General features: G+C 37.4%; 2 protein-coding genes across 2 annotated transcripts; one reads left to right on the forward strand and one right to left on the reverse strand.

Moving 5' to 3' along the window:
* The first annotated feature begins 15,874 nt into the window (after positions 1–15,874).
* LOC107780531 (calcium-dependent protein kinase 24-like) lies at positions 15,875–19,962 on the forward strand. The gene is made up of 9 exons (XM_075219374.1): positions 15,875–16,284; positions 16,835–17,177; positions 17,828–17,951; positions 18,245–18,388; positions 18,551–18,703; positions 18,864–18,979; positions 19,104–19,271; positions 19,360–19,593; positions 19,693–19,962. Exons 1-9 carry the CDS (start codon positions 16,103–16,105, stop codon positions 19,837–19,839), a joined length of 1,611 nt encoding a protein of 536 aa, XP_075075475.1. The 5' UTR covers positions 15,875–16,102; the 3' UTR covers positions 19,840–19,962.
* A 367-nt stretch (positions 19,963–20,329) lies between these two features.
* LOC107780529 (putative E3 ubiquitin-protein ligase ARI7) lies at positions 20,330–45,133 on the reverse strand. The gene is made up of 15 exons (XM_016601084.2): positions 44,642–45,133; positions 43,729–43,853; positions 43,370–43,475; positions 43,145–43,235; positions 41,911–42,083; positions 40,543–40,647; positions 40,373–40,461; positions 26,402–26,509; positions 26,079–26,169; positions 25,843–25,932; positions 24,513–24,560; positions 24,034–24,105; positions 23,022–23,121; positions 22,794–22,920; positions 20,330–20,888 (listed from the first exon to the last, which is right to left on the reverse strand). Exons 1-15 carry the CDS (start codon positions 44,819–44,821, stop codon positions 20,726–20,728), a joined length of 1,668 nt encoding a protein of 555 aa, XP_016456570.1. The 5' UTR covers positions 44,822–45,133; the 3' UTR covers positions 20,330–20,725.
* Positions 45,134–72,089: the final 26,956 nt, after the last annotated feature.

The raw sequence follows: 72,089 nt of genomic DNA on the forward strand, positions 1-72,089 counted from the left end.
AAAAATATCTCAACCGCACAAGGTAGACAACACTCACTATTGTTGAATATTCTATCACTATTAATAAATAGTACTTCACTATTGTGAATAATATTAGTATTAATGAGCAATAGTGTCCCACTATTATTATGAATAGTACAATGTACCAATACCGTACTTTTCTACCAGAATTACATTGTCTGTGCTCATCAGTTGTTGGATTCCTCTATGTTGCCTAACATTATTTTATAAATATAATAAATTATTATTTTGTTTCGAAGACTAATATTTTTTAAATTGTTCCTCCATGAATATAAGAGAATTTAAATGCAGAGAAATTCAAATATAAATGTTTACAATATCGAGAGTTAATGAAAATTTATTTTGAAAGATGTTGTTACCACTCGCGAATATGCATGTGCGCCATCATCCGGAGTTTTATCTGATATCATACTTGGAAGTAATTGGTTTCAACCTGAGAAACAATTTGATTTGAAACTCCAACAAGTAATGAGGAGGTTATTATGGAGGATGACTTAAGAAGTAATACAGGATAAGGATTGGGTTATATTAACATAGAAGAACCAGAAGTAACTGGGAAAAAAGATACAAATGAGAGTGGCTATAAAACTAAAAAAAGGAAGGCATCATCAATTACATCTGAAAAGGAAAAAAGTAAAGTCAATACTAGTTTAAGGATCACGTCATCAATTGAGAGAATTGTAGAAGCTATGAAATTGCGTTCTGCCATTATTGTGGGCTCTGTTATTCGTAATTTGCCCGATATTATTATTGGTAGTAATTTATGGAGGAAAACAAGTATGTTACTAGTCAAGCAATCAATAAGAGATGTTTATCGCATAAGAAAACTCAGAGTTGCAATTGCTATGATTGGAAAAGATGTCTGAACTACACAAGGACTAAAAATATTTGATGTTTTAGTTTTTACAATTATTTTTGTGCTTTATTCTGGTTACTGAAACTTATGTTTATGGGAATATTATATTTTATATGTAAAATCCTTATTAGTTAAGTTATGTATATGGATATATAAGTTATTATTAATTAAGTAATGTTGTTTGTAAATGAAGTTCTTATTAGTTAAGTAATGCTTGTTTTGATCTTTTCTTACAGATGTCATTGATTAAATATAATAATGAGGATGTTGATGAAGACGTTCTTATAATTTGTGATGATATTGATGATGTGTTTGATTTGGGAATTAGTTGTGTAACCTTTGTAGCAGAGTATTACTTAAGATTTTGTTTAAAGACTTCATGCAAAACTTCTCTTCATACATGTTTTTATTTCATTAAAGAGATGTTTGAAGGGCATGATAAGCGTTGTATGATATGTTTAGAATGAAAAAAATATATTTTTCTTCTATTCTACAAAATGTTAAATGAATAGTTATGGTTTAGAACCAACAAGATACATGGTCGTAGAGGAGAAGGTCGCTATGTTCTTAATGATGGCAGGACATGGGGTAGGGAACAAATATTTCAAGAACGATTTCAACATTCTGGGGAGACAGTTAGTAGATATTTTCATCAAGTTTTACTAGCATGTTTCAAGTTGGCTATGGACATCATTAATCCAAAAGATCCAGCTCTTTTTGATGTTCACACTAAATTAAGAGAAGATAATAGTCACTGACCATATTTTAAAAATTGTATTTGAGCTATATAAGGTACGCATGTACCTTGTATTGTTCCTTCTAAGGATGAAATAAAATACATCGGTAGGAAATGTTTTACTTCATAACACATAGTGGTTGTATGTGATTGGGACATGTGCTTATTCTTTGTATAGACTGGGTGGGAAAGTATTGCACATGATGCTAGAATATTTGATGAAGCACTTAGAAGACAAAATTTTAATTTCCCCATCCTCCAACAGGTAAGTGACCCTAAAATTATGTCTTGTAACTTCCTATGCTGCAAATATTATTTTCATATCAATTTATTACTAATATTTTTCTTACTTGAATTAGCTAAATATTATTTAGTTGATTCATGATCTCCAATAATATTGAGCTACTTAGGACCTTATAAGAGCGAACGTTATCATCTCCCTAATTTTGAACGTAACTCAAGTTTTAGAAATCCGAATGAGGTTTTCAATTTTTTCCATTGTATCTTGAGATTTACAATTGACCGAACATTTGGGGTTTGGAAAAATAAATTTTTATTTTACGCTCAATGTCATCTTTCAAGTTTGACACTCAGGTTCATCTTGTTACATTTACTATGCCCTTCAAGATTTCCAAGATTCTATCCAAGATTGGTTTGAGACTTATTTTCATATATTTTAGGACTATATTTATTGATTTCATAGTTAGTTAAGGTTATGTTTCCTTTTCCTAAGATTTTTGAAATCACTTTCCAAGAATGACTTGGTTTTTGCTTCCTAGTATTTTTCTTTTCCTAAGGTAGTTGGACTTGTTGTCCAAAGTGGTTTAGGACTTTATTTTCTTGTTTTTTTAGCCTTAATTTCGTGACCCCTCCTACCTATATAAGGGGCATCTTCTTTATTTTTAGACTCAGATTTCAGATTATTATCAACAAAAGTTGTGAGATTTTTCTTGCACTCTTGTGTGTGGCTACTCTTGGATTTATTCTTCAATCTTTAAGACTCAATTTAAGGTGGTAAGATTAAACTCTTTCGAAATCTTAGATCACTTTTAGGTATTCAAGAAAGGTGATAAGTTTAGGCTTATTGTTGTTCTTGTTATTCTAAAGGGTCGGGTTTCACAATCTATCTCTTGTATTTTAATTCTCTATCAAAGGCGATTAGTTCATTGTTAGCTAATTGTTGTTGTTAGGATTCAATTTCAAGAATAGACTCTTGAATTCAAGAAACCCTTTCTTGAATTTAATTAGACTCTTGAATTCAAGAAACCCTTTCTTGAATTTAATCTATCTTTAATTTTCCGTCTTTTTTTCATTTCTTTATTTTCTTTTAGCTTCTGCACGTTTCTTGATTTTCTTGTTTTTCTTTAGTAATTCTTGAATCCCCTATCGTGTTGTTATCAAGTGGTATCAGAGCATAGACTAATCAAGATTTCAATCTTGATAATCTTGGGAGGTTCTTGAGCAACAACAAAAACCCCAAAAAAAAACAAAAAAAATGAAAATTTGCCCAAAAAGGTGTTATTGCTCATTATTATTTTTAGAATGCAAGCATTATTTGGTTTCCAAGTCAAGAAAGGAAACAAGACGAGGGGATCCTTGTTCTTGAAGATTAAGAAAACTTCTTTCTTTATTCTTGTGGGTTTGGGGTTTCCTAAAATTCTTTCCTTTTTTTTCTACTAACCAATTCCTATTCTTCCTAGGTTTGGTCATTCACTTTTATTTCTTTTTCTAACTCCATATTCTTATCACTAAGGGTTGTGACTAGGTAGGTTTATTAATAAGTCTAAAGATTAACGACCAAGAGTTGTATTGAGTGGAAAAAGACAAGAGAGGTGAGAATATTAGAAGGAAAAAGCAATATTTGAGAGAGACATAATTCTTCTAATCTTTGTTCAAGATGTTTCAAACAGGCAGTTATTGTGAAAGGAGGCAAGTTATGACTCAACAACTTGAAAAATCGAACTTACAGTATACCGAATGGAAGGAAAACAATGGTAAAGTTATTTTTCAAATAAGAGCTAAAGTGATGTCTGCAATTTGTGCCCTTAGAATTGACAAAGAGTTTGGCTATAACTCAATTAGCACTTATATGGTTGAGAAATTGAACTTGCCTTATGTTGATCATATTGAACCCTACATGTTTGGAGGAGTAAAGATAGATAAAAAAGTGTTATTACTATTCTCTATTGGAAGGTATGAGGATGCAATCTGGTGTGTTGTGATTCCCATGAATAATTATCATGTTTTGTTGGGAAAGCCATAGTATGTTTACAGAAGAGCTTCATGTAACATGGGAAAAAATAGATACTCTTTTGAGATTAACGGGAAGAAACTCATTCTTGGACCTTTGACTCCCTCACAAATTTGTGAAGATGAAAAGGCCGTTAAAGAGAATAAGGAAAAATATGAGAGATAAAAGAATGAGAGGAGTAAGGGAGTGCATGTCGACATCCCAAGAGAGGAAAAAGGAGAGGATGTGTTGAGTGAAGAGAATGGGATGTCAAGTGAGAAAAAGAGTGAGCTTGAGGGAAAAGAAAAGAGGAAAGGCAATGAGATAACAAAAGTATGTGAGGTAGAGAGAGAAAAATATGAGGGTTTGAGTGAAGAAAAAGAAAAAAACTTTAGTGAGAGAAAAGAGGCTTAGGGTGAGGAAAAAGTTAGTCTTGAGATAAAAGCCAAACAGAGTGTAAGTAAAAAAATATGCTCTTTACTTCCTAACCCATTAACTCTTTCTTGTTTTAGTTCTTGTATTTTTGTGCAGCCACATGCTGAAAGACCTTCTAAAAGGATAGGTGAGGCGCAAGAGATCGTGGTAAAGGAGTCCATTGGATTCCAACATGAATTAGGAGAAATCAATTCTTGTTGGATGGTGGAAGATAAAAGATTGATTAATTTATTTGTTGTTGAACTTTTTGACTATTTTGATCCTTATTTACAGGTTTATGAGATGGAGTTGCCTAAATGCATTGCTAAGTTGGAGTCATTGCATAAAAGAATACAAGGTGAAGATGTTTCATTGGTAAATAAGTCCAAGTATGGTATGTATAATTGGTTTATTCGAATTCTTGGCCTTTCTAGAAAACCTAAGGTATTTTTGGAGGTAATGAACTATACTCTAATTTCTTATATTAGTGACTTTGTAATTTTTGTGGATGATGATATTTTGATGCATATCAAGTCATTAACTGTAATATATAAGTTCAAGTGCAAGAGTAATTTTCTTCCTTTTGAAATTGAGTATGACATAGATGATTATGCATTCCAACTTGGTGGAAAGAGGCATGAAATTTATGAGAAGAAACTTTCTAATGAGTTAAATATTCTTTATTCTCTTATTCAAGTGCCTAATGAGTTTTCATGTGATAAATTGCTATAATGTAAGTTTTGTTATTTGATGGGAAATCATTCCTCTAGTCATGTTTATTGTGAGCCTGTAAAAGTGCTTGCTTCTAGTAAAAAGGATATGCATGATTATTGTGACATTAGTCATCAAATACTCTTTCATGAACCTATCTATGACTCTTTCTGTGACGGTTTGAGCAATTATGTAGAATCCATTGATATTGCAAATATTATTGGGGAAAGTTATAATCATGAGCTTGAATATATTGAAATTTTTATTTTGGAATTTATGGGTTCTTCTAACCTTCTTGTGAATTTATGTGCTTCTTTGAATAGCTTATATGTAGAAGAATCCATAAAATTTGTAATTAATACTTGGCTATATCATAAAAGTGTCTTTTTTGATACATGTGGTAGAGATACTTGTTTTAAATGGACGCGTGATCAATCTTTTGTAATTTCATTGTCATGCACATTTTTTTACTATCGTAAGAGAGGTTTTTATGGGACAAATCTAAGTAGGCATAAGTTTTATTGGGATGATGATATCCATATGATTTATAAAGGAATATTTACACCTATTAGGCTTAATTGGGTTAAGTGTACACATGGTCACTATCTTATTTTATTTTTACTATTTTTTCAGATTAGTGGATGCCATTTACTAGTGCATGTCTTCGTTTTCTTGCAAGGTCGAAATTCGAGGACGAATTTTCTTCAAGAAGAGGGGAATGATAGCATACTAGGAAGCTCAAATCTATTCAAGAACAAGGATAAAGCTTTGGAATCTCAAAGAGGGTCTTTAACAAGATCTCAAGCTAAAAAGCTGCAAAACAAGGTCATTGGACTTCAAGCGCGATCAAAGAAGTTGTTAGTTGAGAGTAAGAGCTTAAGGATAAAGTATATGAGTTATCTAGGTGTTATAATTATTTTATGGCCCAAGTTCATGTCCAAGAAGAGGTGGATTAGATCCCAAGAAACATCCTCTGAAGAAAGTCCAAATCAGGCCACTGTTGGACAATTTTGGCATCTAAAATGTGTCCAAACTTGAAACCCATGAAGTCCTACATAAAATCACATTTTTAATAGCATAAAAGGACTTACTTGATGTTCAAGAAGGGTAAAATAGGCGTGCTACATGTTGAGTGCAAGTTGGTGCCAAGTTGCTTACAAATTTCCTTCAAGATTTTCAAGATTTCCAAGATTCTATCCAAGATTGGTTTGAGACTTATTTTCATATATTTTAGGACTATATTTATTTCTTTCCTAGTTAGTTAAGGTTATGTTTCCTTTTCCTAAGATTTTTGGAATCACTTTCCAAGAATGACTTGGTTTTTGCTTCCTAGTATTTTTTTTTTCCTAAGGTAGTTGGATTTGTTGTCCAAAGTAGTTTAGGACTTTATTTCCTTGTTTTTTTGCCTTAATTTCGTGGCCCCCTCCTACCTATATAAGGGGTATCTTCTTTATTTTTAGACTCAGATTATTCAGATTATTATCAACAAAAATTGTGAGATTTTTCTTGCACTCTTGTGTGTGGCTACTGTTGGATTTATTCTTCAACCTTTAAGACTCAACTTAAGGTGGTAAGATTAAACTCTTTTGAAATCTTAGATCACTTCTAGGTATTCAAGAAAGGTGATAAGTTTAGGCTTATTGTTGTTCTTGTTATTCTAAAGGGTCGGGTTTCACAATCTATCTCTTATTTTTTAATTCTCTACCAAAGGCGATTATCTCTTTGTTAGATAATTGTTGTTGTTAGGATTCAATTTCAAGAATAGACTTCTTGAATTCAAGAAAACCTTTCTTGAATTCAATCTATCTTTAATTTTCCGTCTTTTTTTCGTTTCTTTATTTTCTTTTAGCTTCCGCACGTTTTTTGATTTTCTTGTTTTTCTTTAGTAATTCTTGAATCCCCTATCGTGTTGTTATCATGGTCGATCCACTATGACGTTGTATGTGGTGGCCTAGTCCACGATGTGGAATGTTGTCTCTAGAGTTACGTCGCCGCCCAAGACGGGGAGTGTGATTTACCTGGATGTTCGCTCAACTACATTATTAAAACCGGTAAGTATGATGTGGCACGACACTATCTTATCCTCGAGCCTCATTTGGGCAAGGACTCGGGGATGAATAATGCATGCGCTGCTTCCATCATCCACCATTATGAGTTTGACATCGGTATCTAAAATGCGTAAAGAACAAGGGCATCATTATGAGAGAAAGTCAAACTGTCGGCATCTGACTCATCGAAGATGATACTTTCTTCGAGTCCGTTATATCGTTCGTGGGTGATCGACCGCTTGAGTTTGTGAGTGGTGGTGAACGCCATGTCGTTGATAGAGGCATCGTCACCGCCACCGATTATCATGTTGATGGTACGAGCTGGTGATAGCAGTTTTGGCGGGCCATGATGTTCACTTTCTCTGGCAAAGTTGGTCCTCCCCTTGTCGGTTAATAGTTCTTTGAGGTGCCCTTTTCGTAACATGTTTACGACTTCCTATCTAAGGGCGATGCAATCTTCTGCTTTGTGTCCGCATTCCTAGTGGAACTCACGGAGGGCGTCGGACTTTCTGGTGTTCCGGTCTGATCTCATCTTTGGCGGCCACTTCAGTTTTGCTCCGAGTTTCTCAAGGTCGTAGACTATTTCTATAGGTGATACACAAAAATTGTGGGCAGATAATAAATGAGGCATACCTCTTTTGTCCCGATAAGTCTCTGTCCTTGATTTGGACAGCCTTCTTCATAACGAGGGGAGGGTGCAGCGGCCGTCCTAACATATGGTTGGTGCCGTTCCTTGTTAGGTAATGGAATCAGGTGATCTCTTCGGGTACTGTCTCTTTGTTCTTTTCTGGATTCAGCTTATACCAAAGTTAGCGGGTGAGTTGGTCTGTTGAGATCGTCCTCGTTTGCCCAGACCTCGGCACAATAAGCATTGTGGATTTTGTCCCAAGTGGTTAGAGGATACTTCATCAATCGACTCAACACTTTTCTAGTTGCTCTTGAACCCTCTCGATTCAACCCGTTCTGAAAACCTACGACCGTCATCCCTTCAGATACGTTTGGTAGAGTCATCCTTACTCTGTTGAACCGGGAGAGGAAGTCCCTTAGTCCCTCTCCTAAGGACTGCTTAATAGCAAATATGTCGTTTACTCTCGCCTCGGCCTTCTTGGCTCTGGCATGGGTGGTTATGAACTTATCAGCCATTTCCTCGAAAGTTTCTATGGAGCGTGCTGGTAGCTGCGAATATCATGTTAGTGCCCCTCCTGTGAGGGTCTCGCCAAACTTCTTCAGCAAAATAGAGGACATTTGTTCCTTGGCAAGATCGTTGCCTTTTACGGTAGTAATGTAGTTCACATGATCTTCAAGATCGGTTGCGCCGTCGTATATCCTGAGGTAGGGTAGCATTTTGAAGGTCTTTGGTATGGCATATGATGTTGCATCATCGCTGTAGGGATGCTCTACGAACCGGTTGGCGTCCCTTTTCGGCATCAACTTAGGAGCGCTCGGCATCTTGTCAATCCGTTCTTGGTGTTCTTTCATCTGGTCTCAGAGCCCCTTTTTTTCATTCTTCATTTATTCCATCCTTTTTAAAATGGCAGCGAGGGAATTGTCACATGCACTATCAATGACATTGTGAGTTATATCTATTGTTGGAAGGAGGGGTTGGTTGCACTACTCGTCTGTTTGTTGTATCATGCAAGCCCTTGCGATTTCTGTAATTGCACCTGAGGCAGGTTTGTTGAGGACGCTTGCTAGCGTGTCGATTAGCCATGCCTCGAGGATTTTTTTCACAGCTGGGGGAATCCCTTCCTCTGTAGACATGGAGGCCTCTTTACCGCTGGGTTTTATAATGTTTCAGTGTGGGAGCGGTGACCTCTCTCGCCTAGGGGATGCGCTGGGCATCGTGTCTTCACCTACCGTTTCACAACTTTCATTGATGACATTTAAGAGGTTGTTTGGGAAACCATCTGTTATTCTCGTCCTTTCCTCTTGGTTACCTGCCATGTAGGGTTTTGTACACACAAAGAAAGGAGATCTCAGAATTGTTTTATGTTAGTGACCTGCGTTAATTGTTGATCTATAGGAAATTAAAAATTTAACTAAGAATCCCCCACAGACGGCGCCAAATTATTTGACCAAAAAATATATGTCTTGGTTCAAATAATTAAATTTGTGTAAATAAGGATTAATCTTAGCTAACAATAATATCCTTATATGGGGTTTTCAAAGAAGCAATAAATACTATGCAAGTACGGTCGAATAGTGGCAGTAGTATGTAGTGGATATTCCACAAATCAAAAATAACAATATAGCATTTAATAACAATAAACAGCAATAAATGACATTTAAGTAAATAAAATGAATGTGTCACCCAAGAAAGGATGGAATGAGGGGATGTTTTTTCTGATAATAATGAATGATAAACAATCCCTTGAATATTTGAGTTATTTTTGGATCTAGGGGGAAAGTGCAGAGAAGAATCTCAGTGAAAAGGTGATGTTTGTATCTTAGCAAATGAGATCCGATTCTCTTTCTCAAGTCAAAGTGTGTGTTTTACAAATGAATAGCACCTCTCCTCTATTATTGTCTATTTTTCTATTTATATGGGACATGTTCTTAAGAAATTCTAATAGTACAAGTGCAGACAATATCAACTAGAATATTCTCTTTAATATCCTATCTTGAGAACTAGCTGTTATAGCTCTGTCAACGGTACTCGGCCTCGACCTCGACCTCGACCCTTATTGACACCTCGACTACGGCTCTCGTTGACTCTTCGATCACATACTTCACTGCTTCTTGGGCCATTTCGACAAATGACAACTTGGGAACTCTTTCCTTAGTATTATCTTGGCTTAAATATTCTAAAGACAAATTTTGAACCATACAATACTAATTCAATAAGTACATAATATGTATGATCTTGTAATCAGTGAATTTGAATAAGATATTTTCTAAAATCCGATCATAGTAGTTTAACATTTACTACCTTCTTTGTAATTTTTGGCTTCTTACTTTGAATTTTTACTTCGTAACAATTTTGAAGTGTTATTAGTGATGGTGCAACTTTGTGAAATTTGATGAATTTGGCATCTTTTCATTTTCTTGCTTTTGGATTATAGAAAATGACTCCACAGGCAAATCAAAATGCAAAAAAAGTTAGCTCTGAAATTACTTGAGTATATAATTCTGTAAAACGCGATCACATATAGCGACCAACGTTGGTCGCTTATCTCAATATACCGACCAAAACGCGTCCAAACAGGCTTGGTAGCTATATTGGTGGTCCCTTTACCTTAGCGACCAAAGTTGGTCGCTAAGGTAAAAGGACCAAATGTTCAGTGTAAACAAAATACCGACCAACTTTGGTCGGTACAATATTTTAATAATATAAATTTAGTGACCAAAGTTGGTCTGTATATTTAACTTACTATAATTTTTTTAATTATTATAATTCAAAAATTAGCGACCATCATTGGTCTGTAAATGAAAATATATATTATCTTAAAAAATATATATTTAACAATCTGATTTCATAGCGACCAACTTTGGTCGCTTCTTTTTAATTTTTTAATTTTTTTTATATATAAGCGACCAAACCTTGGTCGCTAATTTCCAGGATTTTTTTTAATAGGGTAGCGACCAACTTTGGCCGCTTATATTAAAATCTGGGTTCATTAGCGACCAAGCTTGGTCACCAATTTTTAATTTTTTATTTTTTTTTAGATATAAGCGACCAACCTTGGTCACTAATTACCAGAATTTTTTTTAATATGTGTAATAATTTTGGCATAAAATGCCTGTTTTGGCAACTACACCACCTGCCAGCATACCAAAATCCCTAAATAACAATATAATTCAATTCATAAACTACAATTTCAATACTAAAATATTCACAACAACCCAACAACAATAACAACAACACAATTCAAAAAACACATTAAAACAAACAAATTAAAGTTCAATAGAACTAACAAATTAAACTAACAAAACTAAGTTAACGCTTATTACAACTAGTTCAAAACCGGTTCTATTTGTCTAGTTCAAAGTATATAAAAGTCAAGGAGTATTTTGTACAATATTATTATTTTCACCGTCTAATGAATTTTCATCAACAAGACGGTATAGAGAAGGGTCTACTTGTCGAGGACGAGAAGAATGATCACGGGGAGGACGGGAGGAACGCTCACGTTCAAGTCGAGCCTCTGGCGATGACTCATGAGACCGGGGAATCGGAAAAGCTCCAGAAGCTAGGAGAGTTTTGAGCTGAGCTTGCATGCCATGGTACTGAGCTTGCATGCCAATGTACTGAGCATCTCTAAGCTTTTCTCTTTCCTTGGCCGCTTCTAGCTCGGATGTGAGCTTTGTCACAGTCTCCCGCATAGCGGAGAGACTCTCCCCATCAAGTTGCTCGCCTTCCGAGGAAGTCCCTATTCCTTGCATTCCACACTTATAGCGATGGAATTTCTTAGTAGGAAGCCCGTATACCTTCCCCCCATTTTGGACCGCCAGCAGCCTCCATCCATATTCTTTCAGCATCCTCGTCCGAAGGTTGAATTGGCTCGCCCGACTCATTAGGTAGCTGACTGTGTGTGAATTCCTCCACGTCAGCTGTGAAGCGACCCTGTAAGAAAAATTACATTGAATTATTAATTCAAAATTTATATAAATGTAAATCAAAATACTTAATGAAAAGTGAAAACTTACATGTACAGTCGAGGCTCGGCCCTCGACCCACGTTTCTTGATCCGTCTCTTTCTTCTTCTTTACAATATGAGTCTCCTTGAATAGCTCATCTTGGTTCAATGGACGCTCCAACTTCTTTTCCTGAAAACTCATAAATTTTAGTTAATAAACAGAATAGATATACTTTCAAAATTAAAATAAATTAAGCAATTACGTACCAATCTTCTTTTAATTGTCCCTAGGCTGATCGCACCTCCAGTGTGCAAGGAGCCTCCCTTCTCAGATGTGCAAGCTTTCTTTCCTTTTTCGCTCTTCTCTAAGAACTTTGCGGTAAGTCATTGCCTTTGCAAATCCTCCCATAAATTTTGAAGCAACCAGTCAGGCTTCTGGTTCAACTTTTTAGCTTTGGAGAAACTATGTGACAACCGCTTGCGAGCTTTGTGATGAAAATTTGCAGCCACTTCCGCGCTATAGCGGTGTTCCCATACACACTTGCTCTGTATTTCAAAAGTTAAATATTAAATGGAAATATCATAAATATAAATAATTATACTGCTTAAAAGAATATTTATACCTTAAATTGATTGAAAATTTGCTCCTTCAGCGAGAACTCCAAGTCGCATAAGGGTCATCATAAAGCTTTCTGGTGGCTTTGGTGATTATCCTCGTACAGTTCATAAACTAAAATTCCAATACACAAACTAAAAGTTCAATTCATATCCTAAAAGTTCAATTCATATCCCAAAATTTTAATTTATAAACTAAAAGTTCAATTCATATCCAAAAAGTTCAATTCATAAATTAAAAGTTCAAATCATATCCTAAAATTACAATTTATAAACTACAAGTCCAATTCATAAACTAAAATTTCAACACATAAACTAAAAGTCCAATTCATATCCTAAAAGTTCAATTCATATCTTAAAATTTTAATTTATAAACTAAAAGTTCAATTCATACACTAAAATTTCAATTCATATCCAAAAGGTTCAATTCATATCCTAAAATTTCAATTTATAACTAAAAGTTCAATTCATAAACTAAAAGTCCAATTCATATCCTAAAGGTTCAATTCATATCCTAAAATTTTAATTTATAAACTAAAAGTTCAATTCATAAACTAAAAGCCCAATTCATATCCTAAAATACTCAATTTATAAATTAAAAGTTTAATTTATAAACTAAAGTTCAATTCATATACTAAAAGTTCAATTCATATCCAAAAAGTTTAATTCATACACTAAAATTTCAACTCATATCCAAAAAGTTCAATTCATATCCTAAAGTTTCAATTTATAACTAAAAGTTCAATTCATAAACTAAAAGTCCAATTCATATCCTAAAGGTTCAATTCATATCCTAAACCCTAGATTCTAACTAAACTATCAAGACAATACAAAGTATAATTCAAATCTAACTAAACTAAATTCAACACTAATTAGTTAATAAAATTAATTAACAAAACTAATTAAAACAAGGCCTAAACCCTAATCCTCAATAAAATACAATGTTCAAAGAATTGAAACAATAAACTACAATATTGAAATAATTGAAACAACAACTAGAAATAACAAAGATTCAAGGTTATAATTCAAAACCTAGGTTTTTTTTAGGTGGAGAAGGAGAGGGGGGGCAGTACACTGGTGGGCGGCGGCAGTCCGGCGGTTGTCGGCGACGGTAATGGTGGTGCGGGGTGGGGGAATGGGATTTGTGTGAGGGAAATAAAGAAGGGGAGGGGAAGGTGTTGAGAGAGAGTTGCGGAAATTTTAGGGAAGAAAATAAGAGAAATGGGGGGGACCCGTTTTTGACTCTGTTATTAGAAAACGCGACCAACGTTGGTTGCTATTTTTGGTCGGTAATTAAGTTTTGACCGTTTGACCAAAATAGTGACCAACGTTGGTCGCTATTTCTAAAAAAAATTAAATAAATTTTTTCTTTCTTGGTTTTTAAATATTATAAGCTAAAAAAATATTCTTATTAGCTATAAATATTTATTTTATTTAACTACAATTATTATAAATAATTATAAACTATAAGCATAATCTTTAAAAAAATTATATTAACTAGGTAATTACTTTTAATAGATTATAATAGCATCTATGTAAATGAATTTTTTAAGTTATATTTAAGTATATGAGTAATTTCATACACACGCATAAACTATATTGTAATTGATGATCAATCTTATACATTACTATGTACGAATAATTAATGAATTGATAAACCAATATAATATTATTCTATTAATTGATATAATAGTATTTATTATTTGTATTATAACAGAGTTAATGAATTACATTTATTCATCACTAGGTTATAAGTCGATGAATCAATTATAACAGATTAATTGATATAAGTCGAGACGTTTTGTTTTTAATATTCAACGATGCATCTGAGTAGGTTATAAGTCGATGAATCAATTTACAAGTGTATCAATCCCTAAAAGAACCCGACCCAGTGTTCCTAGCACTTCATGTTCTTATATATATAACTTGTTATAGTATATGTTAGTGTGTGTATATATATAACACACACACTTCGTGCTACTTTAACTACATATATAGCATGTTATAGTACATGATATTGTATTCATTATTTGTATTGTAACAGAGTTAATGAATTACATTCATTCATCACTAGGTTATAAGTCGATGAATCAATTATAACAGATTAATTGATATAAGTCGAGACGTTTTGTTTTTAATATTCAACGATGCATCTGAGTAGGTTATAAGTCGATGAATCAATTTACAAGTGTATCAATCCCTAAAAGAACCCGACCCTGTGTTCCTAGCGCTATATATATATATATATATATATATATATATATATATATATATATATAGACACACAGATACTTCACTGTAATACTATAACGTATATATAACTTGTTATAGTATACGTTAGTGTGTGTATATATATAACACACACACTTCGTGCTACTTTAACTACATATATAGCATGTTATAGTATATGCTATTGTATTCATTATTTGTATTATAGCAGAGTTAATGAATTACATTCATTCATCACTAGGTTATAAGTTGATGAATCAATTATAACAGATTAATTGATATAACTCGAGACGTTTTGTTTTTAATATTCAACGATGCATCTGAGTATGTTATAAGTCGATGAATCAATTTACACACAGATATATTTGATGAAAAATTATATATACTAATTAGAATCTTGACAAGTCTATCAATCCCTAAAAGAACCCGAGGTCGGTAATAACTGGGTCCCACATTAGCGACCAAAGTTGGTCGCTAATTTCAATATTTCTTTGACCAAGTAAGTCTGATCAGCCCGGTCAATATGTTTACCACTTTACCGACCAAAAAGCGACCAAAACCTTGATCGGTAAATTATTTAAAATAAGTATTTAATAATTTTCTCCACATTAGAGACCAATTTTGGTCGCTTTTTTGACCGGCCAACTTTGATCGCAAATTTTTGGTCGGTAATTTTCAGATTTCTAGTATTGGAGATTTTCAAGTTGAACTTTGTCTAGAAACTGAGGTTTGCATTTGGAAGGTTTCAAGACTTGTGGTATTTCAATATCAATTAGGGAATTCTATATACATCAGCATTAGGAAAATGAAGGTAACAAATTTAGATTCGCAGGAAGTCTCTTCAGAATAAAGAGATCATGCACATAAAAGGTTCACAAATTGCAATCATTTTTGTAGATGATAATAGAGTTTGTAAAGGGATCGGTTAGATTTAGAGCCAAAGGAGAAAAGAACAAAACCTTTATCTATTATAAATACGGTACCCAGGTCAATTTGCACATACCTCTACGAATTTTACGAGGTATAGTTGCTACTTCCACCAATATAAATAACAGGTAACTCCTATAAATAAAACTTTCTCCTTATAGATAGAGTAGCTAAGAATATAATAAGTCAAAGGTTTTGGTACTATATATTCCTACATAAAGGCAACATATTGCATCAAAGGGAGGGGGGGATGTACAATTGAACGATCTAATAACGTATATAAGCTTAGTTTTAAAAAAATTAAGAAAATTGCAACATTGTTACCGATAACGCGCAAGTAATTAAATGCATATTGCTAATCTTCTAGATGGGAAACTATATATTAATTCTCTAATTAAAACAACAAATAAAAAATAAATAACATACTTCCTCTAAATTTGTAATTTTTTCTGCATTTATATGCCACAAGAGAAAAGTGGTCAAAGGGATTGAGACAAAACCGGGGAAAGCAAGAAAACAACACAATACCCCTGGCTTAAGACTTGATCAACTCCCTTCCCCTAAAATTGGGGTTTCCTTTCTCTCCCTCTTCCTTCCTCTCTCTCTCATTGTTTTCCTTCACTGCATTTAATTCTTTTGATCTTTTGTTCCCTTTGGGATGTTACGTTTAAGCTAATCTAGCTATAGCTACATTATAACAAAAGAAAAACAAAAATATATAATCTAACATCCCAAAAAATGGGGACCTGCATGTCTGTACAAAATGCAAGTTTCTTGAAAAGAACAAAAATGAGACCTACTCCTATTGATCAAGAAACTTGTTCCAAGAACTCTAGCCGCACATCCGTTCCTAAATCCCAGAAATTCTCTCGTCCTATAAATGTCGTTAAGGATCCATCTGGAGATGACATTTACAAGAGGTATCGTTAGATATATAGTTTGTAAATTGTAATATATATAAACTTGGATTAAGAGACTTGATATATAAACTTGGATTAAGAGACTTGATATTTTTCGTTTTTATGTAAAACCTGAATTTAAACAGAAAAATATAAATTTAAGTTTTATATTGAAATGAACATGTCTGCTTATGAAATAAGATGATTATTCTGAATCAAAGGCGGACCGGAAATTTTAAGGCGATGGGGTACATGATTCTGCTCAACCAATGCCCCCTAAAGGTTTTAGTAATCAGGATGTCAACTGTCAAGTGACTTATGTTTAATCATTTTCAAAGAATACACATTATAAGATTTGTGCCAAAGTTTAGGGTCCAGTGACCCTCAATAGTACACGTAGATCCGCCATTGTTTTGAATAGTCTTCTTTTAATTATATTAATTGATGCGAGAAGTCATGTCTAAGTTGGTTTGGAGTATACAAAGACTTTCTTGCATGTTGAAGGACTTGTATGTATTTTTACAAACAATACGTTGCGTCTTGGTTTATGTGATTCTATTTCTTCTAACAGGTACGAGTTTGGGAAGGAATTAGGAAGAGGAGAGTTTGGGATAACATACCAATGTGTAGACAAGGAAAGTGGAGAGAATGTGGCATGTAAGACAATAGCAAAGAGCAAGTTGAGGACAGAGATAGATGTGGAGGATGTGAGGAGGGAGGTGGTAATAATGAGGCATTTGCCTAAACACCCTAATATTGTTAGCTATAAGGAAGTTTACGAAGATAAAGAGGCTGTTTATCTTGTTATGGAACTTTGTGAAGGTGGTGAACTCTTTGATAGAATTGTTGCTAGAGGACATTATACCGAAAGAGCTGCTGCTCGTGTTACCAAGACTATTCTTGAGGTTGTCCAGGTAATTATTAAGTATTCTCTTCTCCATTTGCCTGTTTTTGAAGAATTAACCTAAATAGACACTCATATGACCTTGGCATAATTGGTAAAGTTGTTGTCATGTGACCATGAAGTCATGGGTTCAAGTCGTGGAAACAGCCTCTTGCAGAAATGCAGGATAAGGCTGCATACAATAGACTCTTGTGGTCCGGTTCTTCCCCGAACCCCGTGTATAGCGGGAGCTTAGTGCACCGGGCTGCCCCTAGCCACCCACTCAATAGCATATAAAAACACATTAACTTAAAATAGCCGGCCACCTAACCGGTTAAACTAAAAATAGCCGACGAATGTGTAATAGACATATAATCTATGCATACTGGCTAGAAAAAGTAAGCAATGAATATGACCGGCTATTTGTGTAAGATTCCTAAACTAGCTAAAAGTAGCTGGTAGATGGATAATATATGTATATTTTATGTATATTATGTGTATAACCATATATAATTAATATATAGACAATTTTAATACTAGCTAGGAAAAATAAACAATGAATCTGACCGGCTATTTGTTTAAAGAATCCGAAAGTTGTTTACTCTTCTTACAATTTTATGCACTTAATTATATGCTCAGTTATTTGCAATTGCTAAACAAATCTTTTATGCTTCGTGATAGGTATGCCACAAGCATGGCGTAATTCATAGAGACCTTAAACCTGAGAATTTTTTGTATGCCAATACAAGTGAAAATGCTCAGTTGAAGGCCATTGACTTTGGCCTTTCTATTTTCTTTGAGCCTGGTAAGTCTTTTAAGAGTTCATATCCAAAATTATAGTATGTGAATTTGTCTTATTAATTCGTAGAAATGACACCAGGTAGCCACTCTAAAATACTGTTATTTAGGAATTAGTCAGTGTGTCCTAAATTCCAGTTTTTCAGGACAAAAACATCCCGAATTGTCCTGATGTTACGATTTTTATAGTTTAAAATTTCAGGACAAAATAAATACCGACTAATCTCTAAATAACATTGCTGAGAATGTATATCTGTGAACTTAGCCCAAATTAGTGAACATTAAAATTTTATCTTTCAGGTCAGAGATTTGGTGAAATAGTTGGAAGCCCATATTACATGGCTCCAGAAGTTCTTAGAAGAAATTATGGACCAGAAGTAGATGTGTGGAGTGCCGGTGTTATTCTTTACATTTTGTTATGTGGCGTTCCCCCTTTTTGGGCAGGTAATTCACCATTTAAACTTAATTACTTCACCATTCTGATCTTCTTTATTGTATGTTTTTTTCCTAATGGCGTTGAATAGTTCTGCTAGTTTTACAGATTTTGTGAATTGTCTAATTGTCTTTTCCTTATATATGGGGTTTCTTGGTTTGTGATTAGAACAGAAACCGAAGAAGGAATTGCACACGCAATAGTAAAAGGTACAATAGATTTTAACAGAGATCCTTGGCCAAGAGTATCAGATGAAGCTAAGGACCTTGTCAAAGGAATGCTTGATCCAAATCCTTATAATAGGCTGACAGTTGAAGAAGTCCTTGGTAAGTGTTACTATCACAATATCATTTTATTAGACATGTGTACTTTAATATGATAATAGCAAATAACCTGTCAGGTTAGTAATTCCACATTTGTATAGATGATTAGTTATCTTTTAGGTGATCTGATAATGCAAATATTCACATTTTTATAAATATTCAGAACATCACTGGATACAGAATGCTGAGAAGGTCTCTAATGTATGTTTGGGAGAAGGTGTGAGAGCGAGGATTAAGCAATTCACTTTGATGAATAAATTCAAGAAAAAAGTTCTTAGAGTAAGTTCCTAATTAAACATTTCTCTAATGTTTCTCTTTTTATTTTTCTTTCTCTTCTCTTTCTTGGACGTACAACAAGTGTAACATGAAATTTGATATATTTCACGCATAATTGTATTTACAGGTTGTAGCAGATAACTTACCACAAGATCAAGTTCATGGAATTAAACAAATGTTCTATATGATGGACAGTGACAAAAATGGAAACCTAAGCTTCCAAGAACTCAAAGATGGTCTACATATGATGGGGCAATCTGTTGCTGATCCTGAAGTCCAATTGCTAATGGATGCTGTAAGCTATATATAAACTCTGTATATGTTGATATACCACATATATACCTTCTAATTAAGAAATTTTTGTTTTGTTATAATGTGAAAAGGCTGATGTAGATGGAAATGGGATGCTAAACTGTGAAGAATTTGTGACAATGGCTGTACACTTACAGAGGTTAAGCAACGACGATCATCTCCGCCAAGCTTTCCTTCAATTTGACAAGAATCGAAGTGGATATATTGAGTTTGAAGATTTGAAAGTTTCTTTGTTTGATGATCATCTTGGCCCCAAGAATGATCAAGCGATCCACGACATCATATCTGATGCTGATTTGGATAAGGTAATTAACCTTAATACATCTCATGTTGTCAGTGTATAGAAGTTAAATTCTATTCTATTTTGTTTATTGGGTTGCTTCATTTTGCTAATATATATACAGGATGGAAGGATAAGTTACCAAGATTTCAAAGTCATGATGTCAACAGGAATGGATTGGAAGATGGGTTCACGCCAATACTCAAAAGCAATGCTAAATGCACTCAGCATGAGACTTTTCAAAGACAAATCCATCCAACTGAAAAATTAACTCTTCCATTCTTGGGTTTTTCTTATATCATTTCCCTAGCTAATTAAACTCATGAACCTGAGAAGAAAATGAAGAAATGTAAAGAAAAAGAAAATGAAAAGAAATATACAGGGTTTTGTTCCACTTCTTTGATTAATCAAGTATACATATGGCTTGTTTTAAACTTTCTGTTTTTTAAAGGCTAGTAATTCTATGACAAATGACTGATCTTTCTGTTATTAAGGAGAAGACAGATCTAAGAAGCTTTTATACTATTCTTTTAGCTTCTATTTTAAACAAAAATTCACTCTTAGTCGACCTTATTGCTATAGTAGATAAAGCTTCGTCACTTTACTATTATAGTGAATAAAGTTTAGGGTGATATTTTCAGAGGCAAAACAAGTCATTCTCCGAAAACATTTTCGGGTTATACCGAGCAGACTGAGATCAGTTAAAAATGCTGACATGCTACTCAAATACGTGAAAGGATTATCTGCATAAAAGAAACTTAGAGCAATTCCCATAACAATGTATATAAGCAGCATATATCATTATATATACACACAAGGAACCCTTATACACAAGTGACCAGTAAGAACAACAGCACAGTTATGTTTGCAGCCACTGCCCACTTTCCCTGAAAGAGATGAGCTGATAGTCCTGCACCTAACTATCACAGACTATTTACAACAAAACCATTAGTTTCCCCTTGAAGATGCACAAGAGCAAACTTCATTTTCAGGGGATCTTTTTTACCTCTATGCTGTTCTCTGACAATTGGCTTCAATTAGAGAATCATCAACCCCTCGTTTGCCTCTTGTGAGTATCCGTCTTTAACATACCCATCTGAACATCATATTATCCCACAAAATCCCAGTATATAGTCATCCAAGTATTCGCTTGAGTCTCATGTCCGAGTGGAGCTCTTACCCCTACCACCTCCTTTGGCCTTGCTGCTCCCAGCTACGTTCTTTGAGCTGGCTGCCTTACTACAAGCACCTTGGGAATCCACATCTGCAAGACCATTCTCCAGTGCTCTAACCAGATTCTCAAAGTAATTTCGGGTAACACTGTTGCAATTACATAAAAACAGGTGGTCATTAACAACAACATGTTCGAGAGAGGCGGACTTCCACAGGAGAGTCAAATAAGTTTGTTACACAGTAGTGTTATCAATCAATCAATCAAGAGGCTAATCTCTTTTGTTTGGGCCGGTAGCTAAACGAAAGTCCTCGCTTTCTCTTGAACAAGGGAAGGGCAGCATATAGCATTAGCTTCAATTGAACAAGCTCAACCTTGAAAAAGAAGGTGGGAGGCCAACGTTGAATGCTTCAACTTAGCCACTCAGTAAGATGTTGGAGAAGCGAAATATACGAGATCACAAACGTAGATTGCTCGCGGCCAAATATGAATTGAGACGAAAGCTTTATAAAACCCTTTGTAAAGATACCGATCTCCCTAGTGATATGCGGGAAGGGGTTTTCAGATCTATTTAGGGTTTAAAAGAAAATCTCAAATTAAAGCGTTGTTTTAATGAAAAAAATCGCAAACGAAAAAAGAATAATAATTTATGCATAACTCAAGATCAATAATTCTTAACATGAAGAATTATACAAAGAAAAGAGTTAAAAATTATAATTAAATGAAATAGTTATCGTTTAGTGATGCCCAATTCAAAAAGGTGCTCATGGGTGAAGAGAAACACACTTTAGTGATTAGATGCTCGAACTTGAACCAAAGCGCTACGCTAAGTGAGGCAAAGTACTCAGCCTACTTTTGCATCTAGCTTGAGGACTTAGGTGTGCCACATGCACCTTTGACAATACTGTTACACATGCGTTAAAATGGTAACATCTGAAGGAGATTATCTGAGCATATGGCATCACTGCTTAACAATAACTTCAGAGTAATAATATGTCCGATCATTTATGTAAAGGCAGAATTTAGCCTAAGAAAGCATAAATGGTTAGATCTTGGATGCACAAGCCATTCCACCACTCTAACCCCTAATTTGTTCTCTCCTCTCACATCCTCATCTATCTCCTCACTTAGTTCTCCGCCTCCAGCCTAGAGATTCATCTTGCCCCAATTCCCTGCCTTACCACCCCCACTACACCCGGAGTCGGGAGGGGCGGAGCTAGTGCTTTGGTAATGGGTTCGGTCGACCACAGTAACTTCGGTTCAAGCTCTGTATTTGTCTTAAAATATTCGTTGAACATGTAAAATTTATTAATTTAGAAACCATTAACTTAGAAAAGACCAAAATCCCGAACCCATAAGCTTCAAATCTTGAATCCATCTCTTTGGTTTGTTTGGGGGGGGGGGCGCTCTCCTGGTTCACCCTTCACAATTTTGCCGATTAACCTATTCATTTTTGTCTAAGCTACAGATTTATTTCCCCATGAGGATGTGCTGGAAATCAATTGATGAAACAAACAGTTCAGCTTTGTAAACAAGAAATTGTTGCATCAAATTGTTTTATTTTTGTACATAAGCGTAAAGTGTGAACATGTCCCAGTGCTTAAGGACTAAACGGTATTCAACCCATTCTGGCAAGATTGTAGTTCTCCCTTATGCAATGTAGCTATCAAATGCTTCCTAAGCCTGAATGAATCTAGGCTGATCAAGAAATTACCCGCAAATAATAATTCTCCCTAAAGCAAATCGAAGCACCAGCACTCATGACCCATCACAAACCAACGAGACTATCAACCATCATTGGACCAGCCTAAACCCCCTACCTATTTGCTCCGCAGCCTAGGGACTGCAAGTGCACAAGTAAATTTAATAACCACAAGGGAAAACACTTCCACTTCTCACAAGCTGAATCATATACCTGGACTATGCTATCTTCAATAACAATCACATTTAAGTAAAACTATTAAACGAGAACTCCTAAATTAATTCAGCAGAGTACCTCTTAACTGAAGAAATGTCCATATTTAATGCTTCTAGGCAACTGTCAGATAAATTACCTTGTTAGACCAGCGAGCTTCGTACGGAAATCATTGAAATCCTTGGACGGTCCTGTAGCATTAAGGTAAGTTTGGAGTTCCTTTTCAGCACATTGATGAAGCCTCTCTAAACCAGCCTCTGCCTCACCTGTACAGATGGTCGCATACAAGAAAGAAACAGAAGCATGAGACAGGTTCACTGTAGATGCTTCAAGAACAAGCAAAACAAAAGATCAAATCTTTAAATACCTTGTAAGTACTCAAAAAACTGCCTTTTTGCATGCTCATGTTCGGGTAGGTAGTATCCATATGCATAAGTCCATTTTAACACTCTCCTACATTCAACTATCTGCAATTTGTAACGGGAAACATCAATTGCTCCATATTACAAGCCCAATAAAAGAACAATTCCAAAGTTCAGAATAACTAAAGCATCAACTACTGATTACCGAATGATAATGTCCGACTTAAAAAGTCCTATAAATAAAACTATGAGCTTGCCAATATCAAAAGGTTTAGGCATCCCAGTGAGTAGGTTTAGGCATTCACATATCAAAAGGACAGAGGATCATCCCACTGAGCAGGTTTAGGCATTCACATATTACTCATTTTCAACCAAAGCTTTTATGGGGAAATAGCTGTAGAGAATTGCATACGAATGGGAAGCCCTATGGATGAAAATTATTCTTGCAAAAGCCGTCTATAAATAGAAACTATTTTTATGTCTTTCATCTGAATTTGCAACCTCATGCGAGGCGCATATGGAAAGGAATGTGATGGAAAGAAAGGATTACTCAAAAGGGACCAGATCCAAATTTCATTTGATGTGTGATGCTGGAACTTAACCTTGAAAAACGAATCCCCAACCCCGGATGTATGGTGCCAAGACTTATCTTTGAAAGACAATTCCCCTCGCCCTCATCCATTATCAAGGATAAGGAGGCCAGAGTAGTACAAGCTTTGGATACCAACTGTCCTCGGACATAGGTTAGGAAACCAATTCAAAACAGGGAATGGGATGAGGCTGATGATTTCCTACAAAAGATACAAGCACATGTACCACATCGAGGGTGAAAAGCCAATGTGGATAAGGCCAACCATGAAATGATTCCCAGGGAAGTCATATTATAAATTCTTATTGTTCAGAGGAATGCCAATTTGAATTAACTTATGTTTTGTATGATGTAAATGTGAAGAAGAAGAAGAAGAAGAAGAAGAAGAAGAAGAAGAAGAAGAAGAAGAAGAAGATTGCATTGTTCACCTGTTGCCAGGATTCTAAAATGAACTTCAACTGTGACTCGGGCTGGCACTGTATTTCACTAAGCTTTTCAAGCTGCAGAGATAAACCAAAAGCTTACATTAAACACATATTTGAGGAGATATCACAACGAAAAACAAATGCTATGCCTTGAGAGATAAACTGGAGCAAAGAAAAAGACTCTTTTCCAGCAAACAAATTCTTCAGCATTGAGACTCTTACGATGTCATTTCATTAGCCTGTGTATAGTAAGTGGAGCAAAATCACAACCGGGTATCAAATATAAATCAAAACCAAGTAGTACAACAGTAATACACACTGGTCCTACAGCAAACCAAGATCAAATCAAACAACAGCCACACTTGATAGATTCCAGATCAAATTTACGACTGCAGCCGAGTTTCAAGTATCTTCACATAAGCGAAAAAAGTACACCATCGTACCAAGAATAACTGTTGGATGTAGCAGATATCATTACTTACATGAACAGTTTGCATTTGATGCAGATCTGCCATTGCTTTTTGCCTCGACTGCCATTAGGAAAACAAGGAATATTAGGTTTACAAAAAGTGAACGAAAACTCCAATTTCACAAATTAATGTACGTTTCACCATTATCGAGAAGTATACGTCAAGAGGAACTCTCAATTTCACAAATCAATGGATGTGTCACCATTTTCAAGAAGTGTATAATCTGTTTTCAGAAAACAGTAAAAGAAGAGAGAGCTCACAAGAGATAAAAATCAGTGGCATCAGCTGATAATCTCATTTCTATTCTAGGCATCAATCATCAATAATTCCAAAAGGTAACTGTAGATTCCAATTCCAGTATCTACAAAGAGGAGAACCGGAAAGCAGCAGCAAACAGGGTAAATACCACATAACCCTAAATCCTCCTCTCACACTCCATAACAGATCTTCTCCATGCACAAAGGCTACAGAATATTGGTGCAACTTCAACCAACACTGACAGATTTAAATGTTCATAGAGAGAGATGTTTCGGCCAACTGCAAATCTCCGGCAAACAAGGCATGATAATTTGATTAAGCTGAGTTTTGGTACAATCAAAGGAAAGGTGATTGGATTAAATTTGGTCTAGGCAAAGAAAAATGTATCTCATAGCTGGCAGCAAACCCTTTGACATTGTCCAGACAGCCCCCGACACGGACATCTGTATGGGTGGGTAGAGAGGTTGAGAAGCTTCAACAGGCGAATGATGATTAGCAGACCGACTGTTACTATTGATGTGTGACCTAAAAATCAACAAGAAGCACACTCCCTTGACATGCATAAACAGGATGTGCCTATGCATGACTAATACAAGTATTTGTAATTCATTTTGGTGTTATTAACACCATAGACCATGGTGGACTGTCAAGCTCCGATTTTTACAAATTGTTTCCTCTTCATTGTGTCAACATGGTTTCTGCTTCAATTCTATAGAGATGCAAAAACCTATCCAGTTGGCAAACACCCCTCGCAGGTTCTAATGACTAAAAGATGTGGCACAAAAATATAGGAGCAGACTCACATACTACATTTTTGTATCCTGCAACCCAACCTAGAACATTGGGGAGCCAACTAGACCTTTAGGCCAACATTAAGGACATTTAGGAAAAAGATATCCCCCTTCTTTACCAGTTTCCTTTAGCAGTCAGTCTCAAAGACTAATAATTAAAAATGCCCATGGATATTGGGTGAAATCGATGATTAGAGAAAAGGGAAGTACTAACAAATAAAACCAACTAGAGAAATACCCACTTACACACAAACAAGAACTGAAAATCTTTAGCCAAACAGAGTTATTCATACCGATTGGTTGGTTGCCCAACGTTCGTAGTAATGTGTGTATCTCTCCAGAGAGTTTTTGGCCATCTCTCTCCTCCTCTCAGCTTCATCATACTATATGCAACAACGTATACATCAGTATATAGGACATCATCTATCACGTTCAGGATCAACAATTACAACAAACCCAAATTCAAAGAATAGGTTGTAAAATAATAAACTGCAATTCATTTATGCACAAACCAGAAAAAACAACTCACCACGCCCTCTTGTTTTGCTGATTCATAGCGATTACATGCATAAAATCCACCAGTCCTTTCCCCATGGTCTGACCACGCACCAAGACATAACCTACAAGATATAATACACCACGAGTAAGGACTTTTGGGTAATCACATATTCCAAAATGAGTATATCCGGTGATCATCTACTTTAACATGTATAACAAAGAACTTCAAGACATGTTCATTCATAGATATGTTTCTTTTCTTTTGCGCTCCCACAAAAAGAGTACAAGGTAGGTAGTGAAGTTCAAGAAAGAGCAATCTAATGTACAGAATAGGTCTAGGTGTCAAAGTCTTACCAGCAAAACTCAAATTTACATGGTGGCGTACAAGTCATGTGCATACACCCTTGGTTCTTCTCAATTGGCCGCTTGCACTTCGGACAGGGCTTGGAATTAGCCAAGATCCTGTAATCACCACAAAGGAAAAGTTAAATGTCAGACAAACAAGCCTGTTTTTATCTGCGATCTAATAAGTGTAAGATCTCAGCATATTAACCAAAACGATTTCAACCCAAACTGCAGTGGATAACAAGAAACACTGAACAAAATCTATAGAATTATAGATCAATATAACACGTTATCCACTCCGTTGACAATATATATCACAATTATTAAGTGTTGTAGACATATAATAAAAATACAAGTGTTCTATCTCTATCAACTTAAGCTTTCAGATGAGACGGTACATGTACATCAACATGATACTAGAGCAAAGAAGATGTGAATTTGAGTCCCTTTGCAATCGATCAGCAAAATATTTCCACGTGTTTGACCCAAAAAAATCAAACCATGCGTCTGGGATCGTGGTGACATAAACTAAAACAAACAAAAATGCTAAGCTGCTCAGAATCTTCAAAAGTACCGCCAAGTGTGTGTAGGATCCTCCGAACCTAATGCTTTTTGGAGGATCCAACAAGGGTGCGGCAGCATATTTGAGCAACATAGAAAAAATATCCACACTCTAATAACTAATTCTTTTAGATAGACAGTTCATACACTTCAACCTTGACATCGAGACAACGGTTGAACATAATCATATTTTTTCTACTATATTAGCATCATTGTCTCAACAGCAAGGGAAGAGCTAGTTAATAATCAAAGCCTAAATCTTTATTCATAGTTTTCTGTAGTAATTGGCACATAAATTCCTCTTAAAGTGTAGAGAAAGACCAAAAAAGTCCCACCAGCTTGTGGGAGAGAATGTTCGAGTTCTCCGGAAGCTCCCCTATATCTTTCCTTCCAAATGATCCTCATAAACCCCGAGTTGCTTCTCATGTTATACCCACTCCTCTGCCTCTTCTAAATTTTCAACCTTGAATCATGTCTTCTACACATCAGCATTATCAAATGAAGTCCGAACATGTTTCACACAGTTGATAAGCCTCCAGGAGCTGGGTAACTAAAGAAATAGATGATTGATGTCTTTTCGTGCATTTTAAAGATGAAGTACCACTGACATAGACTTCCTTCTTTTTTCCCTGTACCATCAACTGTTAAATGGCTGCTATGCTGCTGCTCATGCAAAGAGAGATGCATTCCTACTTATTCCAAAAATCATTTTTTTAAAAGGACTCAACAGTGAGAACAACCGATGAAGCTTTTTGTGCAACTTACCTTCATAAGTGCTCTTCGGATTCATAGTGAGAGAGGAATGTCACCACCCTCTCTCCCTGTTCTAAAAATACCTCAGTATGAATAACCCATGCTCTCTGGTCCACCGCAAGGAAAAAAACACTATCCAAAACTACTATTTCTCTTCTATTTTATGATGAACTCTACTCAACATTTTTTTTTTTGTGCGAGAGAGGGGGGGCAGGTAATGGTTTCAATGATAAGGCATCCAGAAATGCAAACTTATAAAAATTGGTTCTCATGTATAAGATATAGAATCGACAAACCTAAGAAGTTGCACTACATTATTTTTTTTTTGGAAAAATGGATAAATCATATATTTCATTAGTAAGAGTACAAAGAAGGTACTGCAGAAAAATCACATCAAGAGATAAAATTGCACGGCGTTACTTACATCCAAAATGTTTTTCCCAGCTACATGAATTCAAAAGGAAACTAGCTTTTAGGGAAGGGATTGATCTGTTCTCCTTGGAAAGATATCTTTTTAATAAGTCTACTTTTCTTTTTTCTTGAGCTATCATAATGGTTCATTAGACAAGGCTTTTTCGTTTTTTTATAAGGACATGGGCTTCTCCAAAGCTACAATATTTCATGTTCTAAATCAATAAATAAGATAGAAGTCCATAGTTGATTAGTACAAGTATACAATTGACTAGTGACCTTTAGCCCGGGCTAAGCACAGACCCAAGTGCATGCAATAAATTAGAATTATTTTTAGACTAAAACTATAGATTTAATACATACATAGATTTTATGAGATATACACTAAGTTATAATATTGCAACACTGTATCATGGTAGTTGCTCTTTCGTTCGGTTCAGTTTTTTGCTATTTAAAATTGTAATATTTGATTCTTTGATAGTCAGCTTAAAATTTTACCTTTGGTTGTGATTTTCAGATAAATGAGCTATTACAATTATTTCATATTTAGTCGATAAAATGTATAACATGGAGGAGCAAAGTTGTTTTCTTACTATGTGTGCATAATCAGTTATATTTCGTTAGATGAACTTAGCCTTAATTTGCCCTGTATTGACATTTGTACCTGGAAAAACCTATTTGGACTCCAAGGAATGTGTTCAAGAAAAAAAAAAGACGCAAAGGAATTCAAAAATTAGTTCAAATTTGACTATAAATATCAGATGTTTTATATAAAAACATGCAATATACAACAATTAAAATTAGTTCATATCTTTCCCTAATTTTTCTATTTTTCCTGAAACAAACAAAAACTAAGTTTTAAAAAGCTTTGCACAAGTCCTGATGCAAGTTTGTTCATCCATTAGAACTTCTAACTATCTGCCCAGAACTTGCAGAAGTTCTAAGTTCTGACCTGCAAGCTATTTTTGTAAAACTAATCTAAACGGTGTCACAACTTAAACAGTGGCACGAAATCAGCCTATTAGTGAAAATCACCCATATCTTTTGTGTGTAGAATATCAGTGTCATATGTAACTCTATGATTGAATTTACTTTAATAACTGAAAGTCTTTGTTACCCCCTTTATTCCGCCTTATGTGGCACTATTACTTTTTTTTTGATGAAGTAAGAGAGTTATCATTGATAGGCATCAAGTAGATGCAGAATAATTACAAAAGCAAAAGTAGTGTTAGCTCCAGTACAATGGTTGCTAAGCTAAGTTTAAGGAGCTAACAAAATCCAAAAAATTAATTGGGCAATTTACAGGTAGGGATGGCAATGGGGCGGGGCGGGTGCGGGAGGGGTGGGTTAAATTTTTTTAAAATTTTTAAAGCGGGGCGGGGCGGGGCGGGTTGCGGGGCAACTTTGGTTGCAACTGCAGAGGCTGTTGTAGTTGTTGCTGCTGCACGCCGGAAACAACAGGCTATGTGAAAAGCAGATTTCAATTATAGGGCTTCTACTAGTTGTACATAGAGACCTTTCTATTGGAAAAGTAGTGTTGTTGGTTTCATAGAGACCTTCCAATTGTCTTGAGAAAAAAACGGTGGAGGGTCCATTAGAAAAGAAAGTGAAAACAAGTGTGAGAAAAAGATTTGTTTTGCCAGAGAAGATGTTTTTTCTTATAGTTCTCCAGCTGTTTCGTATAATTAATTTAAAAAAATTAAAGAAAACTGAAAAAATAACTACGCGGGGCGGGTTGAAATTTTTGTGGGTCTTGCCAAACCCGCCCCGCACCCGCCCCGCCCCGCCCCGCCCCATTGCCATCCCTATTTAGAGGGGCAAGAGTACACCAGCTGTATAGGTTGGTTAAACAGATAGCCTTCAAAGTGTGTGTTGGGGTTGAGATTCCATCAAAACATCTGTGGTTCCTTTCATTCCATAAACACCAAAAAATAGTAGCTGGGATCATCCTCCAGACTTTTTTGATGGCTTTATCAACTCCGCAAAACTGCAGCATTCATAAGCATCTTTTATTGGCTGAGGCTGAACCCAACTCAGTCCAAAAACAGAGAAGAAGAAGTTCCAAAGTTCTGCTGCAACTGGGCAGTGTAGTAGAAGATGACTGGTGGACTCCAAGTTCCTCTGGCACATGTAGCATCTGTTAACCAACTGAATGCTCCTTCTGGTGAGGTTATCCTGGGTCAGACAAGCACCATTTAGAGCTGTCCAGAAAAAGCAAATCACTTTGATGGGAAGTCTAGTCCTCCAAATAAGTTTTCAAGGCCAGTTTTCAATCATTCCATTTTGAGAACTCACATGATTATAGCCAGCTTTAACTGTGTATATGCCTTTGCTAGTGCCTTCCCATGAGATTATGTCTTGCTGTGAATCTATTACACTATGGCCTTCAGTCAGAGCTAATAGGGTCAGAAAATCATCACTCCCAATCTTGTAGGTTCCTTCTGAACGTGACATTCCATGTGCTCCCTTCTCTATTATCAGCAATAGTGGAGTCATGATTGCATGTAATTGAGGCAAGTGCTGGATATGATTCTTTAAGTACAATGTTCCCCAACCATTTATCTTTCCAGAACTTCACATGTGCTCCACTCCCAACCTTGTATGATATGTTTTCGAAGAACTCATCCCTGAACCTAGAGATGTGCTTCCAAACACCAGTGCCGTGTGCTGATGTAGCTCTTTTTGTGAAAGAGTTGTTCTGAGCTCCATACTTAGCCGAGATTACCTTTTTCCAGCAACCAGAATCCCCTTCCCCATACCTCCAAAGCCATTTGAGAAGCATGCTTTTGTTGTGTAGCTTAAGATCGTTTATACCCAGGCGCCCATCGCCTTAGGCCGAGTACATCTGCTCCACTTTACCAAGTGGAATTTGTGCTCCTGGCTGTTACTTCCCATAGGAATGAGCTTCTTAATTACTGAACTTGGCGTAGGGAAGAGAGTCATGTAGTACGTAGGAATGCAGTCAAGCACACTGTTGATTAGTGTCAGCCTAACCCCTATGGATAAGTATTGCATTTGCCAAGTGGCAAGTCTCTTCTCAAATTTCTCAATTATGCCATTCCAAATCCCTGTTGACTTGAATTTCGCTCCTAGAGGTAAACTAGGAAATGTGCCAGTGCTGCAGCTGAGAATCCAAGCAAGTTCTTCTAGATTTGCTACCTCTACCTCATTGACCGGGTATATAACACTTTTCAACATATTGATGTGCAATCCTGAGGAGTGTTAGATTGAGATTCTGAACTTGTGGTTTGTCGGCTTCATAGAAATAATAAAGAAGGTGGGAGATGTTAATAGCATTCAAAGGATCTCTTCCCACTTGGAACCCCTGTATCCACTGCAATTGCTTTGCCTTGTCTAGCATTCTTGTTAAACCTTCAATAGCTAGAATGAAAAGGAATGGGGAGAGAGGATCTCCTTGCCTTAAACCCTTTTGTGCGGAAAAGAAGCCAACTGGTCCCCTGTTCACCAGCACCGAGTACTTCACAGTCTTTATGCAAAATTCAATCCACCTTATCCATTTAAAACCAAACCCCATCTTCTTTAACATGTTTATGAGATAAGACCAGTTCAACTCATCAAAAGCCTTTCCAATTTACAATTTACAGAGAATCCCAAGCAAGCCACTTTTGGTCCTCCAGTCCAGTACTTCATTTGCTATAAGAGATGCACAAGAGATCTGTCTACCCTTTATGAATGCATTTTGCTCCCCTGAGACCAGCTTCCCCACCACCTTCTTTAACCTTTCAGCCAAAACTTTAGCCACCAGCTTGTAGACACCACCAATTAAACTAATTGGTCTATAATCCTTCAGTTCCACTGAACCTCTTTTCTTGGGAACCAGTGCTATGAAAGAGGCATTACAGGATCTAACCATGTGACCTGTTTGATGGAAATAATTCATTGCATTCATAATGTCACATTTAAGGAATTCCCAAGCGTTTTGAAAGAAAGCCATGGTGTAACCATCTTGGCCAGGCACCTTGTCTGGCGCACAAGATCTTAAGATTGCCAACACCTCTTGCTCTTAAAAAAGAATTTCAAGGGAATTTCTTTCCTCCAGTGAAAGGGTAGCCAACCCTTCGAAGTCTACTGTTGGCCTCCATGGTTCAGATTCTGTGTAAAGCTTCTGATAGTAGTTCAAAATTTCAGCTTTTATGCGATCTTTGTCCTCTGTAATCCCCTCACCAATTTGAAGTCTTTCTATATGATTCTTCCTTCTGTGAGGGCTTGCCATTCTTTGGAAAAATTTGGTGTTTCTGTCCCCCGCACTTAACCATAAGCACCTAGATTTCTGTCTCCATGAAGTTTCTTCGGCAATAGCTAGCTGCTCCAATTCTAACTTCAGGTTGAAGGCCCTTAGTTTCTCATCTTGAGACTGCAGTCTTGATTCTGTTGCTTGTTCTAGTCTACTCAGTTCATCAAGAGCCTTGCTTCTTTTCCTGTCTACAAGCCCATATACTTCCATGTTCCAAGTAGAAATATCTTTTTTAAGCATTCTCAGTTTTTGAGTCAGTATGAAATCATGGGTGCCTTATATTTGGTAGGACAGCCACCATCCTCTGACCATGTCCAAGAAACCTTCTACTTGGAGCCACATATTTTCAAATTTGAAATAGGAAGGAGATGCTTCCCAGTCCCCGCTTTCAAGAAGAATTGGCTTGTGATCAGATAAAACTCTTGGCATTGCCACCTGCTTCACAGGCGTGAAGCATTCATTCCACTCCGGAGAGATTAAAAACATGTCAATTCTCGAGGCTTGGAGTTTTTCCTCCCCTCTTGACCAAGTGAATTGGCCTCCCTAAAGAGGAAGATCAATGAGTTCCAGGTCTTGAATTATTCTTGAGAACCCTGACATTGCCCTAGATATCCTTGAACAATTGAGTCTTTCACTTTAGAATCTGCAAACATTGAAATCTCCTCCAATTACCCACGAATCAGACCATAGCCCTCTAACTGCCGCTAGCTCCTCCCATAACTCATCCCTTTCAGGATTTGTGTTAGGTCCATAGACTCCTGTGAAAACCCACTTGAAACCTTCTTGGATATTTTCAATCTACATGAGATGGTGAAACTCCCCTTGTTGTATGTCAACACACTTCCAGTTTCTTTTGTCCCATAAAATGATGATTCACCCACTGCTACTTTTGTTTCTTGCAGACATGATATCTGCCCCCCATTTCTTAATCAAAGATTTCAAAGTACTCCTCTTTTTCCTTTTGTTAATCCCCCGTATATTCCAGCTGATGATTTTAACTATCATCCGGGAGAATTTTGATGAGACCTGCCCTTGTCACCGCTATCATTCAATTCCCATGTTAGTCAATTAGGTTCGACCATGTCAATTGGGAGTTCCTGGATTTCATTATCATGCGGGATGGATCAAGTTTTGCATTTCCTCAGTCAGATTTTCTGTCCTGGTTAATGGTAGCCCGTGTGGTTTCTTTGACAGCTCCAAGGGTCTCAGGCAAGGTGACCCCCTATCCCCATGCTATTCATTTTAGTGATGGATGGTCTGAGTAAAATGATGGATCATGCGGCGGTAGGAGGCTTCTTGAGGAGATTCTCAGCTCCGATCGGAGCGCTCAGTGCTCGGAGAGTCTCATTTGCTTTTTGCGGATGTCACCCTGGTTTTCTGTGAAGCCGATATGGATCAGTTGACCTACCTGAAGCAGGTACTGCTGTGGTTCAGATAGTATCAGGACTCAAAATCAACCTCGGCAAGTGTGAAATTTTCTCGATGGGTGAGGTTGCTAACATCGATGCTTTGTCTTATGTTCTCAGATGTAAGGTGGGTCTCTTCCCACTACCTGGGTCTCCCATTGGGCGCTTCACATAAGGATACTACGGTTTGGAATCCAGTGATCGAAAGGGTTGAAAAAAGATTAGCAGGCTGGCAGAAACGGTACTTGTCAAAAGGCGGTATGGAAGTGCTTATTAAAAGCACTTTATCGAGTATGCCCACCTATTACTTGTCCATATTGCAAGCTCCTGTGAGCATCACAGAAAACTAGAGCGGCTTCAAAGAAATTTTTTTGGGATGCGGCGGATGGAACTAGAAAGTTTCATCTAGTGAATTGGCAGACAATCACTTTCCCAAAGAAGTGGGGTGGACTTGGAGTAAAAGAACTTAAGGTATTCAACAGAGTTTTGTTGGGGAAGTAGTTGTGGAGATTCAGGGTAGAAGAGCATGCTCTATGAATGGAGGTCATAGTAGAAAAGTACGATTCCATGGGAGGGGGTTGGAGGACCAAGGCAATCACAACACCTTTCGGGTGTGACATGGGGAGGAGCATCATGAAAAATTGGGAAACCTTCAATGGCAACATCACTTATAGGGTGGGAGATAGAGGGAGAATCAGCTTTTGGAATCATAGGTGGTGTGGAAAGGATACTCTGAGGGTCACTTTCCCACGTCCTCAGAGTTTCAAACCAGAAGGAATTGATGGTTCAACAGATTCGCAAAGAGCATGAAGGGAGGGTAGTATGGGACCTCTCATTTAGAAGGAACATGCAAGATTCGGAGATTGCGGAGCTCCAAAATTTGTTGGCACTGCTATATGGGCAAGACAGGCCCCAGCCATCTTGTGATTCTTGGAGATGGGGGTTGCGTGGCGATGGATTGTTCACGGTAAAGTCCTTTTACCGGAGTGTGTTAGTGAGAGAGGAGGCCACTTTTCCATACTCCTCGATCTGGATTCCTAAGGCGCCCACGAAGGTGTGCTATTTTTGCATGGCTAGCGGCAAGGGGAGTGATCGTGACTGCTAAAAATCTGCGAAAGAGAGGAATTACACTTTAGTTGGTGCTACATGTGTAAAAGCTCAGGGGAATAAGTTGATCATCTTTTGTTGCATTGCCCTGTGTCCTCGGGTTTTTGGAGGGCAATCCTGAATCTTTTTGGTGTTCAATGGGTGGTGCCAAGCACGGTAAAGAAAATATTATATAGTTGAGCCGGTTTCCGTAGAAGAAGAAAGCAAAAGGCATGGAAGTTCGCCCTGTTAGCTCTCATGTGGATAGTTTGGGGGAGAGAAATAGGAGAGCTTTTGAGGGGATTGACTCCTTTTCCACATCTTAAAAATAGTCTTCTATCTTTGATCGCTTTTTGGTGCACTCATATAGCCCCTACTTGTATAGAAGATTGAGCGTCATTTGTAGAGAATCATGTTCTAATTTAAATTCTCTATTTTTTGGTATACTTCTTGTATACGAGAGTTTTCTCCCTTTTGATTAATACAATTTACCTTATCAAAAAAAGAGTTAAAGAGATATTTATTTGACCACTATTTTTCATATACAAGTATTTTTAATTATCGACTATCGTGACCTTGTTATGTAGTTCTAAATATGTAAGTTTTATTTCAAATAACAACAACAACGACCCAGTAAAATCCTACAAGTGGGGTCTAGGGAGGATAGTGTGGACGCAGACCTTACTCCTAACCGATGGGGCAGAGGCTGTTTCAGATAGACCCTCGACTCAAGAAGACAAAAGACGAGAAGAGATAATATATCAGTACCGTCAACAAAAACCATAAAAATAATAATAGCAACATAAAAACCAGAAAATAAATGGCATGCAATAACAATAACCAGTAAATAAGGCCCGATGCTATGAAAAACGGAAGGATAGTGAGAACACAACATTAACCACTAGCCGTTTAATATCAACCCTATCAAACTAGCCTCACCCCCGGTTCGAATAAGAAAAATGCTCGACTACCTTCTAACCTACAATCCTAATGCTCGACCTCCATACCTTCCTATCAAGAGCCATGTCCTCGGAAATCTGCAGTTGTGACATGTCCTGCCTAATCACCTCTCCCCAATACTTCCTAGGTCGCCCTCTACCTCTTCTCGTACCCGCCAAGCCAAACGTTCACACGTCACCGGAGCATCAAGGCTTCCCCTTCGCACGTGCCCGAACCATCTGAGTCTCGCTTCCCGCATCTTCTCATCCACAGGAGTCACGCCCACCTTCTCCCGAATATCTTCATTGTAATCTTATCCATCCTAGTGTGCCCGCACATCCACCTCAACATCATCATTTCTACTACTTTCATCTTCTGGATATGAGAGTTCTTAACCGGCCAGCACTCTGCCCCATACAACATGGCCGGTGTAACCACCGCTCCGTAAAACTTACCTTAGTATCGGTGGCACTTTCTTTTCACACATGACTCCAGATGCTAGCCTCAATTTCATCCACCCACCCCTATAGGTGTGTAACGTCCTCATCGATCTCTCCGTCACCCTGGATAACCGACCCAAGTTACCTGAAACTACCTCTCTAGGGGATGAGCTGTGATCCAAGCCTCATGTCCATGCCCACTTCCCTCGACTCGGCGCTGAACTTGCACTCCAAGTATTCTGTCTTAGTCCTGCTCAACTTGAAAGCCTTCGACTCAAGGGCTTATCTCCAGACCTCCAACTCCCGCCACATAAAACGGAGGTCGTATTTAGAATTTGTAATTATATTTGTTCTTATTTAAAAGTATATGTTCTAAGAGAAATTGCATATATAAGAGTAAATATTATATATGTAAACTTAATAGAAACATACTTATGGTTTTAGTGAAATAAGAATGGTGAGCTAAATGTAAGGAATGAGGATTCATATTGCAGCCCCAACTTGTTTGGGACTGAGGTATAGTTGTTTGTTGTTGTTGTAGAGAAATAACAACAATAAACCTAGTGTAGTCCCACAAGTGAGGTCTAGGGAGGGTAGAGTGTATGCAGATCTTACCCCTGTCTTTAAAAAGGTAGGGAGGTTATTTCCGGTAGACCCTCGCTCAGGAAGGAAAAAGTATTTATTCTTATATATTTATTAGTTTCTATATAGAACGGTATCCATTCTTATATACGTGTATGTTATGTTTATCATTTTACAACCATATTCAAAGCTTGATCAGGGGTTGTGGAACAAAAAAGCTTGATTAGCGCATTGCTGCAATTTTCCTAAAGGAACAGCCACTGGGAAGTGAAGCTATGGAAGTTTCAAGATTGGAGAAAAGAGAGAAAAAAAGAAGAAAAGTATGGAGAAAAGCAATGAACTGGTGCCCTTATCTAAACATTTGAGAAAACATTCAAAGAGTTGTTAGGTGTCCTCACACACCACCTTTTGATGCCATTGGCAAAGATCATAATTGTCCCTGTGAGGACGATGAAAACTTCTTGTTCTCATTTATATATACTACTCTCTCCGTCCAATTTATGTGACATCTTTCCTTTTAGTCGGTCCCAAAAAGGACACCTTTCTTTATTTAGTAATTAGTAACAATATTTTTTGTTAAGCTGCCCATTTTATCATTTTATAACCAGACAAATATCTATGGCTTATTTTAGACCACAAGTTTCGAAAGTCTTCCTTTCTTTCTTAAATTCCGAGTGTAATCAAATACCGTCACATAAATTGGGATGGAGGAAGTAATAAAATATTGATCATTCACCAACCCTTGTGTCACATGTTTACCTAGTCACCAGCTAAGTATCCCTTCCCCCTATAAGCGGTATTATGCTCCTCTGTTCCACTTTATATGAAACGTTTTCCGTTTTAGTCTGCTTCAAAAAGATTGACACCTTACTATATTTGAATACTCTTTAATTTTAAAATTCTTAGTTAACCCTTAACATGAAATGTTGAAAACCACAAGGTTCTAAAAATAGTTTTGGTATGTTATACTATTAGTGTTGTAAATAGCGAGCGCTACGTCGCTAATAGCGAGTAGCGAGGCTGTGTCGCCATTTTACTCTGTTGCGTTGCGATTTACGGAAAGCGCTCGCCTCTGCCTGTGTAGCGAGAGGTGAGTGTAGCGAGATGCGACTGTAGCAAAAGGGCAAAGACTAAAGAAAAAGGTCGTGATTAGGGCTTGAGCTCTCGGAAGTTTCTTTCTTCTTCAACCTTCGAACAACAGAGCAGCCAAGGAGATTTTGACCCAGCCCAGCCATCTTCTTCATCTGAAAGCTTCAAGTTTCTGCCATCTTCTTCATCCAAGTCGACCCAACCCAGGCTCCTTTCTCCTTTCTCCTTTCTCCTTTCTCCTTTATTTTTGCTCTGTATTTTGTCGAGCAACAGTGCAGCAAAACAACAGAACAAAGAGTCTGTTTTTGTGCTCTATTTTTCGAGCAAGCAGCAAAGGCTCTTTCTTTCTTTCTTCCCTTCCGCTTTCTTCTTCTCTTATTTTTTTTTTGGCTTTGTTTCGAGCAAGAAGCAGAGGCAAAGCAGAGTCTCTTTTTAGGCTCTGTTTTGTTTTGGCTCTGTTTTTCCGTTATAGACTTATAGTCTTATAGAGTAGAGTTAATTGCATATTGACTTGATAATTTTTTTCTATAAAACAGCATTGAAATTGCGTCAACCAATAGTAATAAACGAAACGATATAGCTTGGAATTATGCTATACAAGGCTCATCAAGATCCGCAATTAAATGTGTGTTTTGTGAAAAAAATATATCATGGTGGAATAACTCGTCACAAGCAACATTTGATAAGTGGATTTAAAATGTAGTACAATGTCCTCTTTGTCCGCTCGAGGTTAGGGAGGAAGTAAAAGCATTTGTTGAGAAGAAAAATGTGACAAGAACTCAAATGAATTTGATGAAGATGATGAAATGGATGAAGATGATCAAATGGGACCTCCCCCCAAAAAATAAAACTCAAAAGATATCTTCAAATAGTTCTAGTGGGTCATCCACGGCATGTACGGTGACAAAAGGTCCTCTCAATCTTTATTTCTCGGCAAAACAACAAGAAAAGGGCAGGTTTAGAAGCCAAGAAGATTTTGAGGGATCGCACCGTAAGTGCCTTTGCAGCATGGATGTACGATGCAGGGCTTCCTTTCAATTGTGTTAACTACAAAACTTTTGATAAATTCATTGAGGCCGTAGGACAATATGGCCCAAGAATGAAGCCTCCTAACTATGGCCTATTTGGTTTACAGGCGGCCATTAAAGCCAGAGACATAAGGTCGCCAAGTAACTAACTTTAATATAGATACCCTTATAGCTTTAATTTAATTTATTTGATTTATACTTATTAACTTTTAAAATATTTTTCTATAGTTGAATGGTGGATGCAATTTGGACATCAAACTCCAAACTTGCAAAAGTTTGCCATCAAAGTACTAAGCCTAACTTGTAGTGCATCTGGATGCGAGAGAAATTGGAGCATATTTGAGCATGTAAGAAGCAGATTTATTATATTAATTAATATATTCTATATTATATTATTATTATTAGTATCTATTAATTAATCTAAACAACTTATGCACAAATTCACTCCAAGAAAAGGAATAGGCTTGAGTTATCTCGTCTAAATGATCTAGTGTATATTAAATACAATAGAACACTGAGGCGACGTTATGAAGCTCGTGATACCATTGATCCAATTCTGTTGGATAACATTGACGAGGCAAATGAATGGTTAACTGGAGCCCCCAAAATCATGAAGATGAACAAGTGTATGTAGGAGATGATCTTGATTGGGGTATTGTTTCTATGGCAACTGAAGTTGAGGAGAATATCTATGATCTTAGAGGGAGTTCTTCAAGTTCAAATTACAAGGGAGAGGGAGTAGCAAGTTCAAGCCGGTCCCTAATTGATAAGACTCCGAAGATGAAGAAGATGATAGCCAATATAATGCTAACATTCTTGAAGTTCTAGAATTTGAAAATGTTGAAGAAGAATAGATGTTGCTTGTTTTAGACTTTTAATTTATTAATGTACTATGACTATCTATTGAGTTTTTAATTTTTGAATTGATATATTTATTAATATATTATTGTTATTGAGTTTTTAGTTATATATATAATATTTTATGTTTTTGTATAAATTGTCGCTTCATATCAAAAAGGCGAGCGCTTCATTGCGCGCGTCTCGCCTCAGTGAAGCGGGACCTCGTCGCTATTTGTCGCCGCACGCTATCCAAAACACTGTATACTATATATTTTGATGTGCCAATGGTCTTCCTTTCTTTCTCAAATTTTGTGCCCACAAAAGCACTATTACATACAAGTAAAAGGAGCGAGTACCTTGTTACTGATCTAAAACAGAAAAGATAATCATTCTGGAGAGGAATAACAGAAGGAAAACCATCAAATACAACAGCTTTAAACTGCACAAATATATTACCAAACAAACACCAAAAAGAAACAGAAGCTCTCTGTTTTTTTTCTCAAGAACAAAAAATTCTCATTCATCAAGTACTAACAGAGATATCAAAAGACGAAATAAGAGTGCACAATGAGCATAAGATAAATACTTACCAATTCATGTTTTCTGACTCGGCACTGTTTTTCAAAATCCATTTGGCCACAGTATCACAGTCCACGGGCCGATGAGCCTCTTCTGTACACTGCAAGGGAGCAATGAAAGAGTAAGAATGACGGTCTCATGAACTAAAAGATAAAGCTAATAGAAAATTGATGAGTCTTACATTCCAACAAAAACTGAAGGAACAACCGCAAGTAACGTCATAGCTTCCACTTCCAAGATCGTACTCTACTGCAGAATCACAACCTGGGGCAGGACACCATTTTGTCTACAGAAAACAAGGTAAACAAAGATATTACGCTCGTACCAACAAGGCAAATAATCAACAGTGATGGGAAGAGCCCTCACGACCCAAAAAAAAAATAGACATGTCAATACAAGTGATATATAACAACCAATGATAATTTAAGTACTCCATGGAAGATCCAAACCACTCAGAGAGATGGCAGCATCAATTAATTTATAAATGTGAAGGGATATCCCCTATACTAGATGTATACATCATTACTAGAAAGTTCATGAAAAAACAGATCATCTATACCAGAAGGCAGCAAAAAACTGCAAAGAACATGTACAAACTATTGCTTATCTTGAATATCGGATAGAAAAAAAAATGCAAAAGATAGAAACAAAAATGAGTGAAAGAGAGCAGGAGAAGCAAAATTATGTATAAGTGAGACTAAAGACCAAGAGATTTGTAGTTAGCGTTGCAACTTATCACCAAAATAATGCAGAAGGACAAAAGCACTGAACTCTGAGCAACTGCCTCGCTTAGAAACATACAAGAATTAGCCAATTAGACAGATGTCGTTCCCATTACAATTGTTATGCAGGTCCTCTACCAGATTCACCTCATTCCTGCCTTTGTTTCAACATATATATATATATATATATATATATATATATATATAATATTTATATATAATTTTTAGCTAGCGGATATACCAATTTTATATTTTGCCCCACTAAATTCATATGCAGCGTATACATGTGCTTACAGAAGTATAAAAGAAGCATAACCACTTCGAAAGGAAAATCTTAGGCCAGCGGATAAATATAATTCAGAAGAATATGTGAGTAATTCACATGGAGCATATCGTTACTTCATCAATGGTTCAACCAAATATTCATCGGTAGAACAAAAGAATCTGAACTATACAAGTTCTCAATAACATCCATTAGTTGATTATGGCATTGTTCCTGGTCACAGTCTTGATAAAGTAATGGCAACTAAATAAGTATTTTTCCTCATCGCATGCTGAATAAATAAATGCATACAGAGTGAGTGAGCAAACTAAACAAGCACCTCTCCTGTGATATGAGAGACTCAAATTCACGAACATATTGATGCACAAATAATCCTTTTGCACCATGGTGCAACGTCCAACGTAATATGCCTAGCTCATTAAAAACCAAACTTTGACCTCATGTGAGAAGCACATGAGACCTTTCAATTTGAGCTCAATGCACGGCCTTGCCTTAATTTTCCTAGCATTAAGACCACACCAACCTGGCAGCATTAGACACCTACCTTTCTATTGTCTTCAATATAGGATCTAAGAAGGTAACGATAGTACTTGTCCTTATCTTCACCAGATGCCAACGAATCAATCATATTTTGACCAATGGCAGCATCACATGATGGGTCAGGACACCGCAGTGTTAAGCATCCAGGGCCATCATTAATGGATGTGGTAATGTAAGCTGCCAGAACAAGCACAAAACCATTAGACAAGAAAATAAATGGCCCACGCAAAGACATGGAAGGTAAACGACAACCAAAATTCTTCAGTAAAAATTTGAACACAATAAGAGATGCGGTGGATTGTTCTCCCTTGCTGATGCTGCACTAAAAGCCTCACTGGTAACCATTTAAGCAACAGTATTCATGATTGGTCCTCAATTTTTTAAAACAAGCTTCAATTTAATCACTCAGTGTACTCCCTCCTAAAGCTAAGATGATAAACATAACAGCCCTCCTTCATTAGATAAAGCCACCTCTTCTGATAGAATTCCCATCATGTCTCTTAGATTGTTAGACCAACTTAGTTATTTTCTCTCTCAAGCGTGGAAGCAAACATTGAGAACAAGGTCATCAACATTGAAATTTTGGTGATGCTATCCTCCAGACTAAGTGATAAGTCACTCTCTCCTATTATTTAGTATTCATCACAACTTGGAGGGTACAATTTTATATTGCCCCCCTAAATCCCCATACACCACTTCACCATATTGCTCACACTATGTTGCCAGCATGGCAGTATTCAAAAATCTGACATTTGACACCCTCACGTGCATCAAAATTTTATATTGCTCCCTAAATGATCCACACACACCATTTCAACATATTGATAACACTAAGTTGCCACCCCGGCAGCATTTAGAAAGCTGATATTTGACACCCTCACGTGCATCAATGAAGTGGAACTGGAAACTAGATTGCTGCTTGGTAATACAAGGGCTTCCCCACTTTTCCAAGATGACCAGACAATAGATCTTAAGATGTGCATACTTAATTGATACACAGGTCATGGTTACTACTAGCTTGACACAATCTGGAAAGTAAAACTAGTGCCAAGCTTCTAGGGTTTGCACGTACAGATGGCTACACTTTTTAACAAGGGAGGATTTGTAACCCGGGAAAAAAAAAAAGAAAACAAGTAACCGGACAATAAACCTCAAAGCGCATGAAAGTTTAGCCACTTCCTTCAATTTCAGAGCAAAAGCAAAACTATAGTGGCCAAAAGCTTCCACAAGAAACAAACCTTTCCAGCAACTAGTACAGAAAGGATGACCACACTTAAGAGATCTTATGCCATCAGGAGGAAAGTTGTCAAAGCAAATCCCACACGCCACCTGCCAAGAGGAATCTTGGTGAAATAAGCAATATATATAGATTTGGGTCACCAGGAGAGAAAGCTGTATCAACCAATCATTGATTATTTGGCTAAAAATTGCATCCGTCTCTGCAAACATAGTAGAGAACTTACTTCCTTAACTTTTGAGAGATGGATAACAGACTTCTCCAACAAACCGACAGACTTGCGAACTCTTTCTTCATCAGCAAACCACTCCTCATGCACCTTGTTCACACTCCTAAAATCATCACAGTTCTAGTCTTTTAAAAACAAGTCAAGCAGGAGGAAAACCAAAAACCAAGTCCGTCTTAACTCATATACAAGCATATACAAGCGGAAAGCACAAGAGCATAGGATGATGCACCATTAACATTTCCAAAGATATTCATCAAGTCAAAGCTACAGAACACATGTCAATACAAGCAATAGCATCCAAAGGCACACAGAATAACTATTAAGTTGCTAGGTAGGGGGGAAAAAGATCAGGTTACCAGTTATAACGTCGAAGTAGTATACAGGCAGCTTCTCTTTGTAAGGACAGAAGAGCCGAAATTGTCGTTATATCATCTTCCTGTCGTTGACGTATATCTTCTTCCTTCAAGACTGTATAATATTTCTGCAAATTGCAACAGCGGCATGTGAATACAAAACCGAAGAGGTATTAATGACTAAGAAGAAGGAGAAACCAAACAAAAATAGCACAGGTAAAAAGGGAATTCTCACATATCGGAGCCTAAATTAAGAGATGCTACTTCTAACACATCAAAGCTGTCATAAATCAACTCTAGCCCAGGAGAAGCCCCTTTGTAGCACATTAAAGTGATTACTAGCTAAGAATATACCGTTGTTCCACACTTGCACCAGAATCAAAAAACAAAAACAAGCAAGTAAATATAACTGACACAGCAATTCACTATTCATTAGGATTCCAATAGACTGTTCATTTATGCTACAAACCATATACTAATTCCTTTAAAAAGTTGGAACATCGTCCAGAATAAAATTACATAAACCATAACATCAGAACTGATCAAAGTCCACAACCCCATCAATCAAGATAGTCTACTGTTCATCAAGCAATGCCTTTCCATAGTTTAGACAATAAAAAAGAGTAACTTTTGAAGTCACACGGCGCAATTATTCTATCCTCATGTACGAGAATACAATAAAGAAGCAGGTTTTATAGTGAAATTCACTTCGAAATAGACAACACAAAACCTAACATTGGGACCCATCATAATCCGCAACCCATCAAGCAAGATCATCTACTCGTCCCTTTCCACAGTTTAAGACCAGGAAAAAGACCCCAATTCCAATAACCACTCATCTTGATCTTACTGCTCTACATAACAATTTCTGAAAGTTAGAAGAAGTAGTGGGATGAAACGGGGCAAATTTCAGTACCTGGGAGCGACTGACAGCTTGGTCATTGGAATCATCAGATTCATTACCCATGAAATCATAATCAGCATCATCACCGTCACTATCCAAAGCATCACCGCCATAGCCATCACCGTCACTGTAGAAATCCTCATCCACCGACTCCATATCATTAGCATCGTGCATATCATCCTCAGACTCCATCGCAGTTCAACCCCTATAGATGATCAAACCAAAGGGAAACACCCAATTGCAGCTAAAATTGATGCTAAAAAAACCTAAAAGCGAGAGGTAAATAGGGCACCTTTTGGAGAGGGTGAAATTGGGGGAAAAAGTAGGTTGATTATGGTGTGGGGAAAAGGGGAGATTAGGAAATTGATTTTTTGTAGAATTGTTATTGTTATAATAAAATAATAATGTTTGAAAGGGAACAGTTGTCGTGTCCAATTCCAAAGTCCACAAAGGAAGTGAGAATGTGTGGTTTGATTAGAAAGGGGTTTAAATAGGAGAGAAGGAAAGGGCTTTAGAAGTTTGGTGGGGGTAGATGAAAAATTGGGATGTTTAGTGGTTTTTCCCCTCTCAACATACTTTCTTAAACAGGCTAGTAATAAAAGTCTTAAGAATTACTATAATTAATTAAATGCCACACTAATTATATATTTGCGTATTTAAATTTTTTACGCATTAAAAGGAATTGACTTAATTGAGTAGAGTTCATGAAACTAGGGGTAGAGCCGTCAATATGGGCTTAGTCCGTTGGGCCAGCCCAACCCAGCCCGTGATTTAGCAGGGCTGGGCTGAAATTTTTGGAGCCCGTTTAAAAATGAGGCTTTTAAGCCCGGCTCGAGTAAGCCCGTGAGGCTTGACTGAGGCTGGGTCGGGCCGGCTCGTGGGCCTAATAAAATATTTATTTAAAATATATAAAAAAATAAAAAGTATACTGCCTTTAGAGATGGAAAGTCAGAATTGGATCTTTACTAAGAGGAAGTAAAACTTGATCTTGAGAAATTTCAAGAGATGATGTTGTCATGTATTGGAAGGACCATTCTAGAAAATATCCCGATCTTTCAATAATAGTGCGCGATGTACTTAGCATTCTTATTACCATTGTACCATCGGAATCACCATTTAGCATTGGTGACGTGTTCTTACAAAGTACATAAGTTGTATTTATTATGAAAATGTCCAAACACTTGTTACTACTTGAAATTGGCTGCACAGGTTTTCCCGAACTCAAACTGGTAATATTTTTTTATGTGAATTTAAATATTATTAATTTTTAAAATTTAATTATTTTTAATATTTAAATAATTAATATTGCATATGAATTATAGATGAAAGTGAAGATGTTAAGACAACCTTGTCACAAGCGGATTCAAATGTGTTTGATGAAGATGATGTGTTAGATATCTCATAAGCATCATGAACGTTCTCTTGAATAGTTTGTTTTAAGTTTTGACTTTTAGTGAATGAAATATAGTCCTTTCTTTTACTTGGTTTAGTATTTATTGTGATATATTGGAACAATACAAAAAGTTATTAAGTTTTGCGAATTTTTTCCAATAAGATATTTTTTAACTTTTAAATATTTGTATTTTTTTAGGTTAGAACTTAAAAAAAACTATAAAATTATATTTTAAAAAATGATGGGTCGGTCCGTGGGGGTCCGCGGACCACATAGGACTGGGGTGGACTGGCCATTATAAGGCCCATCAAAATAGTGGGCTAGCCAGTCCAGCCCATCAATTGCTAAAGCTCACGTGGGTTGAGCTGGGCTAGCCCGGCCCGGCCCATATTGACAGCTCTAACTAGGGGTATAATTTTTATTTTCATCTTCGGTTAGTTTAAAAAAAAAAGATAAAATAAAAATTTGAGGATGCTTACAGCTTGTTTGGATGGTTGTTACCTATTGTATCGTATCGTATTGTTACTTTAATTACGATGTTTGTTTTGGTTGTTACTTAAATTTTATTGTATCGTATCGTTAAATCCGTCGTTACGTAACGACGAAATGTGTCACTTTATGTAACGACCGATTTGGTGTGGTTGCGTCGTTATCTTGTCTTTTTCTCTCATCTCACCCTTCATTATTATTAAATAATTTTATTTTATCATTTACCCTACCTTTTTATATAACAAATTTACCATGTATCATATTTTTTCTTTATAATATTGTAAGTTTATTCTTCATACTGCTGGTGTGTGATATCAAGAAACAACATCAAACGATACAATCTAACCAAACATTGTATTCATCAAATGATATATTACAATACAATACGATACGATACATTATGAAACGATGTGTAACAATCATCCAAACAAGCTGTTAGTGGTCAGCAATGTTTTAAAAGGCGGGGGCGTGAGACGAGGCATTTTACCTCTGAGGAGGCGAGACGTAAGCCCTGAGACATGGGGCATAAGTCTCACAGATCTTTAAATTTTACTAATTTCAAGAATTTTAAGATGGTATAAAATAAAAAATAATTATAAAAATTACTTAAGATCACAAAATTATAACAAATAATCTATTTAAAATATTTATAAATTATAATTCAACTATGAATAAAACGAAAAACATGACATATATCATAATATGCAAATTAACTGCAATGTCGTTACAACTCAAACATCAAAAGTAATGTATTCGATATGAAATCTTATATGTATCTCTTAAGGAATAAAGAATCTTGAAAGAATTTTGATATTATAATTTGATATTTTTCTTAAAATACTCCTTTTTATTTAACATGCTTTCTATTTGAAAGAGAATTTACATAAAAACATCATTCACAATTTAAATATGATTCTCTAGCATCATTTATTTTTAAGTTTCAACACGTTAATAAAGTGACACATAATTCACCATACAATATCAGAGCCTAGGAATTTTCGGGAAAATATGTAATAGATATGAAATATTCAACATAGATATGAAGCTTTTGGAATGGAACTGAGAGAAATAAGTACTAAAAGTACTAGACTTGAAGAGGTAGATATACCTCAAAACCTTGATTTATTAAATAAATGGACAATTCCTAAAGTTTCTATAAAAACCATTTATGATTATGGTTGGTTTGATAAACTTTTTTCTAAACAATTGATAAAAACAACTGAACAGTCTTTGGCATTAAATTCGTCTGAACAGACTATTCGTTTGTTAAACAAACACGATATAGATTTATATAAACATCATTATCATTATTTGCATATTGGTATGGTTCAAATTGCGTTTAAACCGTTAACCCTTAAAGGATTACCAGAGACCTTTTTAGCAGCTCTTAGAGATGCTAGAAATCTAAACTTCAGACAGTCTCTGATGGGTTCGATTGAATCTACTGTGGCTTATGGTCCAGTATATTTTAATACTCAACCCAATCTGCAACTATCTCTTTCTGATGTTAATATTCTTGATGCCTTGACTTTAAATGTGAAAACGCATGTTATAATTATGCGCCTGGTTCTGAACTTATATGTCTGTCTTATAGGATTTATTTTAAATTATTATCTATTTTGAATCCTAGATGTAAGTTATATGATACATCAGATCAGACCATACTGGTAGAAACAAACTTTGCAAGGTCCAAGGTCACCACTAAGAGACCTATTAGGTGGGAAGAAATTAATTTCCCAACTACTTGGACTTTAAATTCGGTTATATCCCCAAGTCAGATTACTAACGACTTGTCGAATACTGATTTTTTTGCATGTTGCTCAAAATCCGGATGGTAGGATTTGTATTCAATTTGATAATAAGTCTACTATTTATAATAGACATTCGTTTTCTAATCATAGACTTCTACCTGCTATTCAACATATTTCTCCTGTTGAACCAGTTTATGGTCCAGCTCGCAATCGTGCAGCCTCTTTACACACTATTGCTAGTAAAGTTAGTAATAAGCCTGTCGAAAGAGTTGAAAGGGTTAAAGTTAACCCTCAAACAAATATTGTTCAGGACAATGACAATATTTATGATAAGGATATTCCTTCTGTATCCGAGATGGATTTCGACCCCAATAGTACTTAATGATTCCACACCAAATCGATTTTAGCCCCGGTTCTCGGGCACGAAAATATATTCAAAGGGAATTTTTTAGTGATAAATGGAACCAGTTTAAAACGTGGTTTTTCGATACTTATAGTAAAGATGATTTGAATAATATTTCTCAAGAATTTTATGAAACTTGTGCCCTGCATAATCAAATTATGAATTTTGTTCCTTGGTTTATAACAACTTATTTGTCTCTTTATATAAAGGTATTAGAAATATCTTATAAAGATGGGAGTGGTAATATTATTAAAGCTATTTATCCTCCTCATGCCCCCTTTATTTTACCTAATAATACTGGTATTACCTTCACTGCTTTTCAAAAATTTATTGATGATAATGTTGTAGCTATTAGTATCGCATAAATTAATAAATTGATTTCTCAAAACAATTATTTGGGTTTATATGTAAAGATTTTAGGAGAACATATTGGTTCACTTGATAAAAAACTTGATGATTTGACTATTTTAATAAAGGAAATGAGTACTAAGAAAGGACCAACTGATATTGCCTCCACTTCAGGAAGTAAAACAGTTGATTACGCTATTCTTACTCATATTCAAAGACCTCCTGAGATTCAGGACTTTAAATTTAAATCTCTTGATGACTTAGCACAACTCCTTGATAAAAAGCTTTCTGGTTTGAAGGTTAGACCAATTGATTTATCTAAAAATTTTGCTGATAGACTTGAGACCGTTTCTGATTATAAAACTGAGACACGGTCAGAGTTTAATAAACTCAAAGGTATAGTTAAACCCAATAGTAGGTATGCTGACAAACCTAGGATGCAAACTTACTATTATCCCCGTCCTACTCCTCAAGATATGTTGATTGAGGAACGCGATTGGAATCAGACTAATACGTCTTATAGCGGTTCCGAAATTTATGAATGGAATCTTGATGGTTTAACTGATAGACAATTAACCATTCTCGTACATAGAATGCTTATGTATTCGACTATCTGCAAAAGTGTTAAAAGTACGGATAGAACTATTTGCAAAATGATTATTGCAGGTTTTACTGGCCAACTTCGTGGCTGGTGGGATAATTATTTATCTGTTGAAGAGAAGGCTTTCGTTATTAATGCTACAGCCGTAGACAAGGGTGTTGATAACATAGGTATGGCTCTAGTTAAGGGTAGAGAAGATGCAGTATATACCCTTATCCTTACAATTTTAGAGCATTTCAATGGTAGATTTACCTCAAATCATGAGACCATCAGAACCTTACTTAATGGGCTTAGATGTAAGACCCTTAGTGAATTTAGATGGTATGAAGATACTTTTATGAGTAGGGTTATGGAATTACCCGAGAACAAATATGAGCATTGGAAAGCTAAGTTTATAGACGGTCTCCCTTCCTTATTTGCTGAATGAGTAAGGAAAGTATTAAGGGGTAGTTACAGTGAAATTCAGTATGGTAATTATACCTATGGTAAACTTATAGGAGTATGTACACAAGAAGGATTAAACTTGTGTAATGAGCTAAAGCTTTCTAGACAGCTTAAGATTGATAAGCTTAAAGAGAAATCCCAATTAGGTGACTTCTGTACCCAATTCGGTTTACCCGAAACCTCTACTCAAAGTAGGAAGAAAAAAAAACATATATCATAGGTATCCTCACCCAGATAGCCCGTATAAGAAAAAAAGGTCTAGATATAGGCCTAAGGAAGAGCGTGATACTAGAAAAGCGCATCGGGAATCTACTCGATTTACGAAGAATAGATCAAAGAGAGATCTCGCTGATATTAAGTGTTATAAGTGTGGAAAGGTTGGTCATATTTTTCCAAATTGCAAGCTTCAAAAGCTGAAAACCTTAGAACTCAATGATGAGTTACGTCATAAGGTTTATGGCTTGTTATACACTCCAGGATCAGAATCTGACTATTACTCTAAGACTGAATCTGAAGATTAAGTTGATTTAATTGATTTATCTGATAGTGATAAAAATATTGATACTCTTGCACTGCTTGCAAAGGTAATATTTGTACTTGTGATAGTGACGAATTTTATAAATTGCAATCACAATTTCATGATTTAAATATGAAAACTATTACATCTGATAATGTAATAGAACTTTTAAAAGAAGTTACCGATGAAAAACTTCGTGAAAAAATTATTAATTTAGCTGCAAGTTCTAGTTCTAGTAGTTCAAAACCTTTTGAAAAATATAAGAACGAATTTGAACATTTTGCGCCTTATTCTTAGTCTGAATTTAATAAACGACTTCATAAGTCCAGTACGCCTAGCAGGGATGCTTCTTTTGATAATTTAAAGGAAGAAATTGAAAATCTGAAAAAGGATCATAGGCAGCCTTGGACTGACCAGCATACTGCGTTAGTCAGAAGTATTAAACAGCGTGTTAAGTCTTTACCTTGCTTAACTCTTGCTAATCCTACATGGCAAAAAATTATCGAGACTAATGCGTCGAACGTTGGCTATAGAGGGATTTTAAAACAAGTAAATCCCAACAATAAGAGTGAATACCTGATAAAATTTCACTCAGGTAAATGGACCGAAGCCCAGAAGAAATATGCTACTGTGGCTCATGAAATGTTGACTATTGTTAAATGTGTTTTAAAATTTCAAGACGATTTATATAATCAAAAGTTTTTAATAAAAACTGATGCTCAATCTGTTAAATATATGTTTGACAAAGATTTTAAACATGATGCATCTAAGTTAATATTTGCTAGATGGCAAGCTCAGCTAGCGCCTTTTGATTTTGAAACTCAATACAAAAAAGGAATTGATAATTCCCTTCCGGATTTCTTATCCCGAGAATACCTTGATTAATTATGAATTTTTATACGACCTTTCTAGAAGAAGAAGTATTAATTACTATCCTTAAAGTGGTTAGATTAAATCAAGATCTACAAAGTCTCATAATTGACTTAATAATTGAAGAGATCGTTGATAACCAGATTAATTATTATAATCATATTCTTAAATGAAATTCATTCCTAGACTAATATTATTAGGGATGAAATTCTGGATTATTGCTTCTCAGAATAATTGATTTATTATTTGTGCAGAATGGACCCTTCATGGGCCACCAGAGGCAGAGGTAGGGGAAGATCATCCCTTAGTAAATCATATTCTCAAGGATCGTCATACGAATCCTCATAAAATTCTCCAGTAATACAAGCAGGGAAAATGAGTTTAATAAACTCAAAGGTTTTCCATAAAGGAGATTCTTCATCAGGTCCGTCTATACATCTGGATGATATTTCAGAAGATGATCCATTATATGGTCATCTACAGGCATATTTGGTTTCCAAAAAGCAAAGTAATACGTTTGCTTCCATCGCTAGAGATGAAGACAACGATGATATTAAGTCTTACGTAAAATTACCAAAGAAAGAAATGATATTTCTCCTAGAAAACTCTGAGATTCAGAGAAAAGATGAACCATGGAAGATATTCTAGAGATATCTGATTAATGGATTATACTACCCGGGTGAATCATATAAAACTCGCACTTATTATGAGACTATTCTAATCAGTACAGGTAGTGCAGAATTCCAGCACTTTTCGGGTTATAACACAAATGAAAACGTTTATAACTTTTCAAAAATCATTATTAAACAGATTATATCTGTTGAAGAATGGGGGATTTCAACAATGAAAGAAAGACAGATAAGCCTTAATAAATCACCTATGAATTTTACTTATTGAGATTATATCCAAGCATTTGATAAGGTGCTTTATTACAACAATGAGAGGCATAAACATACTTGGTTTATTAAAGTATGTGCAAAGGTATTTACAGGACCAATCCCTAACTGATTTTTAAATTGGTGGTCATACCACAGTCCCACAACGAAAATCCTGCCTGAACCATTCCTTAAGTTATACAAAGAATGGGCAAAAGTTTCACCATTCCTAATCGAGTTATATCACGCAGATCATATCTGTTACCTAGAGAAAATTGATCAAATTTGCTTCTTTATTGAATTCTCTATCCCATGGATTCATAAATGGACTCCTGAATTAGGTTTTACGGAGGAACAAATCTCTTGCTTATATAGGGTATTTTACAACAATTTTTGGGACAAATTGATGAAGAATGATCCCAAAACAAAAATATTATATGGACAAGAATTATTGGATTCTATTAAAATACAAATCCAAGTATACTCGTCCACTCCACAGAAAGAAATATTTGATGACAACTCCGTCAAACATATTGCTCGAAGAATTTCAGTTCAAGACGGAGATAAAACCGAATTAGTAAATAAATATCTGGAAGAAGTAAAAAGAAATTTACTTCAAACTTTGAATCAATGTAAAAGATCAGACACATCAATGCACAATGAAACAAGTGGCGATGATATCGCAGAAGAAGATTCACAACCGATGCAGCCAGAAATAATATTATCTGACAAGGAGAAAGAAAAGGTGGAAAAATTCCTCCAACAAATGAACGATTTAGACAGAAGAGGACTTTGACTGAAAGCAGCCGAAGACCCCACACAACAGTAGATACACTGTTCCCAGCAGTAGAAACACTGTATAAGGGACCCAGATGTGGGACTCAATCTACTATTTAAAGATTCTTTATGTTTTTTTTCTTTCTTTAAATAGAAGACCTCTTCATTTGAAGAGGTAAGTGGTGAGAACCCCCTCTTTCTCTACTCCCCCTCTCTAAACTTTCTCTTTGTAAAGATTTAGCTTATTAGTTTGTAAATCAGTTGAAGATTAATAGAAATTTTTGAAGTTTAGTTCATCTTTAGGGCCTTGCTTCCCGGCCTTAAAGGTATTTAATTTATTATATAGTATTTTATATACTTAGTTTCTCTCCCCATCCGTGACTATGTCCTGCTAAACGGATTCATATCTATGTTGAAGAACTAATTTCTCTTGCATATTAACCATGAAGAATCCAGACTCTTTCAAAATATAAAGAAATTTTAATATAGTTTCTTGGCTTGGTTCCAAGATGGTGGTACAATCGACTCTGGTACTACTCTTATTGGCTTTGCCTTAGTGGCTACGTCTAGCCAGCTGTGACATTAAAGCCCGCTGAAGTTGTCAAAAGGGCTATCCCTTTCACAGTTAGAACTGCTAGACACATGGGCTCAATAAGAGTATGTATCGGACCTAGACAGGCCCCTTGCTTGGGTAAAAGGATAAATCCTATCCATACAGTCATTAAACTATAATAAAATTCCCGTATATTTCGAATCTTTACTGGTCGTGCGGACTACCACCAACCTTCAAAGGTACTGAAACAGCTAGATCTGGATGGCCGTGTGGACTACCGCCCGCCTAACCTGATCCTGGTGTAAATGCACACAATTCACCATACAATACCATGATAACTAATTAGTTGTAAATAGTTACTAGCTAATAATGAGCTATTAAATTAATAAGTATTTGTATCTCCTAAACAAGAAAAAAATAATTATAAAAAATTATGGACTATTATATAGTAAAGACATAACAAAAGTTAATAAATAAATACTTTTTAAATAATAGATTTATTTAAAATTAACTATCATAGCAGTCTTAGTGAATAATGTGCAATAATTTTTATTTTAATTATAACATAAAATACTCTCAACTTAATGATTTATTATTAAGAAAAAAGTAATTTTGAATAGTGAACGATTTATTAAGAAAATTTGAGGATTACAAAGTTAGTTACATACAATTGCATAAAGTTCTATTAGGTGAGCCCAGTACACCGGGCGTTGGGCGTGTCCGGGGCGTAAGCCCTCATGGCCGAGGCGTAAGTCTCACGGAACTAAGCCCCACACATAAGCCCAGGGCGTTTTACGAGTACTCCGCCCCCGGGCGAGCTCCGGGCGAGTCTCAATTCTGCCTTTTAAAACAGAGGTGGTCAGAGCGTGGGATGCTTCAAACAGAAATTAGGGGGAAAATAAAAAATATTTTTTTTGGATTTGTAATTGAAAAATAACCATAAATTCAAAAGTCATGAAAATAGCCGATTTTTTTAGTTAGTAGTAGTGTCATGAATTTTAAAATTTTGAAATTATTTTAGATTTTTCACTTATTTAAATTCGAAATTCATAACACTATCAGAGTATTTTCGGATTAAAAGTGACTACTTTCAAAAAAAATTTAAACACTACCTATATTTTCTAAAGTCGATCCATAAAGTAGCTAGCCCGTAAAATTTTACTAGTATGGGATTATTGGGTTCGTAAAATGTGGCTTCTACAACTTGCATTATTGTATTTGGGTTGTATTATTTGTTATTGAATCGAAAATCTAGGATTACTGCGTAGTGTCACTAGTATGAGAATGATTTCCATTTCCATAGTTTGGCGTTGTAAAGATTAGTTTGTCATGGTGTGTTGATTTCTTCATTATTTCTTATGTATGACTTTATACCGTTCGTCATTTTTACTCTTTATTAAAATAAAATTATAATCTAAGTTTTATTCCTAATATTTAGTACTTTAAAATAATTAAATTTTTTATTTATTAAATCATTATTATGTAAAAAAATCCTAATTATTAGGACTCTAAAATTTATTAAAAGTTTTATCTTATATCAACATATTTTTCTAGAATTTCAATACCTTGTTTTTAGTTCTAGGACGTTCAAAAGAATTTACTATAAAATTATTTATTTTTAATTATTAATAAATCTTTTTCAGCTATTACATCTAATACCTAAGTAACTTAATTGTCCATCTTTATTGATTCCTGCATATCTAACTATGACAAACAATAGTATACATGATTATGAAGGAAGCAATATGATAAGATATTCTGATTTCAAATTACTGATAAAAATTTGTGGTATACCTTAATTTTAATTTGTAACTTAAATAAATATTGTTAGATAATATCAAGAATAAATAAATATAATCCATTATATGTATCAATTTTCTTATCAATATTTATCATTTACAAGAACTTAAATTTTTTACTTGATGTTTATTTGTAACTAAAAACATGCTTTGAATGTTATTTATATATATTTATATCTATACTATATTAAAAGCACGAAGCCCATTAGCGAAATATCGTTTGCCCATTTTACTCTTTAAGAATAGATTTCATATTGGACATAATTGTAATTTATATTATTTTTCTAATTTTAGAACTTTATAAAATCAATTAATATTTCTGTTATTAAATCTTTCATTATTGAACTAAGTAAGAGATACTAATATTTAGGATTATTATCACACCCCAATTAAAGTTTTCCAAACGCATATAAATGTTTACATTGTGACTCAAGGTTTCTATTTGTTGTTATTGTATTCTTATCAATTTTGTATTTACTCTTAACATATTCACTCGATTTGAATTATTACACTCTAATAAAGTGGTTAAAGAAATAACTAAATTTTAGAAGTTATTATAACCAAATGTTGGTTGATATGATTAAAATAAATTACGTTGAAAATAATATAATTTAACCTAAAAAAAAATCAACTGAACCTCAAATCGATTTTTCTATCTTTTGAACATAAAATTCTTATTAGATAAAAATGCAGTTAAACAATTTAAAATTTGGGATGAACTATGTAACGACTGGACCAGTCGTTTTGCTTTCTAGAACTATGTTCCCCTAAATAAGACTTCCCGTGCTTGCTTTAACTGATTTATGACTTGCGGAGATGGTTGGTTAGGGATTTGGAAGAGTTTGGGTTGAAATCGGAACACTTGATTCCTTAAGGTTGGCTTAAAAGGCCAAGTTTGACTTCGGTCAATATTTTAAATAAACGACTTCGGAATCGGGATTTGACGGTTCCAATAGGTTCTAATGCTGACTAAAAGGAAAATTCAGTTTAGGGTTTAAAACCCTAATGCTGATTGCATGAAAAAGCTCAGTTTAGAGTTTAAAACTCTAATGCTGGCTGAAAGGGAAAAGTTCAGTTTAGGGTTTAAAACCCTAATGCTGATTAAAAGGAAAATTCAGTTTAGGGTTTAAAACCCTAATGCTGATTGCATGAAAAAGCTCAGTTTAGAGTTTAAAACTCTAATGCTGGCTGAAAGGAAAAAGTTCAGTTTAGGGTTTAAAACCCTAATGCTGACTAAAAGGAAAATTCAGTTTAAGGTTTAAAACCCTAATGCTGATTGCATGAAAAAGCTCAGTTTAGAGTTTAAAACTCTAATGCTGGCTGAAAGGAAAAAGTTCAGTTTAGGGTTTAAAACCCTAATGCTGACTAAAAGGAAAATTCAGTTTAGGGTTTAAAGCCCTAATGCTGATTGCATGGAAAAGCTCGGTTTAGGGTTTAAAACCCTAATGCTGGCTGAAATGGAAAAGTTCAGTTTAGGGTTTAAAACCCTAATGCTGACTAAAAGGAAAATTCAGTTTAGGGTTTTAAAACCCTAATGCTGATCGGCTGGGGATAAAGTTCGAGAATACTACATGATCTATTTTTTTTGAGTTTTCTTGTTTTAATAGAAGATAAAAGAGAGTTTTGCGGGAACTTACCTTTTGAGTGAATTCTTTATTGCCAAAATATTTCTTGTACCCGTGTACCTTCTTCTTTGGGCGACACCTACTTCTTGCACGGTTGTCTTGGATTATACCTGTTTCAACTTTTCAGACAAAGAACAATTGTTAGTTCGGAAATGACGGTCGGTTCGGTGACCTTGATCGTTCCCAATTGCTTTGTTGCGTCTCTATTTCTGTTGCGAAGTCCCGCCACTGATTTGATTCGAATGGCGAAACCTTTAGACTGCTCAGGCTGGTATTTCCGAATTCTCTGATAACTTGCTTCGTAAGGCTCTTTTTTTTTTTGTGTGTGTCCCGTTTTGCTTGGAGGTTCTCAACGGGGATTTTATTGGAGGTATTTTGTGGGAATTTGTACAAAAAGGAAGCTCTGTGGGGAATATTTACAAAGTGGATTCTTTGTGTGGATTTTTGTACAATGGGGCATGCTGGGGATTTATTTCAAAGCGGGATTTCTAGGATTTGTTGGGGTAAGCTTGCTGGGGAATTTTTACAAAAGGACTCGCTGGGATGTGCTGGGGAGATTCCATTTTTTTTTTTTGTATATTGGGGAGACTCTTGTGGGAGATTATACAATAGAGACTCTGTGGGGATTTGTACAGGGGGAGACTCTGTGGGGATTTGTCTGAAGGCGGAATTGCTGGGGAAGATTTCAAGATTTCTCTCTTTCCTCTTTACTCTGAAACACCATCAAACGTCATGATTCATCATGCTTGGGCAATCACACCAACGAGATGAGGCGCTTTCCTTCATGAGACGGGATTCCGTGCAAACAAACCATGCCACCTGTCCTTTCCGGTGTGTCCTGAACTCGGGGTTAAAATGCAAAAAGGATTCGAAAAGAAACAAAGAAAGGGGAAAACAAATCAGAAAAGGAATACCCTTTTCGGGACGAGAAAGACTTATCTGAGGAAGATAATGCGGGCTTTAAATGACATGACATGCTCTTTGGACTGGACGTCTGACCTTCTAAGAGCTTGCGTTTTCCTGAACCAGAACGGATCTGTGATTTCAAACTGGTGGCATTCTGCCGAAACTTTCTTGGGGTGGCGTCATTCTTTTTCGGCCAACAGCGCCCTTTGCGGGTTTTCGCTGGCTGACCTCTCTCATTTCTCTTCCTGTCATCGCTTGATAGCACTCTTTGCGAGTTTTTACCAAACAAGCTCTCTTATTTTGGTTTCTCTACTCCCGTCGCCTCGCGGTGCCCGAAGGTTTTCACCGCCGAGACTCTCTCATTTTATCTCTCTCAATTCAAAGTGTGCTAGTCTCCATTCGTGACGCTTATTGGTTTCCCACCATATTTGGTAATTGATTTGAAGGCTTGTGCTTGGTAAGGAGAGGTAGTGATACCAACTTCTCAACTGCTTGACGTGCCCCGGTTTCAATTTCAGGGTGGATGGGATTTTATTGTTGGTGTGACTGAACCTCAGGGAGAGACTGCCTACGTATCCTTTCGGAATCAAGTCAAACGTAGTTCAGGCTTCAAACAATGTTTTGTTTTTTTTTGTTTTGTAAGTGGCTCAAAAATTGGTGGAGAGAATTGGGTAGTGTTTGGGGAATAGTGGGGAATAAAACCTTCGCCATTTTCAAATGTGTCGGGACCACTGGAGTATGATTTAGACGTAGTACCTCTTGACTGCATCTGCATTTACTGCTGTGTCGGGGTCATTTCCTTTGATATCACCCAAATACAGTGCTCCTCTCGGCAATATCTTCCTTACGATGTATGGGCCTTTCCAATTTGGGGCAAACTTTCCTTTTGCTTCTTCATGATGCGGCAGAATATGCCTTAGTACCAGCTGACCTACTTCGAAATTCCGGGGTCGGACTTTCTTGTTGTAAGCACGGGCCATCCTTTGTTGGTATAACTGTCCGTGACAAACTGCGGCCATTCGCTTTTCATCAATCAACGTCAATTGCTCCAGTCGAGCCTTAACCCACTCGCTGTCTTCGATTTCTGCTTCGACAATGATTCGAAGCGAAGGAATTTCTACCTCTGCCGGTATTACAGCCTCGGTCCCATAGACCAAAAGATAGGGAGTCGCTCCCACCGATGTGCGTACCGTAGTGCGGTACCCCAATAATGCAAAAGGTAACTGCTCATGCCACTATCGGGAACTTTGGATTGTTTTCCTCAAAATCTTCTTGATGTTTTTATTTGCAGCTTCCACAGCACCATTGGCTTTCGGCCGATAAGGAGTAGAATTCCTATGCGTTATCTTGAACTGTTCGCATACATCTTCCATCAAGTGACTGTTCAAGTTTGCTGCATTATCTGTAATGATAGTCGCAGGAATACCGAAACGACAGATAAGATTTGAGTGCACAAAATCTACTACAGCTTTCTTAGTGACCGACTTGAGAGTGACAGCTTCTACCCATTTTGTGAAGTAATCGATGGCAACCAGTATAAACCTGTGTCCATTCGAGGCCTTTGGTTCAATTGGTCCAATGACGTCCATGCCCCAGGCGACAAATGGCCAAGGCGCAGACATGAGATGCAGTTCCGTGGGAGGTGCATGAATCAAATCACCGTGCACCTGACACTGATGACATTTCCGAACGAAGCTGAAGCAATCCTTTTCCATGGTCATCCAGTAATAACTTGCTCTAAGGATTTTCTTCGCTAAGACATACCCGTTCATGTGAGGTCCGCACACACCTGCGTGTACTTCGTGCATGATCTTTCTTGCTTCCTCGATATCAACACATCTGAGGAGATTGAGGTCCGGGGTCCTCTTATATAACAATTCACCGCTCAAAAAGAAACCACTTGCATGTCGCCTAATGGTCCTCTTTTGATCTCCAGTAGCGTGCTCGGGGTACTCTTGCGTCTTCAGGAACCTCTTGATGTCATGGTACCAAGGTTGCGTATTTGATCCCGCCTCGATTACACTGCAGTAACCATGCCTTTCCTTGATTTGGATTTCCAAAGGATCGACGTGGGCGTTGCCCGGGTAGGGTAGCATTGAAGCCAAAGTAGCAAGTGCATCTGCCAGTTCATTGTGACACCTCGGAATATACCTGAACTCTATTGAGGTAAAGCGCTTGCTGAGGTCCTCCACATGTTGTCGGTATGGGATAAGTTTGACATCCCGAGTTTCCCACTCGCCTTGAGCTTGCCGGATGATCAGGTCAGAATCTCCCATAATCAGTAAGTTCTCGACATCCTGATCGATTGCCATATGCATGCCCATAATGCAGGCTTCATACTCATCTGTATTGTTTGTGCAAAAGAAACGCAGTCTAGCTGTGGCGGGATAATGCTGACCGGAAGGCGAGATCAAAATTGCCCCAATCCCTACACCCTTGACGTTCACGGCTCCGTCAAAGAACATCTTCCAAACATGAGCTTCCTCCGAGATCACTTCTACGGTGTTTACCTCTTCATCTGGAAAGTAGGTATCCAATGGCTGGTATTCCTCATCGACCGGATTTTCGGCCAAATGATCTGCTAATGCCTGGGCTTTCATTGCCGTGCGAGTGACATAAACTATGTCGAATTCCGTAAGCAAGATTTGCCATTTAGCCAGTTTCCCAGTAGGCATTGGTTTCTGGAATATATACTTCAAAGGATCCAACCTGCTTATGAGGAATGTAGTGTGGGCTTGGAGATAATGTCTCAGCTTTTGAGCAACCCATGTGAGAGCGCAGCATGTCCTTTCCAGCAGATTGTATTTGGCCTCGTAGCCGGTGAATTTCTTGCTCAAGTAGTAGATTGCCTGCTCCTTCTTTCCGGTTATGTCGTGTTGCCCGAGGACGCAACCGAAAGAGTTCTCCAAGACTGTCAGATACAAGAAAAGTGGCCTTCCCGGTTCTGGAGGGACCAAGACCGGGGGATTCGAAAGGTATTCTTTGACTTTATCACAGGCTTCTTGACACTCAGTTGTCCACTTAATCGCTGCATCTTTCCTTAACAGCTTGAATATGGGCTCACACGTGCTTGTCAGCTGGGCAATGAACCGACTGATGTAATTCAACCTGCCCAACAGACTCATCACGTCTTTCTTTGTTCTCGGGGAGGTAGATCTCTGATGGATTTTATCTTAGTTGGATCTAGCTCGATTCCTCTCCTGCTTACGATGAAGCCCAAAAGTTTGCCCGACGGAGCTCCGAAAGCACATTTGGCTGGGTTTAGCTTCAAGTCATACTTCCTTAGCCTCTCGAAGAACTTCCTCAAGTCTTGGATGTGATTATCCTGCGTCCTGGACTTGACTATCACGTCATCCACGTACACCTCTATTTCCTGATGCATCATGTCATGGAAAATGGCAGTCATGGCCCTCATGTAAGTAGCCCCAGCATTCTTCAAACCAAATGGCATGACCCGGTAGCAGTAGGTGCCCCAAGGCGTGGTGAAGGCAGTTTTCTCAGCGTCCCCTTCATCCATCAGTACCTGATGATACCCAGCGTAACAATCTACAAAAGACTGTATCTCGTGTTTGGCGCAATTATCAACGAGGATGTGGATGTTGGGCAGCGGGAAATTATCTTTAGGACTTGCTCTGTTCAGATCTCGGTAATCTACACATACCCGAGTTTTCCCGTCCTTTTTCGGTACTGGAACCACATTCGCCAACCATGTTGTATATTGGACTACCCGGATTACTCCCGTTTTCAGCTGCTTGGTGATCTCCTCTTTAATCTTGTCACTGACCTCAGTTTTGAACTTTCGTTGCTTTTGTTGAACTGGAGGACAATCAGGATGAATCGGCAATTTATGAACCACTAGATCAACACCTAGTCCTGGCATGTCATTATATGACCAAGCAAACACGTCTTTGAATTCAAAAAGAAGTTGAATTATCGCCTCTCGCGTCTTCTTGTCCGTGTGAATGCTTATCTTGGTCTCCCGGACTTCTTCCGGGGTTCCTAAGTTTACCGGTTCAGTGTCATTCAGATTTGGCTTAGGTTTATTCTCGAAATATTCCAACTCTCGGTTTATCTCCCTAAAAGCCTCCTCCGCATCATATTCTGGTTCTGGGTTCATTAATTCGCAGTTAAATAACTCACTGTGATCTGGGCGTGAAGTCCGCAAGCATGTCATATTTAAAGCCGCATTATTAGGACTGAAAAGGAAGATAAAAGGAAAACTAATAAAAATCAGAACAAAAGAAAGAATAGGAAAGCAATGATGATTTTTTTTATATATTTTCTTTGGAAAGTTGGAAGACAACAATGTTTACGACTAGGAATTCAAAGCAACAATTGAAAAGAAGAAAACGTTCAAGTTATGTCCTGGGATAACTTGTGACACAGGAAAGGTGGCAGGACATGTCTACCCGGACTTCCGTCTAGTCGGGAATGGCGTGGCCTCCCAGTTTTGGAGTTGGGCGCTCGGCCCCATGTACAACATCTCAGCAGTGCTCGTTCCTTCACCTGGTTGAACCATGTGGATTTCGTAGAGCATTTCCCTCATTGCCCCACATATCTCCTCGATTTCCTCAGCTGTGAAGACCTCATCATCTTCTTCAACGTACTTCGGCCTGATGAAAGTTGCATATAAATCCGGCAGTGGTTGAGGTAACTTCCAACCCTCATTTTTCCTTTTCTTTGCCCACTCTTCGTCTGCTGGTGTAGGTTTGAAGCCTAGTCCAAAAGGTTTCTTGATGACTGGCAAAGTAATGGGTTCTGTTATTCCCTGAAGGGTTCGTCCAAGTCCCCTCCCTGGCCTAAATCAGTGCCGGATCATTTCTTTGGCCACCATAATCGAGGCGTTAGACAAGAAAGGCTGGGGGTAGGGTATTCCCTCTTCGTGCTGCTCGGCCAGTACAACCTCGAAAGCTTGATAGACCGTATGTTCACTTCCTTCTCTTGGTTCAAGGTACGGGATGGATGGGTCCCGATAAATGGCATGCTCATCTTCCCTATGGACCACGATCTCTCGGTCTCCGTACTCAAACTTCACCATCTGGTGAAGAGTGGAAGGCACGGCTCCTGCCGCATGGATCCAAGGCCTGCCAAGGAGGAAATTATAGGATGTGTCCATGTCGATCACCTGGAAGGTTACTCGAAACTCGACTGGTCCTATGACCAACAACAGGTCTATTTCTCCCATGGTATCTCTCTTGATGCCGTCGAAAGCTCTTACGCAGACATTGTTGGGTCGGATTCTTCCAATCCCAATTTCCATTCTTTGTAGCGTGGAGAGCGGGCAAATGTCAACGCCTGAGCCTCCATCCAACATTACCCGCTTGACATAGTAGTCCTCGCATTTAACTGTTAAATGCAAGGCCTTGTTGTGTGCTGCTCCTTCCGGGGGTAAATCGTTTTTGCTGAAAGAGATTTGGTTGACAGCGAAGAATCTTTCTGTCATCCGCTCTAGTTGTTCCACCGAGGTTTCAACTGGTACATATGCTTCATTCAGGGTCTTCAGTAAGATCTTTTGATGCTCGGCCGACCTTATCAATAATGATAGCATGGACACTTGCTCAGGGTGCTTGCGCAGCTGATCTATCACTTCGTAATCCGGCATCTTCATTTGTTGGAAGAACACTTCCGCTTCTTCAACACTCACAGGCTTCTTTGGAGGGAAGCGCCTTTGTGTGGCGTTGTTCAGTTCTTGGGTATTTGAGTACCCTCCAACGAAAGTATTTTCTGGAAGTTCTCCCATGACCTCTTTACCTTTGTACATCACCAAAGTCTTTTGATAATTCCACGGCACTGTGGACGGGTTGGTCATTAGCTTTTGTGGCACGCGTCCGATAACCACTGGCTCATTCAGCCGAGGTGGTTGAATCGTCCCCCGGACCACATAGGCCCCTTTTGGCACGTACATAGGTTTTGTCTTTTTGATCCCAAAGTTCTGCGCCTTCTCAGCTCGACCTCGTGGTATGTAAAGAACTTCATTTTTTACAGGTACCACTTTCTTCTCTACCTTCTTTTCAGGCTTGTTCTTTATAGCTTTGACCTCTTCCCCCTTTTCTGGTTTCTGGTCTATTTCAAGCCTCTTCCCCGTGTCGATAATGGCAATTATGGCTTTCAAAGCAGGGTCGAACTCTTTGTCCTCACAAATCATTCCGATCAGCGGCCCATTATTGTGAGCGGGCAATGGATTGTTAGTCACATTTGGGATCTCTTCGTCCCTTAGTACTATTTTCCCCTGTTCTATCAAATTTTCGACCACTCTTTTCAATGACCAGCAGTCGTTTGTATCATGTCCCTCGGCCCCTGAATGATAGGCGCAACTGACTCCGGCTTTGTAAGAAGGCGATGTTGGGTTTTGCCTTGTTTGGGGAATTGGTTGCAAGAAACCCAATTGGACTAGCTTAGGGAACAAAGTAGAGTATTGTTCACCGATGGGCGTAAAAGTCCGCCGTCGAGGTGGCTCCTGGGGGCGGTAGTTATTCTGCGGGGGTTGTGGGTTATAGTGGTTGCGGTAAGGAGGCTGATTTCTGGGGGGTGGAGCTGGGCCTCGGTTGGCTTGTTGTGGTGGATGGTTATAAGGTTGGGCATTCATGACCATATAAGGCTGATGAGCATATGCCAAATTTGAATGGGGGTAATAGTGTTGTGGGGCCCTTTCCCGAAAATGGGGCCTGGGATGACGATACTCCCTTGCTTCAGAGGCTGCCATAGTCGTTTCTTCCTTCTTCTTCCCCTCGTCGTTCCTCTAGACCCGCTTTGGACGGCCTGGGAAGTTGCCCTTATGGCTGCTTGACTTAGAATCCTACCCGTTTTCAACCCATTTTCCACCATCTCTCCAATCTTGATCGCTTCCGCGAATGGCTTACCCATGGCCGACATCATGTTTTGGAAATAGTCAGACTCTTGAGCCTGGAGAAAGGTAGTGACCATTTCCACTTCATCCATGGGAGGCTTCACTCTCGACGCCTGTTCACGCCACTTAATAGCATACTCTCTAAAGCTTTCCGAAGGCTTCTTCTTCAAATTTGACAGAGAGTTTCGGTCTGGCGCAATGTCGATGTTATACTGGAATTGTTTCACAAAATCTCTGGCGAGATCATCCCATATATGCCACCGGGACATCTCCTGATCCATATACCATTCCGAAGCTATCCCTACTAGACTTTCCCCAAAATATGCCATTAGCAGTTCTTCATTTCCGCCGGCTCCCCGCAATTGGTTGCAGTATTTCTTAAGATGCGCAATGGGGTCACCGTGCCCATCGTATTTCTCGAACTTAGGGGTCTTGAAACCCGTTGGCAGGTGCACGTGAGGGAACATGCACAGGTCGGCGTAAGAGACGCTCTTTTGTCCGCTCAATCCTTGCATATTCTTCAAACTTTGTTCAAGGCTTCTCATTCTCTTGGCAATCTCATTTTGTTCTGCAATTCTGGGGTTCTGATCCTGCCCTGGTGCAAGCTCGCACTGAGGCGGTAGAGGATTAGTACTGGTAGCGAACCTAGTTGGTTCCATTGAGAACGATGGTGCTTGGAATGTAAAAGAGGATGAGTCAAAGCTTGGCTTGTACGTGGTAGGCTGTGCTGTAACCGGGCAAGGCGATGCAGTAAAGATGTTCATGTTTGCATCAGTGGCCGACATTCGGGGATGAGGCTCAGAAGGCGATCCAGCAGAGAAGGCAGAGGTGGCTGGGTACCCGAATGGGGTAGCAGGATAATTTATGGGGACATTAGAAGTCCCACTTGACCTGGAGAATAATTCAGGGAATCCGGGGACGACACTTGGCGGTTCTTTCCCATTGTTCCAGTCGTCCAGCATTTCCAACATGCGGAGCCGTAGGATTCTATTTTCCTCCGCGGTTGCGGATTCAGGTGTGAGGACGGCTGAGATTGAGCTTTCCTCAGAAACAGGGATCGTTTGCAATGGAATTTCTGAAGACATTTCCACACTTCCTTTTGACCTGGTGAAGTAAGTGTGAGTACTGCTTCTGGCCCTAACAACAGGTAGTTGAACACTTCTCCTTGACCTCGTGAAATATGAGTGCGAGGCCAGACTTTCACCAAACCAACCGTCCTTTCAAAAACCCTGGAAATGCTCAATGACAAACGCACGGTTAATTTGTAGCAAATAACAGATAGTTAATCTCACGTTGGGCATGATGCACCTATACAGTTAAGTGGATTACTATATGTTTGCTACGAGAGCATGCGTCATTCTGGCATTTTTCCTTTTATTAGTTTTTCTTTTCTTTCCTTTTCCTTTTTTGTTTTTTTTGTTTTTTGTTTTTTGTTTTTATTTTGCAGTAAAAGAAATGCGACCGGATCCGATGAGGATTGCCTACGTATCACGATGCCTACGTGAATCAGATCATTACGTAGTTCGAAAAACAAAAATGAGCGTAAAAGAAACAACTTCTTTATTGTTGAAAAATGTTCTATTACAAACTACATTTGCAAAAGAAAGCAAACTTTGAAAAATAAACCTAGACTCAAAATAGACTGAAAATCACCCTGATGGAAAAACAGGCAGAAGGTGCTAAGATACAGATTTGACCTATGAATGCATTATGGTTTTAAAAATTGGTTTCCGCGGGGCATCGTTCGGCCTTGCCGCGGTCCTAGGCGTGAGATCCCTCTCAAGTTGCTCTAGCTCGTGCATAGTCTACTTGACATAAACCATTACTGCCGAGAGGAAGGTAACACTGGATATGTTCTCACATCGTAGACATCGTCTGGTGATGGCATGGGCAATGGCCTTGATCCTATCTCTGGTTTGCTTCTTCTCTACGAGCAGGCGTTTTATCTGATCGCTGCATATCTTGAAGACTTGAGTATCTTGTACATGCTGATGCTTCAGTCGCCGTACTTCCAACTTCATCTGGGCTATTGAGTCGTACCAGTATCTGCTCTCGGTTTGGAAATCCTTGGCCTGATTAACTGCTTTGATCTCAAGTGCAGCCATCTCTCTCTTTATCTTAGCAACGGTTTTCTCGTGGTCGCCTTCCAATTGATTCAGGTATCTTCGATGCTTATCTGCTCTCATATCCCACTGCGCTTTGAGCTCTGCTATGACGTTTTCAGACTTCTCCAAACCATCTTGCCATTCTTTGATCTTGCTTCTTAGCCCTTTTATCAGGTGCTCGTCTGATCGACGCCTTGGTTGTTTATCTGCATCCAACCTTATCTGTTTGATCTGGGCTCTGAGCATTTCATTTTCTTGAATTAACCTGTTCCGCTCTCCCAGATCGGTGGCAATTTGCACGTTGTGCTCGTATCTCATGCCTTCTACTTGTTGCTTTAACCTGCTGATTTCGGCACAATAGCCTCTTTCCTTTGCTAACCAATCCCAATGCCTTTGCGATGACTCGGTGAAATTCCGGATGTGGGGTCTTTTAGCTGGCCTTTCATGCTCGAGTTCCCTTCTATACCATGCAAGGTAACCTGGCGCCGTTTCTCCTTTGGCTCGATCCCGCACGCAAGTATCTGATTTCAGATTATTGACCCTCATTCCAGATTTGGCGAATCTTTGCTTCTGGGAACTGTCCGTTAGGACTTATCTCGACTGCTTGAGTGCTAAGATCTTCCTCATGAGGTACTGTCTGGCATCTTCCGAACTGTCTCAAAACTCCGCCGGGTGCGTAAGGTTGAATGCTCTTAAGCCCCATCAACAAGAAATGAGTTTTAGCGGCCGACATATATAAGATCTCATCAACAGGCAACCATCCCAATGTCCATTGTATTTGGCTGGCAGTAAGAGTTTGAAAGAACGAGGTCCATGCCAGGACTCCTTTGGGCAAACTGATCTCTTTGGTTCTCGTGTAAGATTCTTCTATGCGGGTCTTTTCCGGGGAACCATGGCTCAAAATCTCGGAATGATGGCAGAGGTGCTCGGTCATCCATATCTGTAGGAGCAAATTACAACCTTCGAAGAAATTTCCCCCAGCTTTACAAGTTGTGAGAGCTCGAAAAATGTCAGATACCACCATTGGCGCGAGAGTACTGTCACTTTGCGCGAGTAAAGTGCTGACGACCCCAGATATCTTCAAATCAATGTTTCCATCTTTCCTCGGAAATACCAGAAGACCCAGGAACATTATCATGAACGCTACCCGTCTGTGCTCGTCCCACTTCTGACGAACTCCTTTGCTGCACAGTTTGTTGATTGGATTATCGAATCCTCCCTTGTGACCGTATCTATCATATATGAAGCATGGAGTACAAAATCCGGCTGCCAGATCCGGGTTGTGGACTGTTCTAGGTATCTTCAATGAATCTAGGAATTGGTGTACCGTGACGACTCTTGGGGCGACCAAGTATTTTTCCCTCAAGGGAAGCTCAGTATTCCCGATGTATCCGGCCATTTCTTCCAAAGTCGGGGTGAGTTCAAAATCAGAAAAATGGAAAACATTGTGCGCCGGGTCCCAATAGGTAACCAAAGCCCTTATGATATCTCCCCGAGGTTGGATTTCCAACAGACCCACAAGACCTTTCAGATATTTCTTAACCTCATTTTGTCCTTCAACACCTAGATCATTCCACCATAGCCGTAACTTGACAGGGATTTTGGTCATTATTGAAAAATGTTCATTTTGCATCGTGCTCATCCTGCACATTTATTAAGGTGATTTTAACAAAACGAACTGACTAAAAAAATTTTTTTTTTCATTTTTTTTTATAGAGGGGATCGAGTTTTAAACACGGCCTTTAAACATTTCGGGGGCGAAGATTTTTAAAGCTGTGTGGGTCTACTGGATAAAATGCTAAACAAACCCAAAAGTGGCTATTTATGCAAAGTCAGCCTTCCGGCGTCCCTTTCGGGAACATTCGGCTATTTATGACAAAACAACGTCACCCGATTTATTTACGACTCTTTAAAAATTTGACACATATTTATTTATTTATTTATTGATTTTGGCTATTTAGAAAAATGGGGTTGAACCCGACGAGGGTTGCCTACGTATCTCACATCCGGTGAGAATCAAACCGGCGTAGTTCGGGCATACCGTAAATAGAAGAATCGAATAAACCTAGAAATCAAGAATACGTTTTTATATATTATTTTTTTTTGAAAAGAGATAAAGACTAAAGAAAATATTTATTATTATTATTATTTTTTTTAGGGAATATTTGGACTATTAGTCTGAATTTACCAAAAAGGGTACTACGAAAGAAACAAGAAGACAAAATTTTTTATATATATATATTTTTTGATAACTTAAACTAAGAAGACAAAATTTTTTATTATTCTCTTTTTTAGAAAAATTCCGGTGAGGTTTTGACAATACTTGAACATTGGTTTTATTTTTCCAAAATAAGTAATTATCTCCCTACGCTGCTATTTTCCTTTTTTTTAGAAACCGGTCAGCATGCGGAACCGAAGCAAATAAATGCACAAAACAAATAGGATGCAGCAGGGTGGTCTTTTTCGTTTCAGGTTGCCTGTCCTAGACGGACCCAACCCCTGTGTTGAGTCCCCTAAGTCAAATGCAACATGATGCAAATAAGCGTTCCTACTAGGGATCCGGCATGAAATCGAGTTATTCTAGGTTCGTAACCTGGGTATTTGTTCTAGACTGTGCACCCGAGCGGACAACTCGAGTCGAGGAGGGGGCTACGTACCGGGGACCCGCGAGATCGTCCGACCTCTTTCTTATTTCAGGTATTGACATTAACAGAATAGGGAGTCTCGACCAGCGAGCTTCTCCTCGGAGGTGAGAAGAGAAGGGTTTCGGCACAGTTTATATACAGTTCAGATAATATCAAAGCGGTAAAAGACAACATTTAGCACGTTATGCAAAAACATGTAATAAAGATTAGATAATAAAGCCAAATATAACAATTATTCTAAGCTCGAATTCTTGAACCCTGAACCAGTGGTTCTGGGTTAGTCCCCAGCAGAGTCGCCAGAGCTGTCACACCTCCTTTTTGCGCGCCCGCCCCGAAGGGTTAAATGCGCGGGTGGAGTTTTTCCAATTTAAGTGACAATATTCGAAATGGAATTATTTATTTAATTCAGAGTCGCCACTTGGGAAAGGTTTGGTTTTTGGTGTCCCAAGTCACCGGTTTATCTTGAATCCCAAATCGAGGAAATTTCGACTTTTCCAAATGAAGTCTGCGAACCAGAAATTCTAAGTAAGGAATTCTGTTGACCCGAGGGAAGGTTAGGCACCCTCGAATCCCGTGGTTCTAGCACGGTCGCTTAAATTGTTATAATGGCTAAATATATGATTTAAATACATGTTGTGACTTATGTGCTTTTATTAAGTTTAAACCGCTTTTATTATTATCATTTTATTTTTATAGAATTGCAACGTCGTGAAAATGCATCTCGAACCACGTCACAATCAATGCACCCGTAGTTGTTAACACATTTCGACTCCGTTGAGATTTGAATTTGGGTCACATAAATGCGCACCCGAATTTAAGAATGTAATTTAATTAAGCCGCGCCTAAAGAGTCTAACGCGTTATTATTTTCTGAGAAGGCCATGAGATTCACTAAACGGCCTAGCCCGAATTCTAAATATTATGATTAGTTGTTGAAGGCCCCGCAATTTGCATTTTTTCTTTTATTTGGCGAGGCTCATCTCTATTTTTTAGAAAGGATACCCTAAAGTGGCTACATTTCTAATGCATTTGTCTCTAAAACTAGAAGAAAAGGTACATGCTAATTCAATTATATGCTTTTGCCTAATTTGGATTCTTGTCAATTTCTGATTATTTATTTACAGAGTGGAGAGATGTCATACCTTGTGAAACATGCTTTAATTGGACAACGAAGTTACATTCGAGATTGACCCAATGCTATACGTGCGTCCAAAACATTTCTTGAATTGAATTTAACTAGACTTATTTAGGCTGGATTAAGGGAACTAACCACTATGTCTTATTACTAATAGGGATTCGAACGCGCTTCTATATGCTGCCTAGCGGGTTCTGATAAAGGAAAACTAAAAATAACACCAAACATCATCGCGTAAAGAAACGGAAGTACTCTATTGCATGCATCTCATTTTAGTTAAACAGGAATCCGGTCGAGAATTCTATGTCAATTATCCATACATTCTACATATTATACTATTACATCTTGTACTGACAAACAACTATGAACTAAGATGCAAGAGGCTAAACTTGATTAAGTATTATCTAACTAATCTTTCATGACTGAATCACGCTAATCAATTTATACAACAGAAGTCAGTATATCACAAACATTACGAAACAGACATCTAAATCTTCTTCAAGAAATCCTCTCATTTCATGCTTTTGAACTGTTACAGTTAACACCAAAATTGGATCTGAAATGTGTACCTGGAGAACACTGAATACTGAAATGCAAAGAAGAAGTGAAGCAGAAAGGTCAGCAGCAGCAGGAAACCAAATAGCAGCAGCAATAGCAGGTAACCAAATAGAAGCAAAAACCCAGTGCAAGATGCAGCTGGAGCTAATGAAAAATGGTAGGCAGGTAGCAGCCAACAATGCAGTAGGAATAATACTCGAAGACAGACCAATCCAGGGGGAAACGAACAATGTGAATCAACCAATGAACTCAGCTGATACTTGAAAGAAAACAGAGTTGATTGAACAGGTTGAACAAGACTGAGAATCAGACAAACAAAACAGAAATAATTGCTGATTTTTCTGTTTATCCCTTTCCCTAAAAAATCCAATATCAGTCTGCAATTTTGAGCTTATACTTGAGTTATCAGAAAGAGACCTTTTCCAGTTTTTACTGTTTTCCCCAGAACTTCAGTTCTCAAATTTCAGTTTAGGCTCCCCTGTGTCTCTCTATGTATGTCTGTGTGTGTATACCCTTCAGTGTGTATTCCCCTCCCTCTTCTTCTTTCCAGCTTTCCTATATGCTCTGTGTGTATCTATTTGTATGTATTTCAGCTCTCTCTTTCAAAAAAATTCCTCACAGTCTGTCTATTTTTCTTTTTCCCCTCTAATTCCGTATATCTCTCTCCTCTCTGTATCCCTTCCTCCTTAGTCAGATGTCCCCCCCTTTTATATGCCTTCCTTACCCCTTTTAACAGCCTGTTTAGACTATCACCATACCCCTCCCATGTGCCTTCCATTTTCAGATTCCAATTAGTTATTTAAGTATTAACCCCCATCAA

The sequence above is a fragment of the Nicotiana tabacum genome, chromosome 8, assembly GCF_000715075.1.
Source record: "Nicotiana tabacum cultivar K326 chromosome 8, ASM71507v2, whole genome shotgun sequence".
Classification (NCBI taxonomy): Eukaryota; Viridiplantae; Streptophyta; class Magnoliopsida; order Solanales; family Solanaceae; genus Nicotiana; species Nicotiana tabacum.

Bases quoted from the DNA above. Each gene is read 5' to 3' on its own strand.
- LOC107780529 (XM_016601084.2), bottom strand. From the start codon at position 44,821: ATGGAGTCTGAGGATGATATGCACGATGCTAATGATATGGAGTCGGTG. The intron at 24,561-25,842 runs GTATGAATAACT...TCCTAATGGCAG, and splicing joins GTTGGGCAACCAACCAATCG to TCGAGGCAAAAAGCAATGGC. The intron at 24,106-24,512 runs GTAAGTAATGAT...TTATCTCTGCAG, and splicing joins ATCAAATGCAAACTGTTCAT to CTTGAAAAGCTTAGTGAAAT.
- LOC107780531 (XM_075219374.1), top strand. From the start codon at position 16,103: ATGGGGACCTGCATGTCTGTACAAAATGCAAGTTTCTTGAAAAGAACA. The intron at 16,285-16,834 runs GTATCGTTAGAT...TTCTTCTAACAG, and splicing joins GGAGATGACATTTACAAGAG to GTACGAGTTTGGGAAGGAAT. The intron at 17,952-18,244 runs GTAAGTCTTTTA...TTTATCTTTCAG, and splicing joins TTCTATTTTCTTTGAGCCTG to GTCAGAGATTTGGTGAAATA.